Raw genomic sequence first — 70,735 nt, 5'->3', positions numbered from 1 at the left:
AGAGTCCAGAAGTGAAAATGCTGGGTCAGAAGATAGAAAGATTTTTAAGGCTCTTCCTCTCTCTGAAGTCTGCGGGGACTTAGAAACCCCTCTGCTTCTGCCTCCATCAGCAGCACATGCGCACTCATTGGGCCTGGTGGATTCTTGAGACTTGTCAGCAAGTCTGTGTGTTTTTACCTCCCTAGAAAAAGCACATGATGGTGCTGTTAGGCCACAATCTGTCAAGATCTCCAGGTGGGGATGGAAAGGAGCAGGAGGGGGCTTAGATGCTGGAGTACAAACTCTATTAAGAATAGTGACCGTTGGCTGTGCCTCGACCACGTGTCAAACAGGAGGTTGTTATCTGTCTTGATTTTCACGCCCACACCACGAAGGAGATGCTGCTATTCCCATTCTGCACATGAGGAGACTGGAGCTCAGAGAGATTAGAAATTTGCCCAGGGTCACACAGCAGGTACGCAGCAGAGGTTGGGTTAGAACACAGGTTGGCCAGAGCTCGCCTTTCCTGTGGGCTGGGGGCTGCGGTCCCACATAGTAAATGTGAGTAAGTACTGCCCTGATCCCCATTTTACAGATGAGTCGCTGTACCCAGGGGCTCTGCCGTACTTTCTTGCCCTCCCAATATAGACGGAGGTGGATATGAGAAGAGCTGGCAGAACCTGGAAGCCTGCTGCCCCCAACCTCCCTGAAGAAGGGAAGAAAGAGGACCCTCATCCCCTAAGAGATACCCCGATGGGTGAGACCATGTCCTCTCAGCCAGCAGCCAGAGTCCTCCCCTTGACCCATCCCTCCCTGCAAAGTCCCATTTACTGGAATGGTCTCATTGCCTGGACTCCATCTATGATGTAACCTGCCAGAGGGTATCGGAGAGGAAGCTCAGAATTACTGAAGGTTTGCAGGATAAGAGGAATGTAAAAGGAGCTGGGCCTCCCCAGAGGCTTCTGAGCTGCTTCTCTGCTATGCCCTGGCAGGGGAACAGGAGGGAGCGAGTGACGTGAGAGTCCTTTGTGAGAGAGTGACCCACTTTTCTCCCGTTGCACTGGGGCAGAACCAAACCAAGCGGATTAAGCAACTGGAAAGCACCTAAATCCCTGTCAAATGCAGAATGGATAAACAACAGTAGAGCCACTCCATGATAACCCACTAGTGAACCACAGCTACACACAACAACATGGAAAAATCTCACAAACGTAACGCTGCACGAAAGAAGCTAGACGCAAAAGAGCAGAGACTGTGAGAGACACTCCATTTATAAGACCTTCCAGAACAGTCAAATTCATTTGTGCTTTTACAAATCAGCACAGCGACTCCCCTTTGAGGGGTGTGGTGACTGGAAGGGGTTGCTAAGAGGGCTTCGGGGATGCGGCTTATGTTGTTTCTTTGACTGGGTGTTGGTTACATTGGGGTGTGTACACATTGTGTAAAATCCAGCTATTTGAATTTGTGCATTTTCCTGTATGTATGTTACACTTCAATACATTTGAGTAATGATGATGATGATGATAATAAAAGCGAATGGGTTCGGGGGCCAGCTCTGTGGAGTAGTGGTTAAGTTCGGGCGCTCAGCTTCAGCGGCCCGGGTTCGCAGGTTCGGATCCCAGGCGTGGACCTACGCACCACTCGTCAAGCCATGCTGTGGCAGCGTCCCACGTATAAAGTAGAGGAAGATGGGCACTGATGTTAGGCCAGGGCCAATCTTCCTCAGCAAAAAGAGAAGGATTGGCAACAGATGTTAACTCAGGGCTAATCTTCCTCACACACACACAAAAAAAGCAAATGGGCTCAAACTCAGCAGGAAGTACTTCAGATAAGCTTCTAGGTTAACAGATAGCCTTCTAGATTATGAACTGAGGTTGTATAGCAGAAGGAAAATCTCAGCTTTGATATCAGACAGATCCAGCTTCGAATTCTAGCTTAACAATGGCATCACCTTGATTACATTACTTCATCTTTCCGAGCCTGGGGTTTCCCATCTGAAAAGTGGGGCCAATGATGCATCCCTTGCAGGCTTGTTGTCATGATTACAGGTGGAATGATTGACACACGGTAGGTGGTCAGTAAATACTTGGCATCTGGTGACCCCTCCACCCAGGAGGAAAGAATCTAAAGTTCTGACCAAAGCAAGAGGCTAGGCCAACTGACCCCCCCAGCCCCACTCCTCAGGCCCAGAAACTCTTGTTTCTAGACGAGACAGAGCTGGTCACCAACAGCAGGGGGATTTCCACTCTGACCTCTCAGTTGACTTAGAGTGACTCAAGTTTAGACTTGTGGCCTCAGAGTGTACTTTCAAAATCACTTGAAATTCCCACACTCTGCAGCTTCCAGATGGTCATCGCTCAAAGGTTCTTCTTGTTTTCAGACTGGCCCAGCCCCCTGCTACCTTCCTCGAGGTCACATTAGGCTGAGAGGCAGCAGAGCCTGGTGGTTCAGAAGGAGGCTTCAGGGTCAGACAGACCGGACTTGGATCCTGACTCACCCTCTGTTTTCCCATCTGTTAAATGGGGTGGAGGAAAATGAGAAGGCCCAGCTATCAAGGTTCTTGTGAGGATTCTGAGACATGAGGCACACACACCGTGCTTGGCTTGTACACAGTAAGTGCTCAATAATGGTAGCTGGTGTTGTCATTATCAGTCTTAGCTTATGGGAGGCAAAGACTACGCTTCCAGGAAATCCCATGGGAACCCAGCAAACGATTCCATTCAACAGGCCTTTCTTGAGCACCTACTATGCTCCAGACCCCTGGTGGCCCATCTGGTGGGTGTGGGTGGGGCTCACACTGATTTGCACAATTTGATTTGCATGATCTGCCTGAGGAGTCAGGATTGGGGAACGAGTGTGGATACCAGGATATTTGTCTGGTGGAGTTAGCCTGAGCCCGTGGAGAGAGGCCTGTAGAAGCTCCAGGCACAGGCTACAGTCACTGGGAGGGACACTGCAGGGCACTGGGGACATACAGGTGCAAATGTGGCACAGGACAGGGCTGGGAGCATGCCCCCTCCTCTGCGCAGAGCACAGCATGGCTCTGAGGCTGGAAAGCAGGGCAACTCCACCAGGTACCCGACAGCCTGCAGCTTTGGGTGCCGAGGCCTCTGTGAGGTGGGGTGGGGGAGCAGAGCAGAAGACTATGGGAAGCCTGGGGCACCCAGAAATAACAGCAAGACTTTATTTTGCGGGGCTAGGGGAGGTGCTGACTTATGGGGACTGGACAAGAACCCAGAGGCGTTTCTTACTGTGAATATGATCCCCCAGGGGCCCACACCCTCCTGAGACCTGGTGAAGGGTTAGCCCGGAGGGATACACCGCTAACTCCGCGGGAAATAACAACGCTTGGGTTTGCACAAAGTCTTTGATCTCACTTGCTCCTCAAAACACAATTTACAGGGTGGGTATCATTTGTCCCATGTGCAGATGGGGTTGGTGTGGCTCCAGAGGGCCAGCCAATTCCCAAGCGGAGGACTGACCAGACCCAGTCTTCTCACTGCCAAGGCTGATTTTTTTCCAGGGGCCACAGCCATGGGCCATATGGGAGTTGTTTTGGGCCGAATTGTATACCGCTCCCCCCCCCTCCAAATTTGTATGATGAAGTCTTACCCCTACTACCTCGGAATGTAACCGTATTTGGAGATAAGGTCTTTAAAGAGGTAATTAAGTTAAAATAAGGTCATTAGGATGGTTCTTAATCCAAGATGACTAGTGTCCTTATAAGGAGAGGAGACTGGGACACTGACAGGTACAGAAGGAAGACCAGGTGAAGACAACACGGGGAGAAGATGGCCATCTACAGGCCAAGGAGAGAAGCCTCAGAAGAATCCAACCCTTCTGACGCCTTGATCTCTGACTTCCAGCTTATAGAACGATGAGAAAAGAAATTTCTGTAGTTTAAGCCACCCAGTCTGTGTTATGGCAGCACAAGGAAACTAATATGGGTGTCAAGAGAGCCCAGAGAAAATAATGTATGCACTGGCAGGCTTCCTGGAGGAGGCGAGCAGCTGTTAGTCATCGCCCTCTTTCTTCTCCCCTGTCCCCTCCCCCCGGGGATACACACACAGTCCCTGAAGCACAGAGACCTGGTCTGAGGGACTGGCCTGCTCCTCAGGCCCCTGCCTATAGCCAGGCCTCCTGACTCACAAGGCTGAGACACACGGCTTCCCAGCTCGCTGCTGCCTCAGTTTCCACCTCTATCAAATGGGAGTGATGTCCTTTGATGCCTCCCTCCTCCAGAGTCAACTGCTTAATGATTAGGAATTATTTGGCAAAACAGTCTTTATATACATGTATATATAAAACATTTTTGTTATAAATGTAGAAACAATAGGTGTTTCTTATAAACCTTTTGTGTTTCTTTTAAGATCAACTTTATTGAGGTGTAATTTACATACAATAAAATGTACCCCTTTAAAGTTCCGTGACTTTTGACAAATGTACACACTTGTAGGACCACTTGCCAAATCAAGATATGAAGCATTTCCATTACCCAAAAACGTTCCCTTGGGTCCCTCTGAAGTCAACTCTACAGCAGCCCCAGCCCCAGGAAACCACTCATCCACTGTCACTCTAGGTGAGTTTCGCCTTTTCTAGAATTTCATGTAGGTGGAATCACACAGCATGTAGGCTTTTGTATCTGGCTTCTTTCACTCAACAAAACGCATTTACGATTCATCCGTGTTGTTGCCTGTAACGGTAGTTTATTCCTTTTTATTGCTGAGTAGTGTTCCATCGTATGAATGTACTTGGGTTTGTTTATCCTTTTTCCAATTGCTGGACATTTGGATTATTTATAGTTTTTGGCTATTATGAACAAAGCTGCTGTGAACATTTGTGTATAAGTCTTTGTATGAACACATGCTTTCTTTTCTCTTGGGTAAGTACCTAGGAGTGAAATAAGGGTCACATGGCTGGTGTATGTTTACCTTTACAAGAAACTGCCAAACTGTTCTCCAAATTGGTTGTACTATTTTACATTCCATTCTCACCACAAGAATACAAAAATTCCAATTGCTTCACATCATCATCAAAATTTGATACAGTCAGTCTTTTTCATTTTAGGCATTCTAACAGATGTGTAGTAGAATTTCATGTGGTATTAATTTTCATTTCTCTAATGACTAATGATACAGAGCCCCTTTTCTATGTGCTAATTTGACTTATTTTAGATTTTAGATTTATATCTTCTTTAGTGAAGAGTCTCTTCAAATCTGTTGCTTATTTTTAAAAATTGGGTTGTTTTCTTATTATTGAGTTTGTGTTCTTTATACATTCTGGATACAGATCCTGTATCAGATATGTGATTTGCAAATATTTTCTTCTGGCCTGTGATTTGTCTTTCCATTATCTTAACAGGGTCTTTAAAAAAGCAGAAGTTTAATTTTCATGAAGTTAAATTTATTGTGTTTTTTACCTCTTACGTACTGTGTTTTTTTCCTCTTACGTACTGTGTTTTTGGTGTTGTATTAAGAAGTCTGCCTAATCTAAGGTCACAAAGATTTTCTCCTACGTTTTCTTCCAGAAATTTTATAAGCCTTAGGTTTTACATCTAGGTCTGTGATCCATATTTTTAATATTTATTTTTTAAAATTTTGGTAATACACATAACAAAATTTACCATCGTAACTATTTTAAGTGTACATTAAGTACACAACATTGTTGACTACATTCACATTGTTGTGAATCACCACCATCCGTCTATCCACAGAGCTCTTATCTTGCAAAACTGAAACTCGGTACCCATTAGACAATGTGACCGTTCTACCCTCCTCCCAGCCCCTGGCAACCACCATTCTACTTTCTGTCTCTATGAATTTGACTACTTTAGATACCTCATATAAGTGGAATCATGCATTATTTGTCCTTTTATGACTGGTTTATTTCACTTAATGCCCTCAAGGTTCATCCATATGGCATGTGTCGGGTTTTCCTTCCTTTTTAAAGCTCAATAATATGATCCATTTTTAAAACAGCTTTAAAATATAATTTGCATACCAAACCATTCATTCAAGTGTACTATAATTAGATATTTCTTTTGTTTATTCACAGTTATGCAGCCATCACCACAATCTAATTTTAGAACATTTTCAACATCTCCAAAAGAAACCCTACCCATTAGCAGTCATGCCCAACCCCCTTTTCCACACACTCCCTCACCCCAGCCCTAGACAACCACTAATCTACTTTCTGTCTCTGTAGGTTTGCATATTTTGGACATTTCATATAAATGAAATTATATAATATGTGGCCTTTTGTGACTGGCTTCTTTCATTTAACATAATGTTTTCAAGGTTCATCCATGTTATAGCATGTATCCATATTTTAATCCTTTTAATTGTTTAATGCTTTTAATTGTGTAGATATAACACATTTTATGTATCCATTCATCACTGATGGACACTTGATTTTTTCCACTTTTTGGTTATTATGAATAATGCTACTATGCACATTTGTGTGCAAATTCTTGGTGTGGGTGCATGTTTTCATTTCTCTTGGGTATCTATCTAGGACTGGAATTGCTGGGTCATACGGTAACTCCATGTTTAACACTTTGAGGAACTGCTGAACTATTTTCTGCAATGGCTGAACCATTTTACATTCTCACCAGCAACTTATGAGGTTTCTGATTTCTTAACATCCTCACCAACACTTGTTATCATTTGTCTTTTTGTGTGTGTGTGTGTGAGGAAGATTCATCCTGAGCTAATATCTGTGCCAATCTTCCTCTATTTTGTATATGGAACGCCGCCTCGGCATGGCTGATGAGTGGTGTAGGTCCATGCCCGGGATCCGAACCCGAGAACCTGGGCCGCTGAAGCGGAGCATGCGAACTTAACCACTACGCCACGGGGCCGGCCTCTCATTTGTCTTTTTTATTACAGCCATCCTAGTGGGTGTGAAGTGGTATCTCATTATGGTTTTGATTTGTCTTTCCCTAATGACTAATGATGTTGAGCATCTTTTCATGTGCTTATCGGCCATTTGTTTATCTTCTTTGGGAAATATCTATTCAAATCATCTGCTCATTTTTCAATTGAGTTGTTATCTTTATTGTTGTGTTGTAAGAGTTCTTTATATATTCTGGATACAAGTCCCTTATCAGACATATGATTTGCACATATTTTCTCCCTTTCTGTGGGTTGTCTTTTTACTTTCTTGATGGTGTAGTTTGTATCACACAATTTTTCAATTTTGATGAAATTCAGGTTATGTTTTTTGTCATTTGTGCTTTTGTTGTAATATCTAGGAAACCATTGCCTAACCCAAGATCACAAAGATTCACTCTGATGTTTTCTTGTAAGAAATTTTATAGTTTTACCCTTACATTTAGACCTATCATCCATTTTGAATTAACTTGCGTGTACAGTGTGAGGAAGGAATCCAACTTCATTCTTTTGCATATGGATATCCAGTTGTCTCAGCACCATTTATTGAAGACTTCTTTCCCTGTTGAACTGTCTTGGCATCCTTGTTGAACTATAATCCATTCTGATTAATTTTTGCATATGGTGAGAAGAATGGATGGAAATTCTTTTTTCTCTTCTGTTTTTCTCTTATTGATAGCCAAATGTTCTAGGACACTATTCTTCCTCCATGGACTTTCCTTTGTATCTTCGTCAAAAGTAAATTTTCCATATATGTGTAGGTCTAATTATAGATCACCTATTCCATTCCACTGGTCTATTTGTCTATCTTTAAACCAATCCACACGGCCTAGATTACAGTAACTTTGTAAGTGTTAAAAATCAGGCAGTGTAAGTCCGCAACTTTGTTCTTTTTAAAGTTGATTTGATATTCTAGGCCCTTTTCGTTTCCATATGAATTTTAGGATCAGTCAATTTCTACGAGAAAAGTCTGTTAGGATTTTGATTGAGAGTGCGCTGACTCTATAGAACAAACGGGCAGAAATGACATCTTAACAATATTGAGTCTTCTGATTCATGAACGTGGTATCTTCCTGCATTTATTTTGATCTTGCTTGATTTCTCTGAACATTGTTTTGTAGTTTTCAGTGTGCAAGTCTTTCATATATTTTGTGAGATTTATCCCTAAATATTTCATATTTTTGGATATTATTGTAAGTGTGTTTTTTCAATTCCAATTTTTAGTTGTTCATTGCTAGCATATAGAAGTACAATTATTTTCTTGTATTTTCATCTTATATCCTGCCTCCTTGCATTCTTTCTAAACTCAGTTATTAGTTCTAGTAGGTTTTTTTAGATTCTACAGGATTTTTGACATGGACTATCATGTTTAGTTTCAGGTGTACAACATAATGATTCAATATTTGTATATATTGCAAAATAATCACCACAGTAAGTCTAGTTAACATCTATCACCACACATAGTTAAAAATTTTGTTCCTGTGATGTGAACTTTTAAGATTTACTCTCTTAGCAACTTTCAAATATACAATACAGTATTATTAACTATAGTCACCATGCTGTACATTATATCCCCAGGACTTATTTATTTTATAACTGGAAGTTTGTATGTTTTGACCCCCTTCACCCATTTTGCCCACCCAACCACCAATCTGTTCTCTGTATCTTTGAGTTCATTTTTTTTTTTTTAGATTTCACATATAAGTAAGATCATCTGGTATTTGTCTTTTTCTGTTTGACTTATTTCATTTAGCATAATGCCCTCAAGCTTCATCCATGTTCTCACAAATGGCAAAAGTTCCTTCTTTTTTATGGCTGAATAATATTCCAAATTTTCTTTATCCATTCATCCATCAATAAGACACTTAGGTTGCTTCTATGTCTTGGTATACTGATTGAGTTTAATATAAAACCAACATTTTATTCCTGGGATAAACCCCATTTGGCCATGGTGTATTTTCCTTTTTTACTTATTGTTAGATTCCGTTTGCTAACACTTTGTTAAGAATTTTTACATCTATGTTCATGATGGATATTAGTCTGTAGTTTTCTATTCTTTTAATGTCTTTATCTGGTTTTGGTATCAGAATAATGGTGGCTTAACAGAATGAGTTGGGAAACATTTCCTCCACTTCAATTTTCTGCAAGAATTTGTGTATAATTGGTGTTAAGAACCGATCTGTGTCTCCCCTAAAATTCATATGTTGAAGCCCTAACCCTCAGTATCTCAGAATGTGACTGTATTTGGAGATAAAGTTTTAAAGGGATGATGAAGTTAAAATGAGGTCATTAGGATGGTCCCTAATCCAATATGACTGGTCTTTATAAGAAGAGAAAATTTGGACACACAAAGAAAGAGAAGGGATGTGCACGCACAGAGAAAAGACCATGTGAGGACACCGTGAGAAGTTAGCCACCTGCAAGCCAAGGAGAGAGGCCTCCAAATGAAACCAAACCTGCCGACACCTTGATCTTGGACTACGAGCCTCTAGACCTGTGAGAAAATAAATTTCTGTTGTTTAAGTCACCCTGTCTGTGGTCCTTTGCTATGGCAGCCCTAGCAGACTAACATAGTTGGTATTATTTCTTCCTCAAGTATTTGGTTAAAATCACCAGCGAAGTCATCTGGAGTTTATTTATGAGAAGGTTTTAAACTACATACTCAATTTCTTTAATAGACGTAGGGACTATTTCCAGTTGAGTGAGTTTGTGTCTTTTAAGCAAATGGACCATTCCATCTTAGTTATTGAATATATTGTCTTACATTCATTTAAATACAAAAAAATATTACAAATAAGAAAAAACCACCAGTTATTCTACTCTCTAAAAATAGCCATTACTAAGGTTTTGCTGTGTATCCTTCCAATTTCCAAGTTCAATTTCCTTGAAAGACACAAACTCACTCAACTGGAAATAGCCCCTGTGTCTATTAAAGAAATTGAGTACATAGTTTAAAACCTTCTCATAAATAAACTCCAGATGACTTCACTGGTGAATTTAACCAAATACTTATGGAAGAAATAACACGGACCCAACCCAACAAACTGGGTTGACCAGTTTGTTATTGACTTCTGGTATTGAGCACCCTTGCCTGGTAGGGGGAGGGTGGGGAGAGGGAAGATGGCATCCCCTCTCAGTGGTTTACCATCTCTGCGGACCAGCCCAACCAGCACAGCCAATGGGAATGTGTGATGAGAAAATGGCAACAGGGCTGTTCAGGGGCTCTCGGGGGTCCCCCATCCCAACCGTGGCCTCTTTGGCATAGACCTAAGTGACTCCTGGTTACCTGCAGGTTGGAGGCTGTATCTTCAGTGTGTGGGCTGTCCTGGGCCCTACTTCTTGGTTCTTCCTCCTTTGGAGTGAGTGATGTCATTAAGAGCCGTGTGCAAAAATCGAAGCGATGACTGAAGCCAAGCTTTGTGCAGACAAGTGAAGGCAGAGACCAGCCTTACCCTCCCCTCACTCTCAGGCCTCAGGGAGCTCCCAGTCTGATGAGGCAGATGCAGCCCCTGTCCCATGGGGACCCCGTGGGCTTTGGGAGGAAATTATAGGCCCCTGTTCTCTAGGATCCACAGTCTGAGTGAAGTGTCAGATCCACAAACCAAAACATGTACAGTTACCTACAAAGGGCTGTGTAAGCAAGTGCAGACTAACACCATCCATGCAGGGTGGTAATGGCATGCAGGAGGGGGTTTTCTAGGATAACTTCCTGGGAAAGAGGAGGGCCTGGCTCCAGAGAGAGGAAGCTGGGCGGGAGAAGAATGGGACCTGGGGGAAAGGGGAAAGACAGATGGGATTGGCCACCCAACTGGTTTGCTTGAGCCAGAAGGCGGGAAGTCCCTCGGAGTCTCTTCTGTCCCTGTCAGTAAGTCTGGGGACACTGGGAGAGGAGGGCCAATGTGAAGGTGGGGGGATTGTTTGGAGTGTTAATTTCCAAGAGTACTCTTCTCTCTCCCTCCCTTGTTCCCCTTCCCACCACCTCAATTCACCTCAAGGCTGGAGAACCGGCCTCTGCTTGGCAACTATCAGATCTTTAACTGAGCACCTACTTAACACGTGCCCCACACTTGCCATCTGTGAGCATAATCCTTCCCCATGAGGCCTGGTTACAGCTGAGGACACAGAGGCCAGGGAAGGGAACGATCCTGCCAGGGTCTCACAGCCAAGAAGTGGGGGTGCTGGGATGGGAGCCCCTGTCAGTGCAAATCTCCAGGGGCTTCATGGCTCCAGCGCCCCCTGCATCTCTCCTGTCTGTCCTTCCACACACACGCCACCCCCCAGCAAGAGGCAAACGGCACCGACTCCCAGGCCACCGGACTCTCAACCAGAGGCGACTGTGACCCCAGGGCACATCTGGCGATGTCTGGAGACATTTTTGATTGTCATAACTTGGAGAGGTGGGGGGAGAGGAGTACAGGGAGGGGGCTACCACTGGGTCTAGTGGTGGAGGTCTGGGATGCTGCTCAGCACGCCAGGCTGCCTAGGACGGCCCTCCGACAGAGGGGTGTCAGGCCACGTGACAGTGGTGTGGCAGTGAAGTGGCCCTGCTCCAGATCAGATGGACTCTAGGAGAGTGGAGGGCTTCCTGCCAGATGCATGTGCCCGGGCCCCTGCAGTCTTAGCCAGATGTGGGCATCAACATTCTTGTAGATGTGGGTATAGAGTTCTCTGCAGATTCTGGACTAAAGCCCTTCCAGATGTGGAGGGATGCAGACATGGGCATATCCACACGGAGGGCCTCCCTGACAAAGATTCTGTTCTGGACCAAACTCTACGCCGGGTCACTCCATCTCTTTTTCAGCTAGGCCTTGACTTTTGGACTTCGTGTCTGTTTCCTGCATTGTCCGATTTTAGCAAGAATCCTGCCAAGTCTGTTCAGCCAGGATCCCCCATCCTCGACATCTGAGCACCCTCAACACCGGATGGGGTTCCTCATCCCCCACCCACCCCAGGTGATGTCTGATCTCCCTGACCTGCCTTCAGCGGGAATCCTGCTAGGTGGGTTTGGCCAGAATTCCTTCTGCCCCCGATGTTTCCTCTCGGTAATTTTCCACCCGTTGCCCTCCACCCTGCTCCTTGGCTATGAATCCCTGCTTTTCTTTGTGATATTTGGAGATGAGTCCAATCTCTCCTACGGCAAGACCCCATTGTAGTGGTCCCTACGCTTACCCGATGGCCCCCTTTGAATAAAGTCTGCTTCACTGTGCTTCTATGCTTTAACAAGCGTCACTGAATAATTTTTTCTTTAATATCCCTTTCAGGTGGAAATAGAGAGGGCTTTGGGCCAATTTCCCTTCAGATGCTCGGGAAGGGTCAACTCCTGGTCAGGTGCGTAAACTCCCTCTCCCCATAGGCCAGGGCACCCTGGGGTGGACACTGTGCCAGGCCACTGTGGGCAGGGTGGTGGTGGTGGGAGGAAGGAGGTGGAGCCTCCTTTTTTTAGGGCATGTGTCACCTGCCTCCTGCCCAGGGGCGTTGCCCCGGCACTACTGCCCGTGTGCGTGGTAGCGAGATGCTGGGGCCTGCTCCCCAGAGCCTTCGGAGCAGATTGCGGACCTCACGAGCCCCATGTTGCTGGCCCCCCAGAACCCAGAACATGGCACATGGGGCGCAGGCCAACCCCAAAGGGTTCAGGAAGAAGGTGCTGGTTAGATACCCCTCTGGGTGGAGGGGCCCAAGTCTCAGGGCCTCTTCTCCTTCAAGAACCTCCAGGTACGTGGCTGCTACCCTGGGATGGAACCCTCCATGGAGAGGAGTGGGGATAGGGGTGGGGAATTGGCTCCTGGAATCCATTTTTCCAGAAAAGAGAGCTCTGAGTTTCTGAGCTGTGGCTGAGATATGTCACTGCATTTTCAGCACTAGAAGGGCCTTAGGGATCATCTGGTCAATTCTCATGAGGCGCTTGAGACCCAGAGAGGCTAAGGGATCTATCCACTGTCACCCAGCATTTTAGAAGCAGAGCCAGGATTAGAACCGAGGGACCCAGGTCTCTTGGCTCCGGGTGCCAGACCCAGCCACCAGATTGGGTCACGTGACTCCCTGGTGCATGTATGGAAGAGAGGTTGGTTCTGATTTGTGACAGTGGCCCAACACCCTGAGACAGGGAACTTCCTGTCTTGGAAGCTGATGCATGGAGGGGATTCCTGCTCAGGGTGGGAGGGAAGGAGGCTTCTGGTGCCTCCTGGCTCTGCCATCCTGGGGCCTGTCCCGCCAGGGGGTGCAGGGCAAGCGAGAGGTGCTCAGATCCTTCTGGAGGTGCTAATCACAGAGCTGGAGCAGCAGGAACCAGGGCATCAAGGGATGGCATTGACGGCACCTATAATGAGGCCCAGGAGGAGGGAGCAGGCCCAGAACTACAGGAAGGTGGAAGGGACTGACTCAGTACTCGGGTTCCTTCCTCTCTCAGATCCAGCCTGGGTGTGAAGAAGTTCTTCACCATCGCCATCCTGGCGGGCAGCGGTGAGTCAAGTTTCCTCCTCCCCTCCTCCCAGCCTTTCTCCCATGACCTTGGGCGCCTGGTTCTCATTCCACTGACTGGCAGCCAGACCTTGGGCCTGCCATTTCTCTCTCTGTGCCTCCACTTCCCGGCTCAGCCCCCTGTCAGGCTTCCTCCTCTCTTTGAGGCTGTTTACTTCTCCAGCCACCTGTAAACACGCCAGGGGCAAGCGGCTTTTATGAGCCTCAGGGGGGCAAGGCCCAGAGCTGAGCAAACATCGTAAAGTGGTGGTGTTCGCTGGGCGTCTGGGCACCGCGGCAAACCTGGGTGTTTGTGTACATGGGAATCTGTATTTGTGTACATGTGTATGTGTAGATGGGAGCTAACGAGTCTGTGTGTAGATATACACGTGTCTATGTGTGCAGGTGTGTCTGTGCATATGCTGATGCCTATGTGTAAACACATGCCAACAAAATATGTAAGTGTGTGTTAATTGCGGTGTGAGGTCTCTAGAGTGTGTTTGAACCTAGGGGTGCATGTACCTGCAGACAGTGTGCGTGTAACAGTGGTGTCTATGTGTGACTATACAGGAAGACGATGGAACGGGTCTGGGGACTTCTTTCCCAGGGGTGGTGCTCCCAGGCACACGGATCGGGGACAGCTGAGGCTCCTACACAAATCTGACCCCGCCCACATCCACATGTCCCCATGGCAGGTGCCTCAGATGGGTGGAAGGTGAACCAAACCCCTTGCTGACTTGTTACCAAGCCTGTTAAATGTCAGCTGAGCACAGCCAGGTTTGAGGAAAAGAAAGAAATCCCAGAAATAAAATAAGGTTCAATGTGGCCAGACGTGTTGGCAGAATTCAGGCAAAGTAACCTGTTATTTACAGAATAACTGCTCGAGTTCAGCCCAAACCACTGTCGGGGACGGAACCTTCAGCCTGACTGGACTCAGACTTTGTTCCTTTCACTTGGAGTGCGAGGGGTGACGTGGCCTCGGCTTCAGGCCACGGGTTCCACTCTGGGTGCTGCGTGTGTGTGTGAGTGTTTGTGATGTGTGAGTGTTTGCATACAAACAGTGTACAAGTGTGTGAGGTGAGTGTGTGTGTGAGATGTATAAGTTGTGCATGAGGGTGTGAGGTATTTGTGGGTAAGTGTGTGTATGAGTGTGTGTGTTACCGCCCAACCTGGGGCCTTCTGCTCGCCGCAAGACACGCCAATAGTCAAGAGGCAAGGTGGTAGGAGAAAAAGGACTTTTTTATTACAGCTTGCTAGCAAGAGGGAAGATGGCTGACTCATGTCCAAAAGAACCATCTTAAGGGGGCATGAAATCTTACAGCAGTTATATAGGCCATTGGGTTATTGGGGAGGGAGTTAGGAATGTTGACCTTCTGGTGTTACAGACTGGGAGTGCCACACCAGATCTTTCCGTTTTCACTGATGGTGGCTATCAGCATAGATTCTCTGTTCCGGGGTCATCACATTCCTAAGGAACTCAAAAAAGCAGTTATCATCTTATCGCAGCTGGGAGGTACATGCACAAGCAGGGGTCGTAAAATCTACAGAGCAGTTAGATCTCCTGGAGGGTGCAGATCCAGCTGGGTTAGTGTGTCAGAGGTCATTCAAAGTTAATATGGCTTACCTCATGTCAACCTTGTCTTGAGCCAGTATCGAGGTTTGCTAGTATGAGACTGTGAATCTGTGTGTGCGGTGTGTGTGAGTATATGAAGTACGTGTGAGTGTGCACACAAGTGTGTGGAGGAGAGTGTGAGGTGGGTGAGGGTGTGTTTATGTCTGCGTGTGTGTGAGGTCTGTGAGTGTAAGAGTGTGTGTGTATGCACATGCTTGTGTGTGTGGCTGGATGAGCTTCTCAGTCTTCTTCTCTTGCAACGTGGGAGCTGATGGTCTGGGGACACCAGGGACAGAAGCTGCCCCCTGTGGTAACACCTGCACAGTTAGTGGGGGGGGGGGGAGGCAGGGGCTTTCAGCCTGGGGGAGCGAGGCGGCCAGGACCTCACCCAGGGCCATCCTTCCTCTGCAGGGCTCTCTGCACAAGGTACCCTGCAGGGAAGCGTCATTATCAGCCATCCTCAGATTTGGGAATTGAGGTCAAAGAGGTTATGCAACCTGCCCACGGCCTCACGGTGCTCACGGAGAAACCTGTTTGTAAACCCAGGTCTGTCTGACTCCCTGGCTGCTCGGCACACACATTTTACTGCAGCAACAAGAACCCAGCAGAGCAGGAGGAAGGGGTGGGGAAGAGCCAACATTCCTGGGGCTCCTCTCTTGGCCCCTCTCTCTTGCTCCTTCAACAGCCCTCACAGGCCACATGTCCTTTGTGCAGCTCGAGACAGCTCAGGACCCCCTGGACGCAGGGTCCTCTCTCCCTGCCACGGACCCCAACATAGACATTGAGATGGCTCTCAACCATCCTCGAGTCTGTCACTTCTCCCTACTCCTGCCTCGTTTCCTCTCTTGTTTGTTCCTTATTCTCTGTAATGATGGAAATCACTAAGCCAATGGACAGGAAGACTCAGGTGGAGCAGGATTCCCCAAATCAACCCCCTGACAGGGAAGGCAGCCCCTGCCCAGGGTCCTGACAAGCCCCAAGAGGTGGAGGGAATAAGCGTCAAGAAACAAGAATTATGGTCTTTGGGGTTCTATCCAGCCTCCAGCTCCTGAAATCTTGGCTTCCTCCCTCTCCGGGTACGTTTCCTCTTTCCGGCCGTGGAGCAGGGTGGGGAAGGTGGAGGGTGGGGGGCAGGATGCTGAACCGGGCACCTAACCTTGGGCACAGCTGGCAGAGACCCCGGGTGGGGGAGGCAGGCGGGAGCTGTACTGCATGGCAGTTAACGTCACAGCTCTGGGGCACACAAACCACCCTCAGGTCTGGGCTCTGCCACTTCCAGGCTGGTCGACCTGGGCGAACCTTCGCCTTTCTGAGCCTTAGTTTGCTCATTGGTAAAATGAGGATAGAGGGGCTCTCCCGCCTGTGTGTGGGGCGGCCTCACCCAGGTAAGGACCTGAGCGCCAGGCTCCGTGTGACTCAGGAAGGAGCCAGGAGGAGATGTGGAGGCAGCACAGGCCAGGAGCCCAGGAGGCAGGAAAGCAGAGGAGAGAGTGGTCGCTGGGGTAGGCCAGCCTGAGGGGCCAGGAAGCTGATTTTGCTGGTATGGGAAGCGTCGTTGCTCTACTGCTTCAACCCGGACAAGGGGAAAGGAGTGTGTGTGTGTGTGTGTCTGTGTGTGTGTGTGTCTGTGTGTGTGTGTGTCTGTGTGTGTGTCTGTGTGTCTTCATTGAATGACCAGAGCACCCAATTATCTCTGGATTAATCCTGAGATGCACCAGCGCCAGGACCGTGGTGGGACACTGAGTCCCGGCTGGGGGCAGAGGAGCCAGGCCAGGCTGGAAGGGCCCAGAATCAAACCCCGTGCCCAGAAGAGCACATGGCATTTGCAAAGCTCCTTACAGTTTACCGGGCACTTGCACTCTTGCTGCCTGGGTCCAAATTCTGTCTCCACCACTTTTCGACAATGTGTTCTTGAGCAAGGGACTAAGTGCTCTGGGCCTCAGTCTCCTCATCTGTAAAATGGGGACAAGAACAGCACCTGGTGGGGCTGCAGTGAGCACTCATTAAGTTAGTGCATGGGAGGGGCTTAGGGCAGTGCCTGGCACAGAGAAGCCCTCACCAAATGGTAACCATTATTCCTTTCGCGAGGCGTTGGGCTTAACGTAAGAATGTGGGTAACACACCATAGTCAGTGCTTGTAGATTCCTTCCTTCCTCCTGCCCTCCCTCCGTCCCTCCCCGTTCCCTGGCCCTGGGGTGTTGGGAGGCCAGCCAGTGAGATAGGAGCCGCCCCCCATTGGTAGGGAGCTCATAGCACCCCTCGGTTCTCTCGCAGTCCTGCCCGCGGCCCACAGCAGCCTGCTCAACCTGAAGTCCATGGTGGAAGCCGTCACGGGCAGAAACGCCATCCTGTTCTTCGTGGGCTACGGCTGCTACTGCGGGCTGGGGGGGCGCGGCCTGCCCATGGATGAGGTGGACTGGTAGGTTCCAGAGCACCCGGGCTGCTGTCGGGGACAGGGCGGGGGCAGCCAAGGTCAGACTGAGCTCCACCTCTGAGAGGTGGGGGAGACACTTTCCCCAAAGGATGAGGCTTGTTCGATGAGTTAGTGACCTTTGGACTTTCTATTGTCCATCTCCCTTGTAGATGGACATTTGAACTCCCACCCTCGTGGGAAGGAAGCTTTGACCTGCTCCAAAACACATATGAGCAACTGTCACACAGCTCGTGCTCCACAAAGGCAGGGGCTGTGACCCGGCCCCCTCAGACTGGAGGCTCTGGAGGACAGGACTGTGCTTCCTCCCTCAGATGAGGACTTTCCAGAAGCCATGGCTTGTCTTCTGCTCCCATCTCCCCAAAGCAGCCAGCATCAAGTCTGGTGTCACTGGGGGCTTAATAAATGCAAGTTGACTAATTGCCCTCCCTCCACCAGAGGGGACGGGGACAGCCACACCACATTTGCTTCCTGTTGCCCACCCGCTAAATCCCACTCAACCCTCCAGACCTTTGTCCCTCTCTGGCCAGTGTGCACAGCCAGGTATGGCCTCCGCATATAGTTGGTCTCCTCTGACATTGACTTAACCCTAGCCCTCCCTCCTACCCTGACCACACTGCCTGACCCCTCCTGCAGCCGCAGCCAGGGCTCCAGGGGGTAAAGCTGGGAGCCCTGGGCATAGGACAAAGAGGCAGGACAAGAACCTGGAGCACAGGCCCAGCTCTGCCTGGCTGTGTGACCTCAGGCAAGTAACTGCCCCTCTCCGGGCCTCAGTCTGAAGGACTGACTCATGAGGAACTGGAACAGATGATCAGTATCTCTGCCCGTGGGAGATTGGCCACGCCTGGCTACGCCTGTCTGCTCCCCTCTACCCGCCCCAGGTGCTGCCACGCCCACGACTGCTGCTACCAGAAGCTCTTTGAACAGGGCTGCCACACCTATACGGACCACTACGAATACACCATCGAGAATAACACCACGATTGTCTGCAGTGAGTCCCCCCTGCCAGCCCTCCTAAGAAAAGGGTGTGGACCACCAGCCCCCCAGCCTGTGCTGGGGCCACGTGCAGCATTGCCAGATGAAATACAGGATGCCCAGTTAAATTCGAATTTCGGACAAACAACAAAAAATGTTTTTGTATAAGTATATCCCAAATATTGCATCTGATATACATACACTAAAAATTAAATGTTAGCATAAAATTCATCAGTATTGTTACAAAATTAAGAATTAGCATAAGTATGTCCCAGGCCATATTTGGGACATACTTATGCTAAAACATTCATCATTTGTCTGAAATTCAAATTAACCAGTCCTCTTCTTTTTGTTCGTTTGTTTGTCTGCTACATCTAACAACCCTCGCCATGGTGCTGGCACATCTCCATGATGTGCTCTGGTCCCCCAACCTGAGTCGGCACCTGGTTCTCCAGTCCCTGAGATTCTTAAGCTTTGGAGAGCTTGGTGGGCTATTCTGATTCAGCGGGTCTGGGTGGGCCCAGGAATCTGTTTTCAGCCAGATCCTCAGGTGATTCTGAGACTTTGTGATCCGCTGGCCTAGGAGACGGGAGACCTGGGTTTGACCCTGGTCCTGCCAGCATCTCCTCGCTGTGTAACCCTGGGCAGAGTCCTTCCCCACCTGACCTCAGTCTCCCCGTGGGTACATTGAGGGGATGGATCACAGCAGACCTGCTCCCTCCCAGTCTGTCATTAGGACCCCACTAGAAAGTGGCCCCATCCCAGGATACACACGGTTTCTAGGGATTGGAGGCATTGGAGCCAGGCCGGTGGGGCTCCCTCCTTTACGATAAGCCCTTCATGGCCATCCCCCAACTATGGAGTGTGGCATCCAAGCTGATGGCCCAGGTGTTCCTGCCCTGTCTCCCCTCAGTGCCCCTCCCTGGGGCAGCAGGTGGCCCCGGCCCTGTCCCATGGGCGGCCCTAGCTCCCTTTTTCTCCTTGTGTCTCTGCATGTTGTCCCTCAGGGATAGCTCACAAGCAATGCCAACTTTGCAAAGAAACTCTCCTGGTCTCTGGGAAAGAGTCTGGTGGGGCACTGGGCACTTCTGGGGCCTGTGGTCCTCATATTCTGCTGTTCAAATGTGGGCTGAGGGGCTGGTTTGAGAGAGGGGGTGTCCCCCCATGAAGCAATTCAAGGAGAGGAGTCCCCTTCCCCCTTTTATAGCTTAAGCATCTTCTCTTTCAGTTTTGTTAGATATATTAGCCTTCTGCGAGGAGTGTTTTTTAAGATAAAGGATTCTGCTCATGGAAAGTTTGCAAACCTTTGGGCTAGTGGGTGGTTCTCAAAGGGTGTCCCCTGAACCCGCAGCACCAGCATCACCTGGCACTTGTTAGAAATGTAGATTCTCAGGCCCCGCCTGAATCGGAAACTTTAAAGGTGGGGTCCGTAGTCTTTGTTTAACAAGCCTTCCAGCTGATTCTAAAGCACACCTAAGGTTGGGAACTACAGGGTAGACGATTTCTGAAGGCCAAGAATAATCACACCAGCAACAACAGCAGCGGTGAGCAGGTGTTGAGCATTTCCTCCGTGGGAGGCCCTGAGCTAAGCTCTTTATAAGTGTTTGCCTCACTCATCCTCACCACGAACTCCCTCCGGGGCTGGTGTCGTGATTCTGTGGCTGAAGAGAGGAGGCCTGGGATGGTAGAAAGTAACTGGCCTGGGAGTGGGGAGTTCCTGACACCTGAGTTTCAGTTCCAGCTCTGCCTTTGGTTTGCTGGGTGACGTAGGTAAACCCATCCCCCTTTCTGGGCCTCAGTTTCCCCAACTATACAATGTCCTGGTGGACTTCAGTGGTTCTCTGAGTTTAGCACGGACCAGAGTCACCTGGAGGGCTGCTAACACAGACTGCCGGGCCCGGCCCAGAGCTGCTGAGCCCACAGGCCTGCAGTGGGCCTGCGGAGGTGCGGGCGATGCTGGTGCTGCTGGCCCCGGGACCACATTCCCAGGACCACTGGAACCTCAGAGTCCATGCGCTCCCCTCCCCATAGGCGAGCTCAACGAGACAGAGTGTGACAAGCAGACGTGCGAGTGCGACAGGAGCGTGGTTCTGTGCCTCCAGAGCCAGACATACAACGAGCAGCATCGCAACTACCTCAACATCTACTGCCAGGGCCCCAAGCCCAACTGCAGCATCTATGAACCGCCCCTGGAGGAGGTGGCCTGAAGACATGTCTCCCCCGAGCCCTCTGCACCTCCCTAGCGCCCTCTGGGGTCTGACAGAGAGGAGGGGTGGAGGTTCTGGCTCTGAGGACCAGAGGGATGGAGCAGGCAGGGGTGGGGGCAGATCAGGAGCCCACGGGCTGCCCCGCTGCCTCGACCCCACCCTCTAGCAAGACCAGCCCCCAGAGGACTCAGGAAGGCCTGGGTGCTGACCGTGGCTCCTCCAGCCCAGCCCTGCGTGCGGCTTGTTGGGGTCTCTCCTGAGTGTGGAGGGGGAGGCCTGAGAGAGAGGAGGCTGGGGGTCTCTGTCACTGGCCCCGGCTTGACTTCCTCCGCTTCGCCCTCAAGGCTGGGCCCCGGGGTTTTAGAGACCCCGACCCTGAGCAACCAGCACAGGCCCAGAGCTTGGTGTGTCCGAGGACCAAGTTCCCAGGCAAACAGAGTGCTGGTCACGAGGCCTGGGTTCTGGGGGCCCCTTGGCTGCTCCTGGGGGATGACTCAGGGTGATCCCTGCTTTGGAGGCCTTGTGGCTCTCTAGAGCCCCATCAAACAGCAAGTGGCCCCATCCTGGCCTTTGTCCATGAGTCCAGGCCCAGACACCACAGGATGGCCACAGTGCCAGTGTCCCAGCCCTGGAGTCTGGCCTCAGTTACCCCAAGAGCAGGCTCCTGGGCACTGACAGAACCCACCTGTGCTCCCCTAGGTGCACAGGACCAGGATGGGGCACACTCACATATGCCTCCCAACACTCACAGGTCTTCCTCCGCCTCCCCCACTGACCCTCTCACAAAAGAGGCAAATCCTGGCCCTGCAATACCACACTGCTCTGAGGACAACCCCGATTTTAGGACCTCTGGTTCCCTGACAAACACAGGAGGGGACAAGGCCCAGGTCTCCAGGGCCTCCCCCTGCGCTTCCCCTCATGCAGCAGCCAGGCCAGGGGTGGAAAGACCCCAGACCCCTCTCTCTCTGGGCGGGGAGAGGCGAGGCTGCAACCCAGGGTCAGAAGCCCTCTCGATGGGGAGGAGGCTGAGGGCTGGGACCCTACTTGGTAAAGAGGGAAGCAAAGGCAGGAGAGACTGTGTCCAGGCAGGAGGCTGTGTGGATGATTCAGGAAGGCAGTAGGGAGGGGGCAAGATGCAAAGAGAAAAAGGAAAGGAGAAGGTGGGAGAGAGGTGAGACAAGGTGAGGGTCAGACATCCAGACCAGACGGGACTCCGCGGGAGAAGTGGGGTAGAGGAGACTTGGGGTGCAGGGGCCCATGGGATTGTGGGCAGAGGCGGAGGAGGATCCGGCCTCAGCCGACCAGCTTTCTTGACTCTGCCAGCACTGTTGTTTCTCCAGGTGCACCTTCCCCGTCCTTCTTACCTCACCTCTTGACCTCAGGGTCCTCAGCCTCCAAGTAGCCAGCATGCCTGCCTCACCCCGCCTTCTGCCTTCATCTGGTGTCAACCTCGAGGACCCACCGACAGCACTGCGACCCCCCCTGGACACCAAGAACCACCACCAGGAAGCTCGGCTCAGCCTGCCAGTGCCCCGTGGACCACTGTCACTGGGGAGGGACAGCCAAGAGGGATGGAGGCAGGGAGAGGTGTGGGAATGGGGAGAGAACTTCTATGAAAAAGATGGCAAGACTGGACGGAAGCAGAACTCCAGCCTTGGGGACTGAGGGTGAGGCTGCCGGCTGGGCTCAGCCGTCAGTGTGTGGGAGGAGGCCCTTCTACTGCTCACCTCCTGCTGGCCGTGGTGTGATAGCTGGCTCCCCTGTGTGCCCTGACCTGACCTGTCCAGTCACTGAGATCTTCTTCTACCCTTTCAGGAGCCCAGTTAACAAACTACCTTCTCCTCGCCGTCCCGGGCTGGCCCATCATCTCTGAGCGAAGCCCCCACCAAGCAGTGGCGGAGCCAGCACGGTGCACCTGGAGTCCTCCTGGAGGTGGGGACTGCAGAGGCCTCAGCCCCTTGCCTGTGGGAGCCCAGATTTCTGCTGTGTCGCTCCATGTGTGCACACATCCTCCCCTCCTGAGAGTCTGGGCCAGTGTGTTAGGATGAGATTCTGCTGCCAAGGAGTCCTGCTGGCCCCAAATCACCCCAGAGTCTCCCAGAGACTCTCCACAGGACTTGGCATCCCCTCCTCAAACTAATAAAGGCCTCCTGCCTCGCCTCCCCACTGCTGGGTCCTCCTCAGTGGGGCACCCAGTGGCCAGGCGTCGGGGAGGGCACGGTGACTCCCTCCTGGGTCTCCAGCTCTGGGGAAAGTGTCCCTGACAGCCAGCATGGCCCGGCCCCTTCCCGCCCCTGGCCTGGGCAAAGCGGCCCTGCCCCAGCAGAGAGGAGAATGTTGGGAAGGTTGGAAAGTGGTGCTGAATCTATGGGCACTGTGGTCCAGCGGTCGGACAATGATAACAACTATGGGCTGAGCGTTTGTCAGACATCAATCTCCACAGTGCTCTCCCTCCGCCCCATCCTTCTCTGTTGAACAACCAAGGCCCAGAGAGGGAAAGTAACTTGCTCAAAGTCACACAGGTCATGAGTGGTGGGGCTGGGATCCGAATCCTCAGCATCTGACTTTGCACCACCCCTCCTCACACCTTCGTAATGAGAACTCGGGCAGCTGGGGGCAGTGGGACGATGACTGAGAGTCCAGCAGGTCCTGGGTCCTGGCCTTGGCCCCTTCTCTGACTTAGGTCTCTTCCCTGTGATGGGCATCAGTTTCCCCATGTGCAGAGTGACCAGAGCAGCCATTTCAGATGCTCCCCAAGCCATGGGTCTTCCCAGGGACATCTAGGGGTGATCTCCGGGTAAGGGAGATGGGGCTCTGCCTCCCCCAATTCAGTCTTCACTTGAGCAGCCCTGTTTTCCCTGTATTGTATATTGAGCTTTCACACGAGCTACGTAAGAAGAAAAGAGACTCTTCAGCTAAAATTTCTAAAAAGTTTGAAAACCCCTGGACATGGTCATCCATTGGTTCATTCATTCAATGCACCTATGCCGATGATCTCCTATGGACCAGGCATGATGCTGGACTTCAGGGTAGACACACTAATCAGACACAGCCTCTGCCCATAGGAAGCCCAGAGCCAGGATGAGGAGGCAGGAATGTGGACTGACAGCCTTGGCACATGGTGCCAAGAGGTATTGGAGAGCATGGAGCATGAAGCCCCAAGTGTGTCCACATCAGTCCCGGAAGGGGCCCCCAAAGGGATGAGGGGTAGAGCTGGGATGGTGTATTTGAGGTCTCTGGAGGTGGAGAGGAGGAGCGAGGGTCACAGTGTTTGTGGAGGGGGCTCTTTACTTCTACAGTGGGGGGGGGGTCTCTCTTTTCTCAGGACTCCTTCCAAGTTAGTGAGCTCTAAGGCATAGTGTACGCTAAGGCTTGAGGAGGGGGCTGCGCTTGCTTTGGGCTGGTCTGGGAGCTGCCACTGACAGACTCTCTCCTTGACCAAAATTTAGTCAGGCTCCTCCGAGACCTTTTCTCAACTAGGCCTCAGCTTTTGGGTTTCCATGTCCATCTTTGCATCACGCAGTTTTAGCAAGAATCCCCCCACCCTCAATATCTGATCAAGTTCCTCATTCTCCATCATATCGGATCACCCTGACCTGCCTTCAGCAAGAATCCTGTCGGGTAAGGTTAGCAAGAAGCCCCTACCCTCTTAGCAATTTTCCATCCACCAACCCCCCTCCCTGCTCCCTGGCTGTAAATCCCCATTTAAGAAAAGTGAGAATTTGGAATTGTATTCGGAATTGAACCCAGTTCTATACTGGCCCCTACTGCAATAGGTCTTGAATAAAATCTGTTTCTACCACTTAAACTACCATCCAGCTCTGGTTATCTAAGAGTTGGGGTGCTGTGACTTGGACGGGATCAGATTCATCATTGGACCCCCAGACCTTTGACCCAGGACCCCAAGTGAGCATCTTTGAAGCCTTTGTCTCCACCCCTGACTGACTGACCAGGGATCCATAGATGAGTCTGACTCCTGAGCCAGGGATCTGGATAAATGCCTGGTGAGGCACGGTAAGAACAGATGTTGATTCTTAAGATTCTGAGTATACTCTGAAGCTGCATTAGAGTTCCAGGCTACTTGGTCTGAAAGGTACCTACTGGGCTGGAAGTCTTTCTTCCTGGCTCTTTCTTGTGAGTGAGGATTCACTTCCTGACTCCCTGGGCCAGAAAAATTTTCCTGGCTCTTTGGGAAGCCTCTGTTCTCCCTGTTTGATCCGGCTTCTCTCAAGGGAACTTCTCAGTCAACTGAAACCCCCTTCTTGAACCTCTGCTGAATTTGGAACTTCACTGGCTTCTTTAAGAAACTTTAGATCTCCCCAAACTGGCTCCTCTAAGACCCCTCCCCTCCCATCTTCTCTACTTACCACTTCCATCTCCCCTTCAGTTCCCTTGAATCCTGTGATATGGTGGAGGATGAGGACTTTGAATCCATCCCTCTGTCCATCCCTGCCAGATCTTTTCCCTGCCCACTCCAGTCCCTCGACTCGCTGCAGTCACTTGAACTTTAGGCTCCCCTCCCCCATCAGGGCTCTCAAGGGGACTCAGGGGCCCCTGAAGGCAACCACCCGAAGCTGAAAATGAAAAGGCTCGTTGGAACAGACTGGATATTTTGTCCACTCAGATGGGCTTTGGAGACATCCAGGAGCTGCTTGATGCCCCCCCAGTCTCTCACGTAAAATGTAGTCACAGCCTCCTTAAGATGACATATCGGGGCAAACGAAAGTTTTCAAGTCTCCTCCACAAATATTGGTACGAAGCTTTAGCTGCATCTTGAATATGTAACCTCACCCTGTCCCATCTGGTAAAAACACAATTTGGATAAAAAATATAAAATGGAGCAAAGATGAGATTCAACTATTTTATATAAACCACTAAATTTATATCACTATGTTTTATTGATCCATGGCTAAAATTTTAGAAACAAACCTATTAGATCTCTATTTGCATCTGTCAGCATGTATACGTATGTATGTATGTAACATATATGTGATATTTTTCTACTCAAGATTGTATTACTAAATTAATTTATGAAATCCCTTAAAGGAGTTCTATTCAAAATGGCTTAGAGATAAATAAGCACTTAAATAAATTAAGTCTTCCTAAAACACCCAGAAATGAAACTAATCCAAATATTTTTCAAGTTCATGTGATTTGAGCAAATCTTTGATAAAAAAGACCAGTTTAACATCATTGGTTTAATAAAAACAGCTATGTCTTCTGAGTTATCAGCATTAAAGCATAATACAAGCATACATCTATTCTACATACATTCTATTCTACTTTAGTCCACATTTTACACTACATAGGGTAGTGTCCCATCTATTAGAAGTTTACAATTATACAAATGATAAATTCAACCTAGGAACAAATGTAGAGATGTATTAAGGCAGTAAAAATGAAGTGCTTAACATCTATCATATCACATAGATCAAGGAAAGCAGTAAAACAGGAAATCTATGTCTTTAACTTCTTTTAGCTTTTACTTTTATGAAACTTGCCTAACATGCATGGGCTGTAAAAATAGTTAACAGGGAAATGACTTGAGATGATGGCCAGCTTTGTTTAATGTTATAATATGTTTGCCTAAGAACAGTTTCCAAAATATTTTTAGTAACTCACAACCTTAGAGTTATGCTAAGTTAAATTAAGTAATAAATATTCATTAACTATCTAGATCATTTCTAAGTAAGATAAACTACTGAAACATTAATTACTAAGCACAAGTTTAACCTGATATACTTCTGGCTTCTTATTTTTATACACTATAGAGAAATATATTTGGGTCTGTAATAGACATGTAAAGTTGTGCTAGAAGCAGCATATGTTTCTAGAAATTGTGAGGTGGTATATTCATAAAATTTGCTAATTTACTATAGAATGTTGATATGTAGCAAAGAGTTAAAATTGTCTACTTCCTTATTTTCACTGAAAATTAAGGTTACTAAGGGTTAAGAATTCTAATCAATATATGTAAATAAAACTGCTAGGAATAATAAGGATGAAGAAAAAAATGATAAGTAAAATACGCAAGAACGTAGAATATATTTTTGTTAAGGAAAAAGAGGGTAATCTTGTCTTAAAGTAGTTGTTTAGAGGTTGTTTAAAAGTTGTTCCAGAATGAGAAAGAAGAAAATACAGGACAAAAAAAAAATTTGAGTGGGTATAGAAAGTTATAGAGGGTTTATGGGACAGAAATTTTATGTGAAGCCAAGCTGGCTAAGATTGAATTATTTTTAAGTTTTTGAAAATGAGCCCAATAGCGTACTAATACAAAACCAGAATTTGGTTTTTGCTCTGTCAAAACAACAAAGTTTTCTTGGATTATTGGTCTGCTCTTAATAAGACATTGTACAATGTTTTTCTCTACCTTTTGAGTAAACTGCCTAGGAAATAAAGATTTTGTGTTTTATCAGATTAATTTCTTGCGCTTATATTAATCGTGTCATTGATTAAGAGAAACTAGACCTCTCACTTTTAAAAAATCTAAGGTTTTCTTTTTTTGTTGTTTCTACATTTTTGACAATTCTGCCTTCCAAAAATCAAATCCTAAATGAAATCTTGATCTCAAAGTGACCTTGAACTGGTCGTTTCCAGAGGGCCCTCAGACAATCTCAAAGGATTTGTTTCCTCACCTTGTACAAAGAGAGATGTTAAAAACAATTTGGTTTATTTGACCTGTTGAATTGCATGACAGGTGCTGTCAAATAAGAGCAGATGCTTTAACTTTTTCTAAACTATATTTATAAATATTTTTAGTTAATATAAATATTTTAGAAATTATATGACATTCATAGAAACTTGTTGATGCCCTTGCTGTCCACAAAATGTCCTAGTATAATGTTATCAGCCATAATTCCAGTTATCTTAATATGGTTTATGTCACAGAGACAACAAAATTTCCTTGTCAATTGTATTACAATGAACTCTCAACAGATCTTTTTTTTTTTTTTTTTTTAAAAGATTTTATTTATTTATTTTTTCCCCCCAAAGCCCCAGTAGATAGTTGTGTGTCATAGCTGCACATCCTTCTAGTTGCTGTATGTGGGACTCGGCCTCAGGATGGACGGAGAAGTGGTGCCTCGGTGCGCGCCCGGGATCCGAACCCGGGCCACCAGCATCGGAGCGCGCGCACTTAACCACCAAGCCACGGGGCCGGCCCTCAACAGATCTTTAACCACAGCCATTTTAAGTCTTTTGTTATTCACAGATACTTATTGTTTTCCTCTGATGCTTTTCTGAAAGCTCATGCAATCAGCTAGTTACTAAAATGCTTGTCTTCATCAGAATGGACTATTTCAGAGACCCATGGATAGGACTAGGACAGGTATTCTGGGGAACAGGCTTTTGATGACACTGAAGAACTCTGAGCTCATACCATGACTGAGTAAGGATTTCCAGAACTAGTAGAGAAGTTGATGGGTTTATAAAACTGCTAACCTAAGATTAAACAGAACAAGAATTAATTAGATGGGACTGAATGAACTGACAAAGGTTGACTGTGGTTTTTGTCTGGAACATTGATCATTCTTTAATGTTCTGTTTTCTGGATTTAAGACACTCCTTTCCCTTTTGTCTTAAACTGTCTACAACTCGTGACAGTTTAGTAGATTATACTTTTGTAAACAGAAATGAAACATTTATCATTTCTCCCTGCCTGATCCCTCCAGAATTTGGAGACTCTTATTAAGTATTCTTGTTTTCATGGCAATATAGTTATTTGCATAAGTTCAATAAGAATCTGTTTCCTTATAACAGAACATAATTGGAAACGATTATATTACCAAAGCTTTGACTAGAATGTCGTATTTGAGAACGACGTGCATAGAACATGATTTAAGGAACCAGGGTTGACTTTATGGAGTCAACACTTACACAGCCCTCTTGCAAAAACCAGCCTGGTACTTGGCTTACAGAGTTCCCAGCATCACAGGTAAGGCAGGTCATTTCCTGGAGGACCCAGGAAGCTTAGGATATCTAGGGGTCCTTGAGGGCAGAGGAATTCACGCAATCTATGGGTATCGCAAGAAAAATGTGGTGGTGAGATCATGGCTTGTCTTCCTAGCCTTGGGAGGCTTTAAAAAGTCTAGTCTGAGATTCTTTATGAAAGGTTCCAGCAAAGCAAACTCAAAAGGGTCTACGTGGTCAATTACCCTATGCTGCCCTATGTAAATAATCCCGCCAAATCTAATGAGATCAGGCTTATTTTGTAAACAGGAGTCTAAACGGGGGGTGATTAGAGAGCGAAATTTTCCATGTTTCAATGGGAAACTATAACGCACCCTCGTGGGTTATTAAATTATAGTCCTGTTCACTGTCTTTGAGTTATTGTTTGCTTCTTGGTTAACTCCATTTTCCTTTCTACTTTGTTATCTGCCTGTAAATGGGACCGGATTCTGCCCTCTACACATTTTGTCCGTTCTTCTAGTTTCCTCCAAGATCTGGCTACAACTCTCCAAATTAACGTTTCCAATTTTCCTCCCACCCTCCTGACTTGAAGTCACTGAGAACTAAAACCCGACTGCCCAGATCCTTACTGGGCCCATCTAAAGAAACCCTACAAGCTGACGCTGGATGCTTCCATGCTCTTCTCCGAGAAACAAACACGACTGTGACACTGACGACTGTGCCATCACCAAAGACACTCAAACTACAAGCCAGGAAGTCTTTTGGACTGCCCCTACCATCCTCACTTCACCATCTAAAGATGCTTCAGGCTCAACATCTAGAAATCTCGACTGGCTGCCCTCTGGACTCAGAACCTGGGTTTAGTCTGCTCCAACCGTTGTTAATCTTTGTTTTCCTTTTGCTTTCACAGAACTTTCCCTCATTTAAATGCCTGACACTTTGCACCATCCAGCAAATATCCTCTACTAGCAAGTCGCAACAGATGGTTCTGCTGGTCACCAGTGAACTAAAAGTGACCGACTGAGAAATAGACTCGTATTTTTCAGAAGAACATCTCTGAATTGAGCAAAGAGGAGGGACTGACAGAGAGTCTCTCCTCGACCGGACTTTAGTCAGGCTCCTCTGAGACCTTTCTCAACTAGGCCTTGACCTTTGGCCTTCCGTGTCCATCTTCGCATTGCCTGGTTGTAGCAAGACCCCTGCTATGTATGTCAGGTTAGCTGGAATCCCCCTCCACCGTCAATACTGATCAAATTCCTCATTCTCCACCATACGTGATCACCATGACCTGCCTTCAGCAAGAATCCTGTTGGGTCAAGAATCCCCTACCCTCTTAGCAATTTTCCATCCATTGACCCCCCACACTGCTCCTTAGCTATAAATCTCCACTTTTCTTTGTTCAATTCAGAACTGAGCCCAGTTCTATACTGAGGTGTCTTTTCTCCCATCATAATAGTTCTTGAATAAAATCTGTTTTTAGCATTTTAACCTCTGTCTGGCTCTGATTATCTACACCACCACCTCTGCCCAGACCTAAGTCAGCCTTCTCCATTCGGAGGATCACCACCCCTCCCTGCCATTCTTCAGACCCCTCCAGGGAGTGGCTGCCAACTCTTTTCTAGGACTTGGGCGACACCTGGTGGTCACGATAGGTCACCACCAATGCTGTGCTCCACACCTCCGGTCCCTCTGCTTCTGGACGCCAAACGAGAGACCCTGCCCCAGGCTGGCAATGCCCAGATGATCGGCGTCTCCTCCACCATCTTATCATTGCCACCAACATTGCCTCTCACAAAGAGCAGACTGGGTGCAACCTGGGCTCTGCCACTCATGGGCCACGTGGCCTCGGGCACCCACTTCACCCCCCCAGTCTTGATTGGCCCCTTCTGTAAAGTGTGGGTAATAGTGAAGAGCACATCGTGGGGTCTGAGGATTAAATGAGGCCACAGAGGAGCATGCCCCTGGCACAGGGCCTGGTGTGGAGAATGGAAACTGTCAGTGCTGGTGACTGGGGCCTTTGGATGCGTGTTGGGCCAGAGGTCCTCAGGGCCAGATAAGCAACCAGTAGTAGGTAAAAGGAAGGAGCAGCTGATGGAACTGTATGTCCTGTGACAGTCTCTCCAAAATGGAAACCTGACAGAAGCTAAGCTGTGTTTTAGCAAGAAAATCTGGCTCCCTGCATGTGGGTGTGAGGGGGAGGGGGAGGGGGCAGAAGGAGGAGGAGGGGAAGGAGGCAGTAGGAAGGCTCTGGGGGCACTTATTGCCCCAAACCCACAGCCGGGCAGCCAGTGCCTTGCCCGGCCCTGGTCTTGGCTGGGCCTGGGAGCCACCACTCCTTCACGCTCAGCACTGACTATGAATGCAGAGAGGTGGCCCTTTCCTCCCCAGAGGCTGGCACAGCAAAGCTGGCTGTCAGCTTCCCCAGTGGTAGCTTTCTAACAAGCAGCTGACGCCACCAACTGTGACAACCAGCCAAGGTGGGCATCGGGAGGCAGGGGCATACAGTACAAAGGCACAGGCATGTGGCCCTAACAACAGCAACCCTGCCCCAACACCCTCCGCTAGGCAGGCAGTCAGGATCTCAGGACGTCAGGGCCCGGTAAGAAGAGCGGGATTTATTAAGCACTTACTGTATGACCAGCACCGGGCTCAGAGCTTTGTGTGTGCCATCTCGTTTAACCCTCTAAGCAACCCTGGGAAGTGGGACTATTAACAGCTTCGTTTATAAAAGGAGGAAACTGAGGCCCAGAGAAGCCAAGTAAATTATTCAAGGTCGCAACGAAAGCAGGGTTTGACCCCGACTTCAGAGCCTCAGCCTCAGGGAGCGTCCAGTCAACCCCCTCATTTTGAGAATGGGGATGGGAAACAGAGATTTAGAATCAGAAGACACGGATTCCCATTCCAGCCCCACCTGCCCTCTCGGACCCTCCATTGTCATCTGTGAAATGGGGATGAATAATTCCTGGGATCCCTCTGATGATCAACAAGACAGTGAATGAGAAAGAACCTCAGGAAGGGTTTTCTTTATGATGAGGAAACCGGGGCCCAGAATGAGGAGGGGGCTCGTGTGAAGTGGTCCTTACTCCAGCTTCCTTCCCGGAGACCCGGGCCTTCTCTCCAGCCTGTCTCCCCCGACTCCTTCCTGGCCTTTGCCCAGGCCATTCCCTCTGCCCGGAGCACTCTCCTCTCCTCTCTGCCCGCCTGGCCAACTCCAGTTAACCTGCAGGTCTGGACCTTCGCTGACCAGCAGGTCTGGATGGGGTGCCCCCAGGTGTGCCTGCCCCGGCTCCCCACTCCTCACCATTATCCCCTATTTACCTGTCTGTCTCCACCTGGGCTGTGAGCTTCAGGCGGGGGAACCTCTGCTACTGCCCCGGAATCCCCAGAGCCCAGCCCAGTCTCAGCACACCGGATATTTGTGCAATGGGTGGATGAATGAGTAAATGACACCACACAACAATTTAGCAGCTTAGCCAGAACCAGAACCTAGGCCTCCCTCCAGGCAAGTATTTAAGCCCTTGGAGCAGCCTCCTCAGTTACTGCCTCCCCCAAGTCTCTCCAGTATTGGATTCCTTCTGGGACAAGCCTGTGGAGGGGAGTCTTAGGGTGAGGGGAGTCAGACAGCACTGGACTCAAGTCCCTGCTCTGCCGTGTGCTAGCTGTGTGGCCTCGAGCCTCAGTAAACTGGGGATTTCAACAGCACCTGTCTGAAGATGGCTCAGGTGGACTATCTATGAAGGTAGCCCTGTGCCTGGACAGGGTGAGTGCTCAGAACCTGGGGGCTGCTCATTCCAGCAACCAAGGCTTGGGGTCGTGTCTGGACTCCCCTTCTCCCCACTCAGGGTCCCAGGGCCTGGCACCCGCCCTCCGCCATGGCTCTCTTTGTTCTCCCATCTGGACATGATATTGCCTGGCCCATCCCAGGAGCCACCAGCCAGAGCACTCGCTGACCTAGAAACCCAGTCGCCTCACTCCCCACCGCACCCCAACTGGCTGCACCCCTCCTCCAGGGCCCGCAGCCATGCCCATGCTGCCTTCTGCCACACTCCCCATGTCTGCTCATCCCCATGCCTTTCAAGGCTTCGCAGACACCCCAGGAGTGGGAACAGGGGACAGCGACTCCGCCTGCCTCAGCTCACACGCACACAGTCAGCCCTGAGCCCAACGCCCGCCCGTGGTGGAGGGCGTGCCCCCCGCTCCTCCTCTCCGAATGTCTGACGGCTGCAACCAGACAGCAGGAAACACGGCTGATGAAAATCTCCCGAGAGCTGTTGTAAAAACACATCTCATTCAAAGTCTGTCCCTTTGAGACAGGGCGCTTGTGCCAACCACAGTGCCAAGTGACGAAGGGAATGAACACTCTTGAGTCCCTGTGATCGCCACGCATGTTAGTTATCACGTGCTGTGGTCTCAGCTGTCCGTTTTGCCCACGAGGACACTGGGGCTCAAGAAGGTTGAGCTGCGCAAGTTCACGCAGGTGGAAAGTGGCGGGCTGCTCAGAACATTGGACCCCCACTGCTCCCGGGATCAAGCCCAGACTTCCCAGAGTGGCCACAAGGCCCTCCTTGGCCAGCTCATCTCTTCCGCTCGCCCTAAAGACCACCCCCCACATTCCGTGCTCCCCACTCTGAGCTACTTGCAATTCCTTCACATTCCACATTCTCTCTTGACCTCACGTCATTCAACACACACATCAGTGACGAAAAAGGATGCAGTCCTTGCCCTCAGGAGCTTATTATCTAGAGGGGTAGATGGACAATGGACAATGGATACAAGTGACTGCATAGTGCATTGGGTGACAGAGGAAAGAACTGGAAGGACAGGACGAGGGAGAGGGAAATGCCAGTGGAGAGTGGGCGGCATTGAATAGGGTAGTCAGCATCAACTTTATTAAGGTGAGATTTCAGCGAAGACTTGAAGGAGATGGGGAGTGAGCCATGTGGGCAGCACCTTCCAGGCAGAGGGAACAGCCGAGGCAGAGTCCTCAGGAGGGTATGTGCCTGGCGTGTTCAAGGAACAGCGTGGAGGCCAGGGAGGCTGGGGTGGAGTGAGTGCCAAGGAGAGTACAGGAAGGGAGGTCCAGGTGCTGGATGGCCTGTAGGGCACTGGAAGGACGTTGCCTCTTACTGAGAGGGAAGTCGGGGAGTGTGAGCTGAGGCATGACAAGGTCGGATGCTGCGTAGAGAAGAGATTGCAGAGTCCAGGGCGGAAGCAGAGAGAACGCTGAGGGGCAGCTGCAGGAACCCAGGCACGAGGACCTGGTGGCGCAGACGGAGACTGCAGCCGTGAGGGTGATGAGAAGTGGTCAGATTCTAGATCTTTCCCTTCTCATTTTAATTTTTTGTGTACATTTTACTTAAAAATTTTTTTAAACATGTTAATATTTTATTTTGACTTTTCATATAAATATTTTATTTTGACTTTTCATATAAATAGTACAGATAGACAATTAAATTAGAGTTATACTGTAGTTTTTTTAAAAAAACCTATCCCTGTCATTTAACAGTACATGGTAAACATTTCCACGTGTCATTAAAATCATTAAGAAACTTAATGCATAACTTTCCAGGTACAGATGCACTACGACCCTTTTAAGAATTATTCTCTTTTTGGACATTTAGAATGTTTACAAATATCCTCCACCATAAATAATGATGTGTCATACTTCATCATTCATCAATTTGATTATATATATATTTTTTAATGACAAAAGCTTTATGTTATGGAAACCAGAAATATATAAAGGAGATCATTTTATAATACAATTAGAACGTGTTTTAATTCCATCTTCTTGATTTTTAAGAAGTTATGATTCTTGAAGGTAATGCTTTTTCCATCAATTTGGGATTTTTTGTTTTGTTTTTATTGCCAAATGATATACCACATTTTATTTATTCATTCGTCAGTTGATAGATGAAGTATTTTATAAATACAGAATCTAGATGTATTTTGAAGTTGGTGCCAACAGATTGAATGTGGGATGTGGGATATGAGAAAAAGAATTGGACACGCAGGTTTTTGGCCTGGGGGAGCCACAGATGGTGGAGGGCCCCGCAGCTGAGATGGGGAGAGGCGGGTGGCAGAGGCGCTTGTGTTTGTGTGTGTGGAATTACTTTCCATCCTCTACTGGGAGGCTCTGCACACCCCACTTGGCCTTCCCAACTCCTCCTCATCTTTCAGAGGAGCTGTCAGAGCCCCGCCTTCCTCTGGGAAGCCTTATCGGACCCTCCTGGATGGTGGTCATTGCTCCTCAAGCCTAATTCCAGCATTTCTCAGCTGCCTTTACAAACATCACCTGTTGACTTGTGTTGCCCCAGTCTGAGAGCAACGTGGAGTCAGATGCATCTTTGTTTCTCCGCCCTTCGCACAGCCCTGGCTTGGAGAAGGCCCTCAACGTGTATTTGAGGGATGAATGACTGCCTCCCAGGAGAGCCGGCTTTCCCAGGGAAAGGCGATGACATCCCCCATAGTCCCACCTCGTTCCTCGCAGAATCGGCATGGACGTGAGCGGGGCTTGGGTATCATCCCGGGCCCATTTCCTCTATCTTACAGCTTAGGAGCCGAGGCCCAGGCAGTGGGAGACGGCCTGGATCTCACACTGAACCCCTATCCCCCATGCTGAGCCTGGCCCCAGCCTCTCTTCCGCCTCTCTGCCGGTCGCCCAGATACCTCCTCAGTCCGGAGCTGGTCTCTGCTGTGGTCAGGAACCCCCCAGGAGGGGAGGTGCCTGGCTTGGGTACAGCCCCCTGGTTCCATGTCTGCCTTTCTGCAGCCACTCCTCTCACAGACCTTTAAGACCCCCGCTGATGCCCACGAACCTCAAGCTTCCCTTCAGCACTTGTGATTACTACAGCAGGCGCGGGCGGGGCATGTGGGAAGACTAAACCAGTTCACCGCATGACCATGCGAGCCGAGCCAGGCAGAGCCCAGGACCCTGGTTCCCAGACCCTCTGCTTCCCCTTCTGTCTTCACACCAGTGACAGCGTCACTCCATCCAGACTTTAAGTGTCTGCACTTGAACTTGTAACAGCTGTTATGGCTCTCAATGTTCTCCCAGGACAGTTAGATTTGATTTTGTTTGTTTGTTTTCTTTAAATCTGACTCCCTAATGCTCAGCACTGGGCCTGATGCATAGCGGGGGCTCAATAAATGTTTGTTGGGTGGCTCAGTGATTACAGCCGTCTGTGTGTTCTCCGTTATTACATGAGTATGGCCTTTCTCCTTTTACATCGATAAGGTTAAGGGGCGGGGCCACGTCCACAGTGTTTCTATGGCCTCCAAGTGCAGTACAGTGCTGAGAACCCAGGAGTCTCAATGAATAAGACCAATTATGTCAGTGAGTTACACTATGTAAAAACCACACCAAAACTTAGAGACTTAAAACAGCAGCCTTTATTTAGCTCATGATTCTGCAAGTGGGCAATCTAGCCTGGGCTCAGCTGGGCAGCTGTTTTGGTCTCAGTGAGGCTCTCTCATATGTCTCTGGTCAGCTACGAGTTGGCTTTGCTGATCTTTGCTGAGCACCTTCCCATGTCTGAGGTCTCAGCTGAGACAACTGGGATGACTGACTCTGATCAGGGTGGGCTCCCATCCTCCAGCAGGCTGGCCCAGGGTTTTTCTCATGGTGGACCACTCTTCTGAGAGAGTGGAAGTGCACTAGACCTCCCCAGGCTTGGGGACTGCTCGACCATCCCTTCCACTACATTCTACTTACCAAAGTAGGTCACAAGGCCGGCTCAGCCTTAAGGAGTGGGGAAAACAGACTCTAGCTGAGAAGCTGAGCATTGTATCGTGAGAGGTGAGGATACAGAGAGGTAAGAATAATTGTGGTCGTTTTTGCAACCTGCCACACCAGTTGGGCATTATAAAGATCAGAATCCACCCCAGTTAGATCACTTCAATATTTATTAGAATTTAAGTCTGATATAACCAGGAGCTTCTAAATTTGGATGGAAACATTGGATACCTCTGATCCCCTCTCCCATGCCCTCTTTCTCCATTTCTTTGCCATCCGCCTGGACCAGGACATCCGCACAGCAGCAGTGGGTGCTGAGGTTCCATGGTGCTCCGTCTCCTGAGAGGTGACAATGGCATCAACTTCTCCCTACCTGAGGGTTTCAGAAGGCAGAACTTGAGAAAATGAGAAACAAACTCCAAGTGAGCCTCTCAGGTCCTCGGCGTGGGTGCCACGACCTTGTTTTCCAAAATGTCTGCTTGGCTCCCAGCTCGATCTGGGTTGTGGGCTTGGTTCCCAAGTCCACCCTGCATCCTGATTATGGGGTAGGGGTGGAGGCAGAGTTTAGGGTAGATCCTGGGGTCTCTCTCCTCCTGGAAGCTTCCTGGGATGGGGGTTCGGTACATCTACCTCGACACCTTGTTTTATTGCTTGCTAGCATTGACTGCTATTGGAGGGTATCATTTATTTGTGTGTATATTTACGGTCTGTCTCCCTCCATAGAAGGCCAGGGCTTTGTCTCTTCCATGGCTGATCTCCAGTCCCCTGATGCCGAGGGACAGAGGAGTGCCCTAGGCCGGATGCTGAAGCGTGAGCTGCAAGAACCGGAGCCCGTGGGGAAGATGTGAGGGGCTTCCTGGAAGATTCTGGAGCAGGTGCTGACCAACAAGTGGACCCCGGGGCCCCACAGCACTGGAGTTTACGCCTGCCGCACCGGGGCCGGCTGGAGAACTGCTTGAAGTTTTTCTCGTAGGTGGGCAGGCTCTCTTTGAAGCAGTATGCAGATTGCTTGTCACACTCGCAGGCCCTCAGCCCACAGAGGCAGGCAGCACCAGGACCGAGGGCACATTCACCTGCAGAGAGACAGAGGGTCACCGGGGGCTCCCAGCCCACCCCCAGGGTTTGGTGCTAAGGTTGGGAGAACAGGGAGCTCCCTGCAAGGGGTCAAGGGTTGAAAACAGAAAGGAAAGAGACTGAGAGTCCTTTTTTTTCATCCCCAAGCTCTTCCCTGATCACACGTGGACATGCCACAGCACTGGAGTAAGGAGAAGCCTACAAGGAAGCAAGAGAAGGGAGGAGTGTGGGCTGCAGGGAGGGCGCCCCGAGTCAGTGCACCTGGGCAGCACACAGAACAAGGTAACGGGACGCATTTTCTCAGCACTCATCTCATATTTCCAACGGCTTGCTTGACATCTCACTTGGACGTCTCAGCTGTCTCCAACTTAAGACGCCCGAAAGGGAACACTTGATGTAAATGCTCCCTCCGCCCACCTAGCCTGTCCTTCACCCACACTCTCTGCTCCATAAATGGCACCGCCTCCTACTCGAGCCAGAAAACTAGCAGCCAACCTCGATTCCTCCCCCCTTTTCACTTTTCACATCCAGTCCACCAGCTAGTTCCACTGATTTCTCTACGTTTAAAATATTTCATGCTCTGCCTTCCTCTCTGCATCTTCCTGGCCACTACCCCAACCCCTGTCACCACCAACTCTTCCTCCCTGTTGCTGTTAGCACCGTTGAGAGGATTCCGACTCCTAGTGACTCTGTGGACAGCAGAGCGGAACCCTGCCCGGTCTTTTTGTCCCATTCTCTCACCTTCTGGTGCTGTATCAGACAATGCTCCACTGTTATTCACAGGGTTTTCATGCCCAATTTTTTTGAAAGTGAGTGGCCAGGCCCTTCTTTCTAGTCTGTCTTAGTCTGGAAGCTCCGCTGAAACCTGTCCACCATGGGTGACCCTGCTGGTATTTGAAATACAGGTGGCACAGCTTTCGGCATCACAGCAACGTGCAGCCGCCACAGCATGACAACCCTCAAACGGGTGGTGTGGTTTGCTGACCGGGAAACAAGCCCGGGCCATGGTGGTGAAAGTGCTGAATCTTAACCACTTGACCACCAGGGCTGGCTTCTTCCTCCCTAATGGAAGGAAATAAACAGGGACCTTCTTTTTTTTTTTTTTTTTTAAAGATTTTATTTATTTATTTTTCCCCCCAAAGCCCCAGCAGATAGTTGTATGTCACAGCTGCACAACCCTCCAGTTGCTATATGTGGGACGTGGCCCCAGCATGGCCGGAGAAGCGGTGCGTCGGTGCGCGCCCGGGATCCGAACCCGGGCCGCCAGCAGCGGGACCTTCTTAAAATGTAACCTGAATTAGCTTCCCTCTCCTCCTTAAAGCCTCACTGTGGTTTCCTACCATTTGGGGAAGACATTCCAAATCCTCGCCATGGACTCCAGAGCAGGCGTGCCATGACCTGGCCCTCGCCAACCTCTCCATCCTCATTCTGCACTCTCCCACCTTTGCCCTGGCCAGGCACACTGGCCTCTATGTCACATGTCTTGCTCCATCTTGTCCAGGGCCTTTGCACTCGCTGTTCTTTGTCTAAAACACCTCTCCAGGATCTTCATGTGGCTGGATCTACCCCACCCTTTGGGTCTTGGTCAGATTTCCCCTCCTCAGAGAGGATCTCCCCAGCCACCTGATCTAAAGCTCTGTCCAATCATTCTCCCTCACATCCCCATTTATTTCATTCCTGGTACGTTTCACAACCCGTACTTCTCTTATTTGTTTACTTGCTTGTGTCTGTCTGTCCCCAGTGGATACTAAGCTCTGTGAGGCTGGGACCTTGTCTGTCTTGTCCATCACAGTATCCCCAGCATGCAGAACCAACGCTGGCCCATAGTGAGTGCTCAACAAACAGTGGTGAATAAATGAATGAAACCTCTATGGGCCTTTGGGATCAGGTGTCTGCCCTTTGTCTGAGTCACCACTAGAAGGCGATCTTTTATTTAGTAGTCAGAGCTGTAGTACTCCGTGTGTGTGTGTGTGTGTGTGTGTGTGTGTGTGTGTGTGTGTGTGTGTAGGGGGTGCCTAAGGCACAGTTTCCTCTTTCTAGATAACTCCAGCCCGGTTCCACTCTCTTTCGAGGGTTGGCAGACAAGAAGGGAGGCAGCCAGACTCCCTGGTTGGCCGACCTTGGGCAAGTCAGCTTCAGTATCCTCATAGAAAATGGTGATAAAGATAATAGTGTCAAAAATAAACAACGGTGTCTACTTCACAGGATGGCTGTGAGGATTTTCGTCGTTGTTCTTTACAGATGGAGTGGTGGTATGTCCCCAGCACACAGAGTGCTCTGGAAACGCTTGTTAGCATTAGGATGGGGCACCTTAGCCTCACACGTAGGAAAAAGAAGTCGGACCCAGCGCTGGCTGTGGTCTGTTTGTTTGTCTTCGTCCCTCTCCAAAGTCCACAGTTCCTGCGGGAAGCTGTCCTCCCACAGCTCCCTGGAGACTTGGTTTCTCAGGACACGTTGACAGCCGCCCTACGCTTCAGCGGCACCTCTCCGTTCACCCTCAGGAAATGTGCCAGCGATGTTCACGCCTCGCTTCTCGGCTTCTGCTGCTCCCACTGTTCCCGACGCCTGGATCACCTTTGCCCTGGCACTCCCTCTTCCCCGTCTGTGGAAATCCTTCAGGATCCACCAAGCCCCAGCCCCCCAGAGAGCCCCACGAAAGCCCCTGTCCCCGTCCTCATCCAGGCCTCTCCCCTCGTCTGTACCCAGCACGCCCCTTGCTTCCCCGCCCAGGGCAGCTGCCGCGGTCTGCAGGGGCCCACTTGGTCGTATGGCTGGTCCTCTCAGGGGACAGGGCTACTTGGGTGCAGCGCCCCGGCCCATTCAACCTCGCTCTCTTCCCAAAAAGGCCAGGCGCCCTATGCTGTCACTCACCAGGTGCTGTCTCCCTGGAAACCTGAGAGGAGACACTCTTCTCGCCCTGCCTCAGCCACCTCCTCTCCCTTTCCTCTTCCTTGTCCTTCCTCTTTCTATCTCTTTGCCTGCTGTTCCTCTCTTTTTCTTTTCCATCTCAGTTCTCCGAACCTCTTTCTTCCTTTCTTTCACAGCTCTCTCCCTTCGTTGCTTTGTCTTCAGATCCTCTCCAATGCGTGGAGTAAAATTTGCTCCTGACATCAGCTCTACCTCTCATGGTTTGCCCAGTCCCCAGACCTTCTGGAACCTATCTTGAGCAGTGGTCTATGGCTGTGGACTGTCATTTCTGCAGGCATCTGAAGCTGTGGTAGGATCAGGCCTGTCACAGCCTGGAAGAAGAGGCAGCCCTAGCCCAAGAAATGCCATCTATGGAAGCCATCTTTTCAAAACAAGCCTAGATCCAGATTCTGCATCTTCCAATTTGCTAATGGGGAAACTGAGGCATGAAGAATGGAACTGATGGCCTCAGGATATTCCTTCTCATTCCATGAAACATAATTCCTCAAATGAGACAAAGCAAGAAGGTCTCCACTCCTGCCTACGGCCAACTCAGACCACCTGCCAGGCCTCTAACCATCTACGCCCCAGGCCTCTGTCCTGGTCTCTAAGTTCTCTCCTTGGGTGCTCTTGTTCAGTCTCAGGGCTTTAAATACCATCTGAGCACTGTTGACTCTCCAATTCTCATCCCAGCCCAGACATGTCCCTTGAGCTCTAGGCTCCAACGTGCTCACATTCACTTGACTTCCCCTTGGGTGTCCGATATGCATCTCAAATTCACCCAGGCTCATGCCAAGCTCTTGCTGTGTCTTCACAGTCTGCTCTTCCCCCATCTGCACAAGCTCAGCGGATGACACCATTGTCTATGGCTGCTCAGGCCGAGAATCTTGGATTCAGCCTCTCTTTCCTTCATACCCCGCATCTAATCCATCCACAGGTCCTGTCAATTTACCTCCAACACACACACATCTGACACTTCTATCTCCACTTCACTACCCTGCCCCAAGCTGTGCTAACTTCTCCCCAGTGCCCACTAATGGCTCCCCCTCTTTCCTTCCCTGCCCCCCAACTTCTCTGCACAGTGGCCAGAGTAATCTTTCTAAAGCCAAATTAGTGCATATCACTCCCTGTTTCAAACGCTCTGATGGCTTCCCTCTGTGATTGAAGTAGAAGGCGAGCTCCTTACCCCTGTCCACCCAGCCCTGCAGGACCCAACCTCATCTCCCCTCACTTCCTGTCTTCTCTGCTTCTACCAGGCTGGCTAAATGCCACCTCCTTAGAGAGGCTTTCCTCGGCCACCCAAAGTGCCCATCCTTCCCTCCCCCTGCTGTTGTCACTGTTTAGCTTGTCACCTTGTCTTAGATGCTTCATAGCACTTGTCACTACCCAAATGTATCTTTATTTCTGAATATTTTATGGTCTGTCTCCCAGCCTGAACGCCAGCTCCTTCCAGGCAGGCGGCTTATCTTTTCATTGCAGATCTTCAGCCTCGAACACACAGTGAACGCTCCCTCACTATTGGTACCGCCTCCCTGGCTGGACTTGCATGACCTGAGAGGCAGTGAAAGGAGCCCCATCCCAGGAAACAGGAAGCCCAGCTCCAGCTCCAGATCTTCCACCCGCGTGCTTTAGGATCTCAGGCAAGTTTTTTGCTCCAAGCCTGTTTCCTCAGCTTTCAAACGGGGATAAAGATAATTGCATCAACTATTTCAAGAGTTTTTCCATTCATTCACTCATTAAATAAACAGCTATTGGGTTCCTAACATGTGCCTGGCCTTTGGCTAGGGACTAGGGTTATAGGTCTGAGCAAGGACCCCACATTGCATATCTGGGGGCATCCTTCTCTGGGGGCTCTATGAGCATGAGTGCCCCCCAACAAGGCAAGCTTGCTCCCTGGTCTCACGGAGCTCACCTTCTAGTTGGGGAGAAAGTCAATGCAGAAGTAAACAAATAAGTAAACAAGATAATGTCAGGTAGAGACAAATGCTAAGAGAGAAAAAGGGTGATGTGTCAGTGAGCAATACATTCTGTACTAAAGGAGAAAGATCTTTGCAAACTGCAAACTCCAGTGGTTACCATGTTCACCTTCCCCCGTTGGCAGAGGGAGACGTCAGAGGCTCAGAGATGGAGGTAACAGTGGTACCGTTGGCTGGAACCCAGTCTCTGCCTCCCACAGCCAGGCTCCTCCCTGCACAACATATGCACGCATGTGTGGGTGGAGGGGGTGTCACCGCTGGCTGATCTTAAAGTCCCTTGCAAATGCCAAGCCCTTATGTAAGCCCACTCAAAGGAGGGATAACAACCATCCTGGTTGCCCAAGAGCAGCCTTCCCCACCAGCCCCAGGGCTCAGGTCACAGGCCTTTCTCTGCCCTGATCTCCCAGCGACATTTAGAGAGGTGGACAGACCCGTTGTTTTTCTCTTTTCCCTCCCCTGCATCCCCAGCAGCCACTGGTTGCTAGGCAACTGGGGACCAGGCTTGGGTGTGGGATTTCAGAACTCGGAGGCTGGGGAGGCAGTTAACCCTTGCAGGGCAGCTCTTTGAATTGCAGGGTGACTGGGGTGGGGGGAGAGGTTTTATTCTATCACAGGTTAATGGCATTAGGTTGAGGGGATGCAAGTGCAGAGCAGATGCTTCAAAGAAATCTCTCAACAGTAATAAGAAAAATTCCCAGGGCTTTTCCATAAAATAAAGGGGAAAAGAAAACTTAGATGAAAAAAGAAATCTCAATTTCTAAATTAACTAAGCACCTGCTATGGGCCAGACCCTTTCGTCGACCCTTACAGCGACCATATGAGGTGCAGATTATTGTCTCCATTTTACAGATGAGGAGACTAAGGCCCAGGGTGGTTGTGTAATTATCCAGCTAGAAGGGCAGACGCTGGGACGCAGATCCAGCTCTGCCTGACTCCAAAGCATGCGCTCTCTCTGGGCCTCTTAGCAGGGTACACAGAGCTAGAACAGAAAGATCTGGGGCATTACAGAGGAGCAAACTCCATCTGCTTTTCTTTGCCTCTCCTGGGCCAGGGCTGAGCGTTCTAACCGGAGTCCTGCAAACAATAAGACTTGCATTTGTGTGAACCCTCCAATTAAGCGCATCTCCATCACCCTCCCGACCGCCCCTGCCACTGGGGAGGGAGGGCAGTGTGCATGGGAGCACCAGCTCTGGAGTCAGAAGACCTGGGTCCAAATCCTGACTCTTCTTTCCCTTGCTGTGTAACCTTGGCCTTCTCTCTTAACCTCTCTGAGCCTTAGGGTCCTCCTCAATAACGGGGAGAACAATGCCCACCTCCAAGGTTTACTGCGGGGGTTCAAGGTGCAATGTGTGAAGCGTCTGTCACAGATGCTCATCAACAGCAGCTGCTGTTACTGAACCTATTTTATGGATAAAGAAACTGAGGCCCCAAACACTCAGGCCAGGAAGTGTGTTCCAGAGCACTGGAAAGGCTCAAGACACATGTGTTTTAATCTTGCCTGTTACTTGGATCAAACCCTTCTTCTCTCTGGGCTTCAGTCTGCCCATCACTACAATGAGGGGTGGGTCTGGATGGTCCCTAAGGGCGTTTTCAGCTCTGGAGAACACCAAGGGAGCAGGGCCGGAGGCTGCCTTCTTCTGTACCCCTGGCCCCTGGCCCAGTGCTGGCTCTGGATGGGCACCCAAGGGACACAGTCAACACTGGGCAAGTGAATGGACGTGCCTGGGTCTCCCTTGAGGTCTCAGCACATATCAAGAGCAGACCTAGGATTAGAACCCAGTCACCCAGCTCCCAGGAGCAGGGGCTCAGCAAGGTGGGGGTGTGTACTCACTGGCGGGGTCAGCTGAGGAGGGGATGCTGATGACCCGGTGGTGACGGGGAAGTGTCCCCCATGCTAACTTCCTAAGAAGGGCTCTGGACTCCAGGAGCCCTGGTCAAGCTTCAGGAGCAGCTGGCTGCTGCTGCCTGGCAGGGAGTGGCACCTGCAGAAAGCACAGGCCAGGCCACCTTTCCGGTCCAGCTCCCAGCCCCTGCCTGCACCTCTTGCACGTGCTAAGGCGAGGATGTTTCCGTGTGGTAACTCCCAGGGCTCCAGCCTCTGCCCCAGGTCACTCTCCTCCATCTCCTCCATCTTCTGGGGTCCCGAGCTGTGGCTCTGGTCCCCACATGGGAGGGTGAAGAGTGTTGATAGGGAAACTACTCCAGGTGCAGAGTGCCCAGGCCGGCCTCATGAGTGCAGCCAGCCCGCAGGAGCCGAGGGCAGAGGCTTGGTCTGGGCCTGGGACCACGGTGCAGGAAGGCCCTTTGTACCTGCTGAAATTCCTCAGGGCACTCTTCCCTTCTTCCTCGGTCCCTGCACTTTTGGGGGAGTTCTTTCCTCCTTGAGTTTATATTTTCTAAAAGTGATGCCTTTTCAACGATGTTAAGGTAACACTTGACGTGACAGATGTTAAGATCAGGATGAAAAGAGGTAAGACGAAACCGAGAAAGCGAGAGCATGAGCCAGGCTGAGAAGAGTCAGGGGGTACCTCTGTTGTGTGCCCCCTCCCTCACCAACCAACAGCCACACTTCCCGGCTCCTCTCCTCCCCGCCCCCAGTGTGGGGCCCAGAGGGGTGGGAGGAGGTGGTCAGAACCTTGGTCCCGGGCCCCCGGAGGGCATCATACGCCAAAGCAAACAATGCTTTGGGGGCAAACTCCTCTTGTCTCCGTCGCCGGCCCCTCCACTTGGCCCTGATCCCTTCCCATCTCCTGGACGTGGCTTTGGGGGCCTCACAGAAGAGACACTTTGCTTTAGGCCTGAAGATGGTCATGGCCAGAGAGCTCCAACACAGGAAGTCTCCTAGAGCTCACATAGAAGAAAAGGGGTTCTCTCCCCATTGACAGTGTGCCCAGGGGCACGGGGCTGTGGAGGCAGAGAAGCAGAGCTGGAGCTCGCCCTCCTGTTGCAGGGGACTGAGTCTCCAGCCCACTACATTTTAGGTCTCACCACTGGGACCAGGGAGACTGCACAGTCCTAACTCTTGGTGGGTCTTGGTGTGTCCTGAGCCGGAGCCCTGGGTGGGGGCACTGGGGAGACCTGGGGTCTGAGCACTGAGCACCCACTAAAAGTGGGGAGATGAGGGGAAGGGAGGTGGTTCCCTGACCTCGGGAGGAGACAGATGAACTCCAAGATACACTCCAGCTGTGAATAAATACACTCGGGGAGGAAAGTGGTCCACGCAACTCCACAAGGCCAGGCAGGAGGCGAGATGCACGCTCTAAGGGGCATTCAAACCACTGGCTCCACCGGAATGAATGGCATTTGCAAGACGGCTCCAGCCCAGCGCTTTCCAACATGCTTGCTCTTTAGACTGAACTTGCCCCCCACACACCCAGAGTCCAGAACAGGCTGCGGGATATTTGGGGCCGCTCCCCACGTGCTGGACACTCAGTCCTTGCCCAGCCTGTCCTTTGCCCTCCTCCTTGCATGGCCTCGATGGCATGTGACTTCCCTTCCCTGGCCCCACCTATTTACTCCTGTGTCCCCCGTGGCACCTATCACAGTGCTTGGCATGCAGTCGCCCTCACAAATATTTGTTCATCTGAAAGACGGCCGAACTCCTTTGTTAACACACGACAGGCACAAGGAGCAATGTTCTCAACAGCAACAGTTGCCACGCGAAGCTGCGAAATTCAACGTACTCTCAAGTTGACAACTATTTATTGAGCACATACTATTCACCAGGCACCAGGCTCCGTGCTCCTGGAGGGTGCTGGAGATACAGCTGTGGACAGGAGAGACCAGAGGGAGACCAAGCAAGGACTCGAATGCTCTGATTCTCAGAATTGCTGCTTTCCATCCCAAAGCACTTGGAAAAATCTCCTTTCCTAAAAGTTCTCTGGGTCTGCGAGGAGGCAGACATTAAGGAAAGGCTCAGGTTAAGACGTTTCTCTACAGAGAAGGCTACTCACAGACCACGGTCCCGTTGGCGATGTGGAACTGATAGCTGTTCAGCACGGGCTGGCAGCCGAGATGCTTCAACTTCTCGTAGCAGCAGTCGTGCGCCAGGCAGCATCTGGGGGCCAGACCAGAGGGAGGTGGGGGCCTTCCCTGTGGGTGAGGCCCTGGAGGACCAGGCAGAGGATGGGTGAGGACTCACCTGCCTCCTCCCCTGAGCGAGGAGGCGCTGAAGGTAGGGAGGTAAATTCTTCATCATATTAAAAATAATAAAAACAACCACTAACAGTGAGTGAGCCCTTTCTAGTACCTCCTGCCGTCACAGCTCCTCACAGTAACCCTATGAAGTGTGATCATTGTCCCCATTTTATAGGGGAGGAAATGAGATTCAGAGAGGTGAATTTACCAAAATTATACACACAGCAGGAAAATGATAGATGCGGTACTCAAATCTAGGTCCGTGTGACTCATTCCTTCACTTAATGACTTTTTACTGAGTACCTACTGTGTGCCAAGCTCTGTGATAGCTTCTGAGGAGACGACTGAGAAGCTAAAACATACATGACCCTTCAGTCCTTGCTCTCATGGTGTTCAGAGTCGGCCAGGGGCAGGAAGGGAGAACACTGGAGGAGAGAAAACAGCTGGGCAGGCAACGGCCTCAGCTCATTTCCTCAACCAGCGCACAAGGGGCAGGAAGGCAGAGACCTGGGACTGGATTCTAAGCCATGAAAAAGAAAATGCTTCTGCTGATGCCCTGGGCCAGACGCTTCTGTCTTCCTCTCTCACCATCCCCACCTGCAAGTTGGCTCTTTGCTGTCTGTCGTCTTTGGCTTATAGTGTTAAAATTCACAGCAGCCTTTGAACTTGGAAGGGCGGGCACAGAGCATCAAAGGGCCCAGACTTTGAACAGGCAAATTCTTGTTCAAATCCTGACTCTGCCACTCACAGGCTGCGTGTCTTTGGGCTTTGCCACTTGGCTTAGTGGGTCCTCATCATTGTCACCTGTGAAATGGGGATGGTAACACTGCCTCGGCCATTCACCGAGAGGGTTAAATTAGGCCCTGGGTGCAAATCATCAATCCTGGTGCTCAGCACATGATGGGCACTTCATCAGCGTCAGTTCCCCTCCAGGGCTCTGGGGTCCTTCCAGCCGGAACATTCCATGGTCTCATGAGCCCAACCCAGAGGAATGAAGCCCCAGGAGTGGGGGCATATTTATCGACGCTAGATTGAAAGTGGCGAGGAACATTTTGCTTCTTATTTCTTCAAATGAAACAACATGCAAACTCTCCTGTTTGCTACCTCCCATCTCCTCGCCAGATTACACCAAGCTGCACTTTTTCTAGGAACTCACACTCCCTCCCAGTCCTCAGGAGCAGGCCTGGCAGCCAAGTTTGTGCCAGGTGACCTTACCCGGAAGGACAACTTTTCCAAACTGGGCCCCTAGGATTCTTTCTCCCAGAATATGGAATTAGGACCGAGAGACAGAGAGTCAGCCTTGCTGCACCTATAATCCTAAAAACTGGGGAGCTGAGAGAAGACCCTGTTTGATCACGAGGACTGAGGACTGAAAACATTTCTAGAGCTCTGAGCAGGACCGACTACGTAATTTGTGAGGCCTGGTGCAAAATGAAAACGCAGGGGTCCTTGTTCAAACATCATTGAGAATTTCAAGATGGTGACAGCAGAGCAGTAAACCACGTGCCAGCCCTTAGGAACACCAGCCCTGTGAACTGCATGGGCCACACATTCAGGAAGCCAGCCCTGGCCCCGGGTTCCTCAAGACCTTCCTTTCACTTCCATTCAGATTTTTTCTTCTGTGCACATGAACTGGTTTCTGTTACTTGCAATGCAAGAGTCCCATTCCCTGTCGCTTTAAGCATGGATTTCAAGGCAAATCAAATGACAGGAGGCCTCGGAGCCTCTGCACGCACCTGTCAGTGTCATCCACAGGAGTCCCTTTGCCCCCAAGCCCACAGTAGCAGCCATATCCGTAATATGAGAAGAAGGCACTCCGCCCAGTGATGTGTTTGACCATCCTTTGAAACTGCCAGAAGCTGCTGTGGGTGAGGGCCATCACTGCCAATGAGAAATAAGGAAGATGAAAAGACGCAATGAGTGCCATGCCCCTTGGCGTCCGCTGACTAGATGCTCTGCATTCGGGACATCAGGAGACCCCTGTATGGTGCATGGGCATGGCTGTGATCATGGGCCCCTTTAAGGGAAAGAAGATAGGATCAGATCTACCACGTGTCACAGCTAGTTTCTTGCTAGCCCAGAATGAGAACCCAGTTTCCATGACGTTCAGGACAACAGTCTACTATCAACTCCAGTCTTCCCTCCAAAAGTAAAAACCCACCGTCCTGGGCAGAAACACCTTGGGTCTAATGAGAAATGGGAAAGTTCAAAGCCAGAAATGCCGGTCCCTACAAATATCCTGGGGCATTTACAGTCTTATAGGAGAAACAAAATACTTTAGGGGCAGAAAAGATGCCCTTGATCCCTTTTTTTAAATGGCAAATGATCCAGCAATTTTTACTTCTGCAAAATGCTTATAAAAGTGTGAGGAAAAAATATATATGAGGATGTTTGTTGCAGCATTATTTGTGATATCAAAAAATTGGAAACTACCCACATATCCACTGACAGGGGGATAATAAGTAAATGATGTCTTAAAAACATATTACTTTTAATAGCACTATCTCTAGGCAATGGGCTTGAGGAAGTAGGTGGAGAAAAGAACAGGCAACATTTATTTTATATATGTTTATGCAACTTGATATTTTTTATACTGAGCATTTATTACTTTTCTATTAAATGTTTGAAATACGTGTGTGTGTGAAGGCCTAGGAGAATGTATATCGAACTCTTAAGAGTGGTCATATCTGGGTGTAGGAAAAAGATTGGGGTCTGGGAAGGATGAAAAGAAGTTTTATCTTGTCACTCTGTACTCACTTATTTTACATTTTAATTACAAGCATATATTAATTTTGCAGTAAAAATAAAATAAAAACATGAACTTGAAGAAGAAACACAGAGACAGAGGGTTTGGGGACATTTTCCTAGGAGCCTTCCCGTCTCACTTTGTGGTTTTGGATGCCTTATTGTCACAAAGCACCACAGAGGGGGCCAAAGCCCAGAGATGGTCACCGCTGCCCAGCAGGCCCTGGAGAGAGGGGGGACCACACTCAGGCGCTGATCTTGGGCACACATTGTGGGGGCTGCAGAAGTGGCCCTCCTGCATACGGGTGCCCCCACACCATGATCTTGAAAACTGTAAATTCCACAACTGACTAAGCGAAAATAGGAACCCCATTTTTGACATTTTGACTTAGGGACATAAAAGTTATTGCTATGTAGCCGAAACATAGAAAAATGGATTTAGACAAATCTCTACTCAACTAATAAAACCAAAGAGTTGAAGAGTTTTCCAACAGACCCAGCACTGTTCCTAGTAAGTTCTCTTTCACTTAGCAGAGGTACGTAATCTGATCTCCTGGTAGCAGTGACTTACAATTACCAATTATTCCATAAGTCACCATAAGACTGCCTTCCTGTTAAGAATTAGTAGTTGCTAAATTAGCCAGATACATGTCTGCGGTTTTGTTCTGGAACCCACGTGACTTTAAATAAAGGCAACTAGCATCTAAAGGAAAAAAAAAGACTCCTGAAGGGGGTGTGTGCGGTAAAACAGTAGTCAAATGCCCTCTTTCATAGCAAATAGTGAGCAAACTTTGGTTTCCCAGAAATTTTGTGAGATTCCAAAACTGGGGATCAGCCCGTTTTGCAGAAGAAACAGAAGCAACAGGACTCCGGTGGGGGCCCGCTCCACTCCTGATTCTCTGTTTAGTGGCTCGTGATTTTCCCTCACCAGATGCCGCCTCAGGAGGGGCCACCGGAGACACAGACACCCAGACAGGAGGGCAGCACCTTAGAGCTCTCCCAGCTGCTGCTACTCACGGCAGGAGGCGAAGACCACAAGAACCCCGATGACCTTCATTCCCGAGGAGACCAGGGGGCCAAGGCACCACGATCACACCTTCCTCTGCTCCTGAGGGGTCTGCCAGTTGAACTCCTGTCGGGGGAGGAAACCACCAAAATGAGGCGAGGCCAGGTGGGTGCAAAACCCCCACCACAGCACAGGCCTTCAAAAGCCCTCGTGGAGGGCTCAGAGCAATGAGAGCTTTTTCAAACCTAATTACCTCTGAATATGATACCCCTTCTGGTATTTAGATCTAAATATAAAGATAAGAAGGATTCAATAGTTTGAAAAGTGCGAGCGTTTTTTTTTTTTTAATTTCCTTCCTTGGCAACCTTATCCCTTCAACTTTTTTTTCTTTTGAGGAGTCTGTATTTCCTCTGTTCCCAAGTTTAAGGCATATACAGTCAAGAGTTGCTTAACGACAGGGATACGTTCCGAGAAATGCATCATAAGGCAATTTCGTCATTGTGCAAACATCATAGAGTGTCCTTACACACACCTAGACGGTATAGCCTACTACACACCTAGGCAGTACGGTACCAATCTTATGGGACCACCGTCGTCTATGCTTCCGTCATTGACTGAAACGTCGTCACGCAGCGCATGACTGTAATGGGTTCATGATGGAAATGCAGCACAGGAAAGTCTGGCCCCATTTGCACGTTGGTCCCCATGTTTTCCTTCCTTGATACCCAGGTGTCTTATTCATAAACTTAGCCCCTGTGGACCTCCGTTTCCTCTCCTATAAAGTGAGACTAAAATTACCTATCAGCAATTGCAAACATTTAATAAGAAATTACTACATTCTGGGTGCTGTTTTCTTTAAGAGCTTCATGGGTATTACATTAGTTAATCCTCACAATAACTTGAGAGGTTCTATTACCACTTTAGAGGTGGAGAAAATGAGGCCCGGAGAGTTTGAACAACTTCCTCGAGCTCACAGAGCACCCTACTGCACAGACTTGTGGGGGACTGACTGAAATCACTCAAGTCAGCAGCTTTGCACTATAAATGCTGTCACAGGTAAACACGCCCTTCTGATTCCTGTCAGCAGTGGCAATGGTAGCCGTATTCAGCACACTTCCCACAGGATGACAGGCGAGAATGTAGGCTCCGAGTCCCATGTTGTCAGATGGAGGCCCACGGACCAGTCAACAGCTCTCTTTAAATACAAGTGGTCTCTCTGCACCCCTCATACTTCGGGCTGAAATCTGATAACATCAGGACTTGGAGTATGCACAACAGCTCGTTTGAGCCTAGAGGATTTGGCAGGTGCGGAGCTTCGGCTAGATTTACTCTCTGTGGCCAAGTTCCCCAGGAAAACTACAAAATGGGTGTCCTGCTGCAGAGCCCCGGGAGAGTTCATCAGACACCTTCGCTTTTTTTCCCCTCTGCGGCAAAATTCTGGCAGATGCTGAGATTCTGGGCCCTGACCACGCCTGGTCCCAGCCAGCCTTCATTTCAAATACTGCGCGAGATGTTTCTAAATTAGGTTCCATCTCTACAGGCTGGCTTCCTTTTTCTCTTTCGAGTCTGAAAAAATAATTGTGTGACGGTTTAGTCCATGACGAAAGGACTCACATCTTTCAAACTAGCAGGTGATGTTACTTTGGAGACAAAGAAAGGGACCCGGGTGCATTACCGGTAACAAAATTGCACGGACTCTTATTAAGCACCAACTATGCACTCTTCTACTGAGACAAGATTCTGGCCCAAGGGGGGGCTTCCAAGCTGCTGGAGAGACGAAATGGGTAAACATAGATCATATATAGACGAAAAGCCCCATGCAGAAATTCTACGTCTGGTTCTCCACTGTTTCTGGAATGCTTAGCACAGTGTCTGGCCGGTCCCCTCTCCAGGGAGGGATATCAGATGCTCCTGCTCTGCTCTCTCACTGGGAGTTGCCTCTGCTGCAGGGAACTGTCTGGTCAAAGGTTATGACCCCTCCCAGTGAGAAGGGGAAGAGTAGCCAATGCCTGGCTGAGGTGACAATTTAAGGGGCGGTCCCTTGCCTCCTTCAGGACAGTTCTGAAAAGGCCATCCGAGCCCCAGAGCTCTCTGGAGGACTAGCTGAGGCCTCAGCAACTGCCTCTATGTGTCAGCTTCTCCCTCTGAGTGTCAGCTTCTCCCTCTATGTGTCAGCTTCTCCCTCTGTCAGCTTCTCCCTCTGAGTGTCAGCTTCTCCCTCTGAGTGTCAGCTTCTCCCTCTATGTGTCAGCTTCTCTATGTGTCAGCTTCTCCCTCTGAGTGTCAGCTTCTCCCTCTATGTGTCAGCTTCTCTATGTGTCAGCTTCTCCCTCTGAGTGTCAGCTTCTCCCTCTGTGTGTCAGTTTCTCTGAGTGTTGGTCAGAAGCTCTCTCTGTGGGTCAGCTTCTCCCCCTCCTCAATCTCGCCTCTCTTACTTCCCGACAGGTCTCTCTCCTGGGAGCCTCCTGGCAATGCACTTCTTTGTCTCCAAGTCTGTGTCCAGGGAGGCCAGTCTAAGCCCGTGTAGAGTGACGAGCATTTCTCTAGTGGTTGTGTAAATAAATGCCTTTGAGCTCAGAGGAACAGGCAGCGAACTCACCTCCAGAAGGAGGGGGTGTTTGAGGGGGCCTTGAATTGCTGTAAATCTGCATTCTGCTCCTATTTACTCCTCACTACCACCCCAGCACATCAAGACCCCACCAGGTGGGGCTATCACTTTCCCATTTGAGAGTTGAGAAACCAAGTCTCAGAGAGGAGAAGTAACCGAAAAAGATCCACACAGCTACCAAGTGGCAGGGCCACAACTTAACCTCTGGTCCATGACTCCAAATCCAGTGCTCTTTCCACCTCACCCGGCTCCCTGCCTCCACCTCTTGTCTGTGCGGCATTTTGAAGGTTATAGAGTATTTTCACAGACACTGATCTTCACGGCTACGAGTTAGGTGAGATGAACACGGTTCTCTCCATTTGACTAATCGTCTGCGGGTGCTTTGGATTGTGCTGAACCAAAACCAAGAGCACAGAGACGTGATAACAGGCGAGAACATGGTAGAGAAGGGGGCATGAACTCCCATGCCAGCGTCTCGGGCAGCAGCCAGCAAATTGGCAGGTCCCCAAGAGCTACCCTCTCAGACTTATCAGTCCATCTTTCATAGACAGTGAGGAATCATTGGTTGGCTTTTTTCCCCATGGAGAAAATAAGGAGGAAGGAGCCTTCAAGATCCATAGGCCAAAGGTCATTCTATTTTGTCCACCTAGAGTGTAACTAGCACAGTGCCTGGCACAAACCAGTACTAATGATGATGGCGGGTAACACTTGTGTCACACTTACTTTATATCTTGCATGGTTTCTGAGCACTTCATATATATTTACTCACTAAGTTCTCACATCCCCCAGCTGGATAAGTACTGTTATTATGCTCGTTTTGCACATAAGGAAACTAGGCACAGAGAAATGGGCAGTAAATAAACATTTCAGGAATGAATGAATGGTCAGAGTCCTATCATGCTTCGAGTTACAGAAATCAAAACAAAACTACAACCTATTGAGAACCAGAATGGGGCTAATGCAAGGACATGGGTTATATGCTTGAATCTTCTTTCACTCCCGATGACGCACAGATGATCAATCCCAGTTGATGGAGGGGGGAATAGAGACTGGCAGAGGTTAGGTACTTTGCTCTGCAAACTGACAGAGCCAGGACTTACCCCAGGAGTGCCTACATGCAAGGGCATCTCCACTAACCCCTTAGCAGGTCTTCCGCTTACCTGTGGGCATGAGCCAAGCACTGCACCTACCCAAAACACAGCCGAGAAAACACAACCAAAAGCCAGCCGAGCATCCAAGCAGATGCCATAAAGCTCTTATTTTAGATGCTACTCTAGTAAGATATCAGCCTCTTTTTCCCGGACCCAGAGGATGAACAGGAGTGAAGCCAGAGTGGCTGCTCTTAGTAGGAAGGCAAAGGAGAGGGAGGAATGATTAAACAATAACTGTCCAAGCCTACAAACCCGGGGCCACTGAGTGTAGGAGCAGATGGCTCAAGCCACATCAACAGTGTTGCTCCTGGAGCACAGCTGTCGACTTCCAGTCACCAAGAAAGTGTTGCATTGTGCAAGAGACTGCAAAGATGGAGAGCAAATAACTCTGGATTTTATGTTTGAGAAGAGGGTTGCCACTTCTTGGCAGAGCCATTGAAGCTCCCCAAGCCTTAGCTTCTTCATCCATGAGGTGGAGACAGTGACTCTGGCCCGCACGGATTGCAGGCAAGATTCAACCAGCTCCTGAAGGGGAAAGCTCTTGGTCAACAGTAGCCAAGGTGAGTTACGGTGTTTGATATGTTCTGCTTAAGAAGACTGGGAAGTAGGCTATAGAGTTTTGAATGTTTTCCAGTCATGTGGGGGAAATAATAATAATAAAAATAAGACAGGCAATACTTCAAGGTGTAAGTTTCATTATCCAGAAACTTCCCTCTTGCAGGTCCCCTCGGGAAGCTGATCCACTGGGAGGCAGGACTAAATGTGTCAGCCTCTCGGCCTCTCTACCAGAATATCCACCCAGTTCACCTTCTGCTTGAAGGTTATCCATGACCTCAATCAACATGTCTAATGGGATCGAGGACAGACAGGGTAGGATTAGGCATAGACTCCAATATCTAGAAGTCTCTAGTTCAAAAAGAGGCCAAATACTCTTTGGGGACAAGCTAAGAAATTGAAGCTCCCGCCTTCCGCCCAGCCCTGGGGGAGGTCATTTAGACTTCAAGCCAGATATCCCTGGGGGGATACCAATCGGCAGCCTGCTGGATCTCTCAGTAGAAAAGCCAGCTGTGGAATCAGCATCACCATCATCATTAATTTAATTCTCATTCGCTGAGCACCTACCACGAAGCAGACACTGTGTGGGCAAAGCAGGAGACTGAGACACAGGCAAAGTCCTGCCCACAAGGAGCTCATAACCTACGGAAGGAGATGTGCACTGTAAGCTGAAAACAAGATGATAATGACTGTTAACCCTCACCAAGCACTTACCATGTACCAGGCATTGTGCTAAGACCTTGACATGTGTTATCTCATTTCACCCTCACAACAATCCTATTCTTAGCATCTCCATTCTACAGACATGGAAACAGAGGTCCAGAGAAGGTAAATCAGTTATCCAAGGTCCTCAGCTATCAGGGAGCCGGGATTCAAACTCAAGCCTTACTCCAGAGGCCATGCCTGCAACTGCTATGACCTGAGCAATAGGCAGGTACAGATGAAGTGCCGTGTGGGAATGCCGGGGTGGGGGCAGGGCTCTGGGGTACATAGTGGGCTTTGGAATCTGCTGGATGGGGTTCTACAACTGCTTTGCCACTCATTAACCTGAGGGGGCCAGGAGGTTCAGTTATTTTCCATGGCAAAGGAGACCAATGCTGGCTCCATGGAGGAGAGTCGTGAAGATTAGAGGAGCTGACCTAGTAAGGGTGCGTGGTGCCATCTTGGGCATGTTCCACTGGACCAAAAGGGACCAGAAAAAGCACATGAGGTTTGGGGGGTAGGGAGGGGATGGTCAGGAAAGGACTTCATGAAAGAGGTGACTTTTAAGATGGACCTTAAAGGATCAGTAAGTTTGGATTAACTTCAAGGAAGGGAGCAGGGTGGGGCAGGCATGCGCAAAGACCCTGGAGATGAAAAAGCTGAGGGCCCATTTGGGGAACAAGCTGGCTGGAGCCCAGGGAGAGAGCTGGGGAGCAGAGGGGACCATGGCCAGGAAGGAGGGTGAGTCCACACTTAAGCTGGCAGAGCAGTGACCTCTGGCCACGTTTACTGAGAATCCACTGTGCACGTGTGCCAGGAACCAGGCATTACAGAGTTTGTCCCCTGAAGACACCCTCTTTAAAGAAGGAGGGACAAAGGCAGCAGAATCAGCTCTCTCTTTAAAGAGCAGGCAGGCATAGCAGTTGACTGGTCGGCTCCTTTCCTTCCCGCCAGCCTCCCCCTGGGGCTGTGCGTTACTTGGCATCAGGGAGCAAGAGGGACACACTGCCAAATACTAAACACCCTGGGCATAAGTACCATTTCCCTGCATGCCCACATGGCGACACACACACACACACAAAGGGGGTGAGAAGCCAATTTGATTTTCCAAAAGATTGCATAATTCTTAGGTGATATCAAAATAGCTGATGAAGCATCCACTTTCATCTTTTTTGGGTGGGCGTTGAAAGGCTGAAGAGCATTGCTTAGATATTTCTGACAGAATCATTTACAAGAAATAAGCCACCAGCACAGAGCTGCAGAAGCATCAGCTCCTACAACCGCCACCCCCCTGGGACCTCAGATGCCTCCCTGCATGTCCTCAGCAGCAGCAGCCACAGACCAGGCGCTTCTTTTCTGAGATGGGCAGAAACACCGCCACTGAAAGGATCCCCTCCTTCCCACGCCCCAAAGAACTTCCTGTCGTTGCCAATCACTTGGACATAATCATGTCCAGCCTGTGCCTGCTTTTCCACCCTTGGCTCAAGCTGTATTGAAAATCATCTGATTTGTAACTAGTTATGGATATGCGATGTGTCTTCTCAACCAAATTGTGAACTTGTAGGAGGGTCGGAATTGTGCTCTGTTGCAATCCTGTGTCCATGTGTCCAAGATAGACAAGAGAGCAAATATTTTGCCACAATACTAGGTAATGAATCCTAATTCTTTTTTTCTGATGATACGGTTCTTGAATATCTACTAAGATTACCTTCTAATAATATAGTCACTAAATTATTCATTTGCATATTGCAAGAGTCTAGAACAGCGCCTGGCAGACATGAGTCCAGTTAGGACATCTTATGAAGCAATCTTACTTCCATCTTGAAAGAAAATCTTCAACCATTAACTTGGGATCTGAAGGGTAAACGAGCATTAGGCAAAGGAAGGGGAGGGGGTTGGGAAGGTGGAGAAGAATCTTCTAGGCTGGGGGGAGAGCAGGAGCAAATGCCTGGAGTATGGTAAGGGTGTGCATATGTCAGGCCCTGTGGCAGGGAACAGGCTTCAGCACAGTCGTGGAGAGCAGGCAGTCTTGGACAGAATCAGAGGATGGGTTCCCTCGCGTTAGAACAGGAGGGAAGGAGGAAAGCAAGGAGACAGAAGTAGGCAAGTCTGTAGATTTGATGGCAGAAAGCTGAGAACCTTTCCATATGATGGCTTCTATTTTCTCTCTGAAGAGGGAAGTAAGGATACCTTTTGAGTGGGAGGAGGGGGGCAGAGGTGGGCAATTTCAGGAGAGAGGACAAGGTTTGAAATAGCCACTGAGGAGAAAGGAGACAGAACTGAGCTGGGGAAGGTGGAAGGATGTCTGTGTAGGATTGAGGGTCCAGTTGAGGTTGGAGACCAGCTTCCACTACCTCAACAACTGTGGCTGGTCATGATTTCCTCCGTACCTGGTTGTAGGAGGACTGACTGGGGTTTCATCAGGTGGAGAGACAGGCCGACAAGGGCATGGAGGATTCTTGCAAGAGACTGGCTGAGGTAACGGACCATGGACTCCACAGGATGGGGAAGAAGCAGGTTGATAGGCAGAGAGAAAGCAGAGAGGGCCACGGACGGGAGTCTGGAAGATGTTGAAAGACAAACGAGGTAGAAGTGACTGGAACTGCTGGAATTACTAGAGGTCGTGGGCAGGAGGGACAAAGCAGGTGCAGGGGTGGCTGACAACCAGGTTCCGGGTATGGCCCGGGAGCGGGAGGCTGACGTGGAAATGAGGAGGTCCAGGAACTGGTGTGGAGAGGGTTGCACTGGGGACACATGAGGCAGACAAGTGGTCCTGAACTCTAACAGATGCCCTAAAAGCAGCCACTCAGATTCTAGGGTTCCCAGAAATCAGTCAGTCCAGCAGCTTCCTCTGAAAGCCGGGGACACTGACAGGGTCAGGGCCTGACCCAAGGTCACAAAACGGGTTTGAGGCAGTTGAGTCTGCACCCCACCCTCAGCCCCCAGGCCGGGGCTCCCCTCCCCATGATGGCCTCTCCCCTAGGGGCGAGCACGAGGGACAGGCGAGGTGAGGAAGAGCAGGAGGCAGGTGAGGGCGGGCCACGTCCAGGTCGCCTCCCCGGGCCTCCGCCCCAGTGCCCGGCCCCACACCCCACCCGGCCAGGCCAATCCGGCCACACCCCACACCGGAAGCACGTGGCCCCCCACCAGCGCGGTTGCCCGGGAGACCCGGGCTGTTTACCAGCGGGACGGAGCTGGGCGACGGCGGCGGCGGATGGAGGCCAGCTGCGAGGTGAGCGCGGCCCGGCCTCCCTCCCGTGGCCTGGAAGGGGCGCAGGGAGGCTGATCCGAGCCCCGGTACATGGACCCGGCGGGCCTCCCCAGAGCCGGCCCTGGGGCGAGCCCCGGGGAGACAGGGCAGGGGCCGTGAGAGAAGTGGCCACTCCCCAGGGGCAAAGCCAGCCTGGCCAGAGCTCACCCTTGCTGGACTAGGACACCTGCCGGGCTCTGCAGAAGCCGAGGGGCCTAGGAAACCGCTGGGCCATGCCCTCCTGGCTGGGCAGGACAGACCGGGACACAGACCCAGAGGGACAGCAGGACAGCCTGTCACACGGAGAGACCGGAAGCAGATCTGAGCCTCCCCCAGACCAGTGCTCTTTCACCCAAGTCAACTCTCACTTTCTAGCCTCGCTTTCTTGCCCTCCCCCAAATCCCTCCTCTGCTGCTTAAGCTTGCTTCCTTCCTGAGTTGCCAGTTCTTGGAAATAATTGAGCTACCCCCCACCCCTCCGCTGTTGGACTCATCTCCAATTCCTTTTCCAAACCTTTGATCACTTGGTGGCTTATGGTCCAATTTCTCCACTCCCCCTGCTAAACGTGGCACTCTGCATAGGACAGTGTATTCTAATCATTAGTCTGGGGTAGAATGGTACCACAGTTTTCTCATTCTCAGGTCAACTACCATCTTCTGTCGGTTCTTCTGATTGTTTTCATCCTGAAGCCTCCAAAGGAGGAGGGGGCATTGGCAGGGGATAGTATTAACTGATAAACAGTTTTAAAAGATCAATTCAAATGTATGCATTCTTGGTATATACCAGCAGATGGGCTGTGGGTGGTTATTTTTTATTGCATTACTGTCAATTTAGATTTGGGTTGTGAGTGGAATAGGGTGGTCTGACCCTGTGGTGGGAGGTGGGTGCCTTTGGAAAGCAAGAATGTGGCTTTCGCTTTTCCTATCAAATTTTCCTTTTTTCTAGTTGATTTGGCAATTCATCTTAAGGAATGGGCACCTGCTGTTTTGGCAGTTCCTTGGAAACAGTTATCAGTGTTTGTTTCCTGATCCTAGCAGGCCTCTGGGGTGCAGCTATGATGTTTAAGTAAACAGGCCACTTGCCCATTCAGCTGGCAGCTTAATGGATGCCTACGCTCAGATCTTCTCAAATCTCTTTGTGGTTGAGAGCCTGCCAGGCCTAAGAGGTGGTGAAATGAGCTGAACAGGGACAATGACAGGTGCTGCAGAAGCCTTCCTGGACTGAGGGGGTGGGTGGAGTTCGGGACCCAAGGTGTGAATATACAGGCACAGTTGGTCCAGGTCCCCAACACCTGTTTCCCTCCCTTCTCCTCTCCATGTGATAGAGGCTGGGGAGAGTTGGTGTTTCCTCCATGTAACAGATGGTCCCTGCACCCGGGAGGAGGCAGTGGGTTATGGAAGCAGGTTCGATGGAATGGTTTTACCTGAAGGAGGTGTTAGTCTCTAAATAACCATGAGTGGGCTTATAGGAATTAGTCATAATTGAGGTTTTTTTTTTTTTTTTCTCTGAGATAGCTCACAGTCATGTTATCTTATGACCAGGGTGTCTTGAATATGACACCCCCTGTACGTGGATAATTATATAGTACCAAAAGGTATAGAAAGTACATGCACATACTCAAGTTTTCCTGTTAAAAATAATCCAGCAGAGAGCTGTGAGAACACATGACTTTGCTCGTCAAAGTTGTTAAGGAAGAGGTTTCTAAGTTACCAAACTCACTGACAGTTAAACCTTCCCGAGGCTTGTGTGGGAGTTAGAAGCCAAGTCTGTGATAATTCTGTAGAAGCTGTGGCAAATTAATAGCCGTTCCCGGAGGGGGGGAAGGTGGGCAGAGAGGGGAGCTGGTTTCCCAGTCCAGCTTATCTTTGGCAGAACCGTTGGCCAATTAGAACCTTCTCATGCCATCCTGAGTTCAAGTGCAGAGCTGCTTAATTACAAGTGAAAGACTTTAGAACTAAAGTAAAACTAAAATATGTTTATAAAAAAAACGCATTCTCCACAGTGGATCAGAAAATAGATTAAATTAACGAGGAGATGGGTAGTCTTTTTTGATGCTAACGAGAAGGCTCTTGAACTCCCAGCAGCCAGATTGGGTGTGAAAGACTGGTGAGAAGTGGAAAGTGCGGACAGACTCAGTCTGTGAGTAGAATGGAGCACACATACAGGCCTTTAAGTCAAGAAAGAGAGGGGAGATTTGAACTGAGTAGGACTTCAGGAATGTATAGGGATATTGTGTTTTGTTTGGTTGTGGTTTTAGTGGAGAGGAAGAAGATACTCCCTAAAATTAGGCAATAATGGTAAGGCACACAGAATGGTAATGTCAGAGTGCAAATCTGAGAGGCTTGAACTACCTTGTTCAGGATTGTGTGATGAAGGTAGCTTGCAGTAAGTGAATTTGAGGTAAGTATACAATTAAAGTGTGGAGTTAGAAGAAATTTATTAGGAAGCATTTATTTCGCATTTTTGAGGCAATTTCATAGGCTGTAGCTCACTGAAATCAACCTTCCAGCATTTCTGTGCAGTGGGCAGGGCAGGATGAGTCCCCGGATTCACCCAGCTGGTGAGAGGTGACAAGAAGTAGAACCACCAAGGATGCTCTGGGGAAAGGCTCTGAAGCCACAGGTAAGGCTTTTGGACCAAAAATAATACAAAGCATTCAACAAGCAGAAAAGCAAGAACAAAAGCAAAAGAAACCTTACCACTTAATTAAGCCTTTACTGTGTGCAAAACCCGCTGCTTACGGCCTTACCTACATTATTTCATATTACTGTCCTCATGTTGCAGATAAAGAGACTGATGTTCAGAGGTGTTTAAATAATGTCTTCAAGGTCATATAGCCAATCCTATAGATGAGGAAAGTGACATAGCAGAAAGGTCAAACAGTTGTCCCATGGTCACATGGCTAGCTCTCGGCAGAGCCTGAAATAGAACCCAGGTCTTATGACACCGGCTCCTGTGTCCTTTGCACCCAAACATGCTGCTTCTTGGGGACGATGAGGCACTGGGAAGTTACCAGAAGGTCTTTAGAGGGCTGGGAGAGACCTGGTCAGCCTGTGGGCAGAGAGAGCAGTGGTCACAGTGGTGGTCACGATTCAGAGGGAGGCAGGGAGCCCAAGACATTGTGGTGTCCAGGGAAATATGCAGCCTGGGACTGGGAGGAGGAGGTGGTGGTAACCGTGTTAGCGAAGGGGCCACCAAGATGGCGAGGAAAGAGGGGGAGACCTGATTTGGCAATTCTGGGCCTGCACAGAGAAATGCTCACACCTCCCACCACGCTTCAGAACACTGCTTCCGTGTGATTTTGCCAGCGCTCATGAGCACCCCTGGTGGAAAAGCCAAATCCAGAGGCCCCCAAAGTGTTTACAAGGTATTTGGGAAGACAGAAATGTAAACAGCTAAGGAAGAGACAGACTGTGGTAAGTGCTGGGGAGACGCCAAGCCCCATCCTCAAGAACAGGACCGGGTGTCACAGGACCTGGGTTCTATTTCAGGCTCTGTTGCTAGCTGGCTTTGTGACCATAGGGCGATTGCTCTGCCTTTCTGGCTCACACATCTATAGAATTATGTGCCCAGAGTCCCCTTTGGAGTTGGTCTAGGACGGAGTTTGGTAAGTGATGGCTAACGGGCCACATCCAGCCCACCAGCCATTTTTGTGTGGCTCGTGAGCTAAGAATAGCTTTTACACTTTTAAATGGTTGAAAAAAATCAAAAGAAGAAAAATATTTTGTGCCACATGAAATTCAAATTTCAGTGTCCATAAATGAAGTTTTATTGGAATACAGCCACCCCCGTTCATTTACATACCGTCTATGGCAGCTTTCACATGACAAGGGCAGAGTTGAGTAGTTGTGACAGACTGTATGGCCCACAAAGCTGAAAATATTTACTATCTGGTCATTTACAGAAAAGGTTTGCTGACCCCTGGTCTAGAACCTGAGTACCTCTCTGTGAGTTCTGGCCAGTGGGCAGGTCAGCAGTGGGGCCTCCTGCTCCTCTCCCTGCAACCGCTAATGACCAAGTTAGGGCAGTGGAGGGATCCTGCATTAAGTGATTTGTGCAGATCCACTGAGCAAGGCTGAATGGAAAGACAGTAGGAAGGAACATGAAGTAAGGGCAAGCTCTGGGTAGGTGGGAAAAGAGTAAGTAAAGGATTGAGGGAGAAAGGGAAAATGGGGGTCACTGAGGGTGGCTCTTCTGTGGTGAATCCTGGACCAGAGCCCACCCCGGGAGCCAGCAGATTCCCCGGAGCACACCAAACCCGGCCTTGCCTCAGGATTTGTCCACGCTCTTCTCTTGCCTGGACACTTGGTCCTAGATCAAGAGTGGGCAACTGTGGCCTGTGAGCCAAGTCTGGCTTACTTTTGTCTTTATAAATAAAGTTTTATCGGAACACAGCTGCAATGGCTGGTTTACGTATCATCTCTGGCTGTTCTTGTGCTATAGTGGCAGGGTTGAGTAGTTGGAACAGAGACCATGTGGCTCCCAAATCCGAAACTGTTTACAGAAAAAGTTAGCTGACCCCTGCTGTAGACTGTACCATGGCTTGTTCCTTTTCATTATTCTGGTCTCTCAGCTTAAAGAACCACCCCCCCCCCAGTAAAAATAAGAATTAGTCTCCCACCTTAGTCACCTTCTGGTCCAATGCTTTGTTCATTTTCCTCATCACACTTATTACTCTTTGAAAATATCGATTTACTTGTGGGTTTAACTCTTGTCTTTCCTCACTGTAACAATTTAAGTTGCAAGGACTTTGGTTGACTGATAAATTCCAAGTGCCTGCAATGAATGAATGAATGAATGAATGAATGAATGAATGAATGAATTGCAGCTGATGCTCCTCTCCAGATGCTAGAAATCCAGGGAAGCCTCTGGCCCCCAACGGTAGCTGGTCGGTTGGTGGTTATTCTGGCACCTGGAGAGTGAATGGCTCGGATCCAGGAGTCCCAGGAAGTTTAATCCATGGCCTCCTCTCTTTTCTCCTGCTTCCTTAGGGGTCTTGAGAAGCAATGGCCACAGAAGCCCCTGTGAACATAGCCCCCCCTGAATGCAGCACTGTGGTCAGCACGGCAGCTGACAGCCTCGTTTGGCAGCCAGACTCGCTAAACATGCACGTCATAAGGCCCAAGTCTGCCAAGGGACGCACGCGGCCCAGTCTGCACAAACCCCAGGGCGCAGAGGTGGACTCTCGCCGCACACTGTCTTCCCTGCCTTCAGCCATTCCCTGCGAGTTGCCAAGCAGCCAGAAACCAGGAGCCTGCACACCCAAATCTCCAAATCAGGGAGCTCCTGAGGAGATCCCCGAGCTGCTGCAGCAGGTGCCCTTCGGGGCTTCCTCTTCCCTCAATAAATACCCGGTCCTTCCCTCCATCAACAGGAAGACCCTGGAGGAGGGGGCTGTGGAAACAGTAGCTGAAAAGGCCGGTTCATTACAACTGGGCAGCATCCAGGCTCTGGACCAAGAGGAGACCTGCACGAGGAAGACAAGAGAAGAAGATTCCAGAGCTCGCACTTGTTCCTGGGAGAGGAAATTTGTGGTCCAAACCAAGAGACAGAACTCCTCCAGGGCTGGAGACCTGGAGGAACCATCAGATCAGGAGCCAAGGCTGCTGCTTGCTGTCCGATCACCTTCAGGCCGAAGGTTTGTACACCATTTCCGACCAACTGATGACTTACAAACTGTTGTTGCTGTGGCGGAACACAAGAACAAGGCGGCCTACCGACGCTGCAGCATTGAAACGATGGAGGTGCCCAGGAGACGCTTCTCTGACCTCACCAAATCTCTGCAAGAGTGTAGGATCCCCCACAGGTCGGTGCTGGGCATCTCCCAGGAAGATGGGGAGGGGTGCCCCTGAGTCCGCAGCCACCAGCTGGGGTCCTGGGTCTCTGAGCAAGGAGCATGTTCTGGTGCCATGGCCTCCCGGGCAGCTTGGTTCCAAGTGTCACGTGAACCTGGTGCAGCTGTGATTCTCGGGACTCTCTTCTTCACAGCATCTCCTTTGAAGCAGTGAAATTTGCACACGCACTGAGTGCGTGAAGAGGATTCTCTTCCAGTTGTTAAATTCTCTCCACCACTAGAGTGAACTGGCAGGTTACCAGGGCTCTTCCTGAAACAGCTGCGACCAGGCCTCTCCTTTCCAGAGGTCTGGGTCCCTTCTGGAGCCCCTGCTTGCCTTTACAATGAATTCTCACTCTCATGAAGCCAATGGTTTGCCTTTCTGTATTTGATGCAGGATTAAACACTTCCCAGAGAGGATTCTAATCTGGTAAATAACCAGAGATCAGGAAATGTCAAACTGGCATTTGTGTTTCTTGCAAGCATCTTTAAGAAATAGGCAGTTGACCCTATCGTGGAAGGAGCTCCTTTGCTGGGCTCAAGTTATAGAGTTTTTTGGGGATTACTGTTTGTGTGAGGTGGCTTCAGAGGAAAGGACAGGTCTTTTGCTAATACAAATCCCCTAGTACATCAACATTTCTAAAATAGTCCAAGAGCTGGAAAGTAAATTGCTTCCACAACCATGGATTAGCCAGTAGCTACTTTTTAATAGAGATTGACCGGATTTTACAATTTTTGGTAGATATACGTTGTGTGCAAAATTTTTCCAAAACTCAGAAAAGCCGGTGTAATCTGATTTCCTTTGCTTTAGTCAGTAATGGAATCTTTTGCTTTTAACTTGCACAAGCCTACAAATCTGCACCAGTTTGTACTAAAGGCCTCCTTGGCTCATCTGGGTGTGGACACGCTGTTTTATCTCCCGGTTTCAGTGTCTCGCCTACTTCAAACACAGAGCCTCCCTTGAAGCGACAACAGTGCCCCTTTCTCTGATTTAGGATCCTCCAGATGAGGACGGTGCCTCAGTTTGTTGTCACTTTGCTGTGCCTGTGCTGGGAGACCGTGTGCCCAAGCGTCGGGTCGATCAGCATGAAGTGCCTCTGCCTGCCTTAGCCTGTAGCTGTGCTGAAGACCACAGAGTCTTGTTTTTCCAACTTTGAAGTGGTGACGTGGACAGTTGCCAAAGTTCTCTTGTATTGTTAGTTCAGCAAGACTCCCGCGTCTCATCTTGATCCCTTTGTGGCCAAATCACCATTCAGAGTAGGGAACACTTGTCCCTCCCCAGACCTTGGCCATCACGAAGCCCCGAGTACCGATCTGTACCGCACCTCCTGGGTACACAGAGAAGACAGGAGTTCTAGAAGCATATCAGTGTCGCTACCTCAGCAACAAGTGTATCTTGTGCTTAGATAAGGCATGTGGTTGGAAATGTTACTTCCAGCAAAGCGATACTTAGCCCTGGAGATTAGCACCACCATTGTTTCTTCTGAAGGAGGCTCACCTTGTCCTAACCGCATCCCACACCAGCCAGATCACTCTAGAATAGGTTATTTTCAAATGTTTGGCAAAATTTCCTAATACCATTTCTTAAGACCATTTGTTCAGCTGCTCCTTTGACCCCCAAGGTCAGCCGGGGCTTGCAGTGCCTGGGGCAGGCCCACGCAACTGGCCGCCTCTTTGAGTTAGTGACCATGGAAGGAGGGACTGGGGGCCCGAGCCTGGTACTCCCAGTACAGGAGTTCTGCCTCCCACCCAGGACCCACGCACGTAACTCTGCCTCTGATCTAGGAGCCGGGGGAAGAGCCTCCCACAGGATCACACCTACTCTGTCGTAAGAATAAAATCCCACCCACTGGGACGTGGTAGTTTCTCCAGGCAGGAGATCTTTAGAAACTCCCGTGAAATGGAGCAGGTTTGAAGGAGTTAGAATCTTCTGCACTTAGGGTTTTGTGGCTGCTATTTAGCTTAGAATTTGGGGGTGGTGAAAAAATGGAAGGCATAAAGCATAGAAATATTTTAGGATATGTGAATAAAGCTAGATTTGAACCACTTTAGTAAACGTTTTGGTGGGGGGGACAAAAGATGATGATACTAACAATAAAAACCGATTTGTGTGAAACTGAGTCAGTGGAGAAGCGTATCTCATATTTTGGCCCAGGATTTTGGCTGCCACACTCTAGTGGACGAGGGGCTCGTGAGTCGGATCCTCAGGTTTCTCCTTGGCAAAGCACTTGGCTCTGCTTTAAGATTTTTTTTTTTTTTTTTTAAGATTTTATTTATTTATTTTTCCCCCAAAGCCCCAGTACATAGTTGTGTGTCATAGCTGCACATCCTTCTAGTTGCTGTATGTGGGATGCGGCCTCAGCATGGCTGGAGGAGTGGTGCCTCGGTGCGCACCCGGGATCCGAACCCGGGCCGCCGGCAGCGGAGAGCACGCACTTAACCGCTAAGCCACGGGGCCGGCCCTTGGCTCTGCTTTAGATCCAAGTCTTCTTCCCCAGGACTGCAGACGCCCGCCTTTCCCATAGCGCTTGCTTTCAGCTTATATCATAGCACCAAGCTTGTCTGTGTGGGAAGAGACTCCTGAATTTCTCCCCAGAATTATTCCATGTACTCTCCTTTTGAGGTTGGCAAGAACAGACTATATCAGAATTTCAGAGTTCTTGGTGGCTCTGCACCAACTAGGCGCCCTGGCCTACTGGGATAAACGGGGCCCAGCACACTACTCCTGGTGGGTAGGTCAGTTTGCCCATTTTGTGGTCATAGACCTCAGTCATTCATTTAACCAACAGTCATTGAGGACCTACCCTGTGCCACACTTGGTGTCAGGCATTGGTGCCCTAGCGAGGGAGCATGGGCAAGAGATTCTGGAAACACTCTGGACTCTCAACTCAAACCGACTGAAGCTAGCGGCTGGAGCTTTGCCCGGAAGGACCCGAGAGTGAGGATCAGGCTAGATGGCTGCTGTGTCTCCTCCCCACCTCGTCAAGTGTAAAGGGAACTCTTTCCCCCCCCTTTCTTAGTGCTGGCACAGGAAGATTGCTCATTAGGGACGTGACCTTTGCCTAGGACAAAGCTTCATGACAAGTTATTCTGGTACTTCCCCTGATAAAGTTGCATAGGTAAATGAGTCCTGGCAGCAAAAGGAACAGCAGGAGAAATAAGTAATTCAGAATCCAAAAAGTTTTCACCAACAGATGGCAAGTGGTTTTAACACAGCAGCCCTTGCCCTGAAAGTACCTGGAGCCCCAGCCAACAGCAGTCAAGCCAGGGCAGCCCTGCTGAAGAGATGCAGGTGACCGTGACCATGGGTCAGCAGTCACCCCAGAGCTCCCACATAATATGCTTCACGGACAGAGAAACCAAGCCTTGAGCTTCCATTCCAATTAAAAACCTTAAAGGTTAGTGACAGATCACTATCACTGTCATGCATCACAAAAGTAGGTGTTCCAGGAACTAAACTTTTCTTTCCTTCATGCTCTTACCGCCATTTTAAATGGGTTTCTGATGTCGGCTAAAGCCTTCCTGCCCCAAGAGGCAAAAAAGTTTCTCTTTACACCATTTTTTATTGAGGTCTTCCTGATAAGTTGAGATAAAAAGGGGCACAGTTTCCTGTAGTTTGGGGTATATTTTAGATGAGCCTTTTATTTGGTAAGAGGATCTACTTTTCTACCTTTTAAACAGAATTGCAAAGAAAACTAGATTGTCTTACTTTAGCCTTAGTTCAGAAATCATTCTGAGAATTAAGTGGGAACATCTGTTTTCTCAGTCCACTAAGGCAACACGCTACAATCAAGTTAAAAGTTCGCGAGCCTGTTGAGCTTTGCCCTGAAACCAGAACCAACCCAAATGCCACCACATAAGCAGAAAAGGTCAGAGGTCACTGCGGAGGAGCCAGCAATCCAAGTGGAGAAGACTTCCGGTGACTCACTAACACACAAGACAGTAACTCACGTTATAAAAAGAAAATTGGGTGCTTTATTTTGTCTACACTGGTGATGTGACATTTTCCTTTCCTGATTAGGGCGGTTTCTACCAGCCCTTTCTGACGTCCCTCTGTGCTCCTCTGTCTTCAAACAGCTTAGGAAGCAGCAGTGCTCCTGAACAGTCGATGCGGAAGAACGAATCTCTGGAGGTATTTTCGGACACAAATCCTATCCCAAGAGGTTGAACAACAGATGTGACAACTGCCAATGGGTACAATTAAGCAGCCTCATTCCCACGGTCCTGCTTAAAGGAGCACTCTGGCTGTTGTGTTGAGTAGACTGTAGGGGTCAGGATGGAGGATGGAAGACCAACCACTAGCCATTGACAGTAACCAGGGGAGAGATGACAGTGGCTTGAGCCGGGGGGTTAGCCATAGATGTCACGAAAAGCGGTCAGATTCTGGACACATAATCCATTTTCTTAAGGGGAAAAAAAAAAAGGCAAGATAGTTTGACAAGTTGGGATTTACCCGAGTGGACTTAGCTTGACCATATCACTAATGTGGACTGTTTCTGCAAAAACAAACAAACATGACAGCAACAATACAAACACATGGCAGGCAGGGGAAAAACACTGCCCAGCAGCAATGTTCATAGGAAGGAAATGCATGAATGTTTTTGGACAGAGTGTATAGAGAATCCCAGAGCTCTTAATTGCTTTAATTAAGAAGAGATGCTACTAAAAAGGTGGCTATTTCACTTAATGTGCAGGTTAAACAAAATCAATTACCATCTAACTCTAGGGGTATGATTGCTGACCAAGGTTACTTAATAAGAAATCCTTGTTGCAGTAAAATAACACATTATTTATCTATATCACCCTCCTCCTTCCGCCCTTCTCCTGCCTCCCTTCATTCCATTCATTCAAATACAGCTGCTGGCTTGGGATGCCTTTCTCTCAGGAGGGCAAATAAAACCACTGTCCTTCGGACTAGTTAACAAAGCTTTAGTTTCATAATTTTCATGCTGTTCTTTTCACGTGTTCTTTACAACATTTTCACCTATTCTTTACAATGAGGAGATCTGTGCAGTAAGGTCTCAGTCCTTTTTGTGACCAGCTGAGGACGGCACCTCTCTGACATCTACCCTCTGATGGAGAGGTAGGGATCACAGGTCCACTCTGGTTGATGAGTACCCCCTGCAGACATCCTGGGTCAGCTCCAGCCCCAGTCCACTGTGAACAAGAGTGGCCAGCCATCTGCAGACAAACCATAGGAGAATGACAGCAACTCTCATCCTCCCAACTGGGAAGTACAGTCTGGAAATCACCTGCTGCCCCCACCCCAGCCCTGCATCCAGCCTTGGGATACTGCATTGTCAACCCAGAACAGACAAATGTCCCAGGCCCTGAAGACTCTGGATCCAGACTCTGTAGAAGGTTTGTTAGTTTCCCTAACCCAGGCTGCTCTTTTCCTTCTTAATGGAGTTCCCAGCAGGCCCTCATCTTATTCAAATCTTCTGTAACAAATTCATTCAACAAATATATATTAGGTTCCTAAATGCCAGGCACATATCAGGCCTATCAGTGAACTGAGCAGGCCCCAAATCCCTGCCTTTATGGGGGTTATGTTCTATTGCGAAGAGACAGAAAAGAAACAATATACATTATAAGTGATATAGTATGATAGAAAGTGTGGAAATTAATTTAAAAAACTTTAACTAAATTGGAGTCAGGAAGGCCTGTAGGAGGAGCTCTCATGCCCTATCACCCACAGTAAATTACACCAAATAGGAAGAGACCAACAGCTTACATCTTGGACAGGAAGTAAAGGTACTTGACTACAGAAGGAAGATTTCTTTCGCCACCCGGCAACAGCCCAGCCAATGAGAAAAGCCTCAGCTCAGCCAATGAGAGGCCATTGCTGCCCTGAACGGTTACCTTCCTCCAATGTACTTTCTTTTAGAACAGCCCCACCCTAGTCCCCCTTTTTCCCTGTAAAGGCAGCTCTCCACCTTTATCTTCTGGATTTGCCTATGGTTTGCCACAGGATGCATGTCCTGAATTGCAATTCTGACATATATGTTCAGATCAGCATTCTGGTTCTGAGAACAGGCCAGGGTGGAAGACGAGAGACCAAGCAAAGCTGGTACTTCTATCATCCAAGCGAGAGAGGAAGCCCAGAGTAGTAGCTACAGATGTCATGGAAAGTGGGCAGCTTCTGAGTATATAATCCATTTACTTTTTACAAAAGTAATGTTTAATTTTACTGCAAAAATAGTATTATAGAAAATACTCATAATATGCATCATCATCATCAATTATTTTTCCAGGCAGAAGAGACTCACTCTTACAGAATCCATTACGCTCTGCCCCAAAACAAAACACATTTTTTTTTAATGGAAAACTTGGAAAATATAAAGAAGATTGAAGAGGAAAATAAAAAACGTCCATAATCCTTTCCATCAAAGATAACTGTTGTTAATATTTGGCATATATTATTTCATTCTTAAAGATTAAATTCATTTTCACATTATTTCCTTGCCAGTAGGCACACAGGCATATTTTTAACATTTGTAATCCTAACAAACACAGCAGTTTTATGTTCTTTTTCCCAAATTCTACAGTGTGCGTAATTATTTTAAGACTAATAGTTCAACATGTTGATTATTGTAAT

The 70,735-nt window shown here is 49.3% G+C and overlaps 3 protein-coding genes across 3 annotated transcripts; 2 read left to right on the top strand and 1 right to left on the bottom strand.

Moving 5' to 3' along the window:
- The first annotated feature begins 12,465 nt into the window (after positions 1-12,465).
- On the top strand, positions 12,466-20,586 carry PLA2G2F (phospholipase A2 group IIF). Its single transcript, XM_004426113.3, is given in 5 exon segments — positions 12,466-12,581; positions 13,276-13,328; positions 17,212-17,356; positions 18,250-18,359; positions 20,375-20,586. Coding segments are annotated over 5 exon segments (636 nt in total).
- A 16,038-nt stretch (positions 20,587-36,624) lies between these two features.
- On the bottom strand, positions 36,625-50,130 carry PLA2G2C (phospholipase A2 group IIC). The gene is made up of 5 exons (XM_014783746.2): positions 50,050-50,130; positions 48,024-48,168; positions 46,104-46,207; positions 37,077-37,266; positions 36,625-36,727 (listed from the first exon to the last, which is right to left on the bottom strand). The coding sequence occupies exons 1-5, from the start codon at positions 50,087-50,089 to the stop codon at positions 36,625-36,627; spliced, it is 582 nt and encodes a 193-aa protein (XP_014639232.2). The 5' UTR covers positions 50,090-50,130.
- Positions 50,131-63,302: 13,172 nt separating this feature from the next.
- Positions 63,303-64,542, top strand: UBXN10 (UBX domain protein 10). Its single transcript, XM_087445812.1, has one exon. It carries the CDS (start codon positions 63,311-63,313, stop codon positions 64,154-64,156), a length of 846 nt encoding a protein of 281 aa, XP_087301938.1. The 5' UTR covers positions 63,303-63,310; the 3' UTR covers positions 64,157-64,542.
- The last annotated feature ends 6,193 nt before the right edge of the window (positions 64,543-70,735 follow it).

The sequence above is a fragment of the Ceratotherium simum genome, chromosome 22, assembly GCF_057802395.1.
Source record: "Ceratotherium simum simum isolate JZ-2026a chromosome 22, ASM5780239v1, whole genome shotgun sequence".
Taxonomy (NCBI): domain Eukaryota; kingdom Metazoa; phylum Chordata; class Mammalia; order Perissodactyla; family Rhinocerotidae; genus Ceratotherium; species Ceratotherium simum.
Note: the sequence above shows the minus strand (reverse complement) of the source record. Positions and strands in the feature narration are given on the sequence as shown.

Bases quoted from the DNA above. Each gene is read 5' to 3' on its own strand.
- PLA2G2C (XM_014783746.2), bottom strand. From the start codon at position 50,089: ATGAAGGTCATCGGGGTTCTTGTGGTCTTCGCCTCCTGCC. The intron at 46,208-48,023 runs GTGCGTGCAGAG...TCTGGCCCCCAG, and splicing joins CCTGTGGATGACACTGACAG to ATGCTGCCTGGCGCACGACT. The intron at 36,728-37,076 runs GTCAGCACCTGC...CCCCATAATCAG, and splicing joins GCCCCGGGGTCCACTTGTTG to GATGCAGGGTGGACTTGGGA.
- UBXN10 (XM_087445812.1), top strand. From the start codon at position 63,311: ATGGCCACAGAAGCCCCTGTGAACATAGCCCCCCCTGAATGCAGCACT.